Consider the following 72,089-nt stretch of genomic DNA (forward strand, 5'->3'; position numbering starts at 1 on the left):
TGTGGTACCATTTTCTCTATTTGTGCTGGCATTTCAGTATTTAAAATAACTGAGACATCTGAAATAATGCATAAGTGTTAACGAAATTAGTGTTGGCTTACTTGGGTGACGAATGTTTATCTGTACCAGAAAATTTTAGTAAGTGAACGATTGTGACTGAATGCGGATTTCGAAACTTATCAGAAAACCAAAATTAAAACGACTAAACTTTAGACAAATGAAAAAATGAAAATCAGAATTAACTGGGAGATGATGAGGAAAAGGCTTGACCATGTTCAGGCTACCAAATGAAAAAAGTATAAAATGCGCCCTAGTTTCTTCAGCACAATCGAGTTTCCTGTACAGTGTATAAGCAAGGCCACCGAAAATAGATCTATCTTTCGGTGGCCTCGGTATTTTGCTGTATGAGTCGCGTCCCATGAAACTTTAGCCACGGCCCGGTGGCATACTCCCCAACTGTGTTATGGTTCGGGGCCTTTCCCTGAAAAAAGCAGGATGTGGGATGCCATATCTTAAAAACTAACAATAGAATCTTCTAGAAAATCCTCTCAATATGTTTACCACGCCCAAAGCACATGAACAATATCCTTAGACCATCCTAACCTAACCCAACCCAACCTAACCTAACCTAGAGGCATGGAAAAAAAAACCGAAGCGCCCACTCGTCTGGCCGAACCATAACACAGTTGGGAAATATGCAGCCCCCACGTGGTGGCCTGGACTATGTCGTTGCCAGATGCACGATTATGGCTCACTTTAACCTTAAATAAAATAAAAACTACTCAGGCTAGATGGCTGCAACTTGGTATGCTTGATGATTGGAGGGTGGATGATCAACATGCCAATTTGCAGCCCTCTATACTCCTCAGTAGTTTTAAAGATCTAAGGGTGGACAGCCATCTCAACAGTTTTCTTTCACAGCAAACTAAAAATGAAGCTTTGGAAACATAGATTGCTATGTGATTACTGTGAATGCCTTTGCACCACAATTTCCTCCTTGCAGCTTCCACATGTTGGGTGTTTCCTAATAAATGAGGATCTATAACACAAAAATTCATAAATTTCAAAGAAAATAAGTAATACTCATGTAGTAACTTAAAAGTTTCCATGGTCAAATGGGTACCATGTTTTTTCTGGAGGGTCAGATTCAAATATATATATATATATATATATATATATATATATATATATATATATATATATATATATATATATATATATATTTATTTATGTGTGTGCATATGAGGAAACGGAAGTACGTAAAAGTAATTTCCCAGATATAGCATTTGTATTGATTTATAAGGGATCAAATAAATATGAAAATATAAAAAACATTGTAAGAATGAAATAGCTGTAGATGGAATATATTTGTTCCTTTTAATTAACAGCCATGTACAGTAGACCTCACCTACAGTACAGTCCTCACGTCACAACTGCGCATTCATGAAGGTCTCGAGCTGCAGAATTGCTTTGGTGTTACCAGGGACTTCTTCTTCTTCTTCCTTAATTCCCTAAATACTCCTGGTATCTCTTATGGATATTACATCTGGCACTGACACCGCCAACCTTCCTGCTTAGGTTGACGCTGTTGCCATATCCTTTAGCATATTAGCTTTTTCAGCTCATTCGTTTTCTATAATAACGTTTCTGTAGTTATTTTCTTATAACTGAAAGTTATTTGTTCATTTAACAACAAGATTTTCTTTCCATTTCTCTTTATATGCTCATCATATTCTGCAGGTTCTGATATAAATTTGCCTTTTTCACTTTGTCTTTAAAGTGAGCCACAGTGTACAGTTTTGACGGCTTACTTCTTTTCTCAGAAAGGATACGTCTTTTCATGCAATCTTTCGTTCCAGTTTCATGACAGGATGTTTATGAAGACAGACTTCTTAGGGTGTTTGAACGAAATGAAAATCTAACAGGTACCACTAATTATTACTGTGAATGTGTCGGCATGGCACCAAATAGATTTGCTCCCTTCTGTCTCGGTAAAGAGGCAGACAGAGCATGTGGTTTGAAAGACAGTAAGTTCTTTGTAGCGAATAGGATGTAGCATGTTTTTTTTAATTAGGTGAGGGTGTTCTGCCGTTGTTCCAAAAGCAGGTAATTTTCTTCTATTTCATTATTTTACAGGGAGAAGATGCGTGGCAAAGAGAAGTCGGCAGCAATGGACCAGGATGAAACAGCATCTTTCTCCACTTGATGTGCTCTATGAGGAGAATTTTCTCTAATTAACATTTTGTAAAGGCCCCGAGTTCTCTGGAACGTCGATTAAAACTCATCCAAAATGTATTCCGACTTATTTCTGTGCAAGGCAGAACAGTCTTACAATTGAGGGACCTTCAGGAAAATGAGAAGGAAAGAAAATCAGTCTGGGTTCTTCCTCTGCTTGACTTGAGGTCTACTCTGCTCGCCATCGCTTGAATAACAGAGAAAACAATGATGTGTGGAATACAGTAAATAAACGTCGTGAAAAACCTTAGCCCTTTCGTTAAAACCTTCACAAGAGCAGCTATGGAACGCATGCGCGGAGTTTGTGATGTCACTGAGCAAATATCTCCATTTCCAAAACATTAGGCTCCAAGTCTCAGTCCTGAGCTGAAAGTAGGGAGGGGGTGGGTTACTGAACCCATCTGCCTCAGAGAATCCTGGATCTCAGCTAACAGGATATTTGTTGAAGATTGCCTCTGTTCTAACTTGTTCTAGCCAGTAAATGGACTTAATTTGATTTAGTTTTTGAGCAAATATCTCCATTTCCAAAAAATGAGGCTCAAAGTCTCAGTCCTGAGCTGAAAGTAGGGAGTGGGGGGGGGGTTACTGAACCCATCTGCCTCAGAGAATCCTGGATCTCAACTAACAGGATATTTGTTGAAGACTGCCTCTGTTCTAACTTGTTCTCCTGAGTAAATCGACTTGGTTTGACTTAGTTTTAGAAAAAGACACATGACAATGTTCCTGATTTCTATTACTACTGTTATTCAGAACAGTCAACATGGGCCACTGACTCAAAATTCAAGCTTCCAACGAATATGGTGTTCATTTGAAAGAAGTAACAGAAGGAAACTCAGAAAGAGATTAGTTTTTAGAAAAGAAAAATAAATTAAATTAATAAAGAAATATATGAAGATATGAGTAAATTATTAATATACAAGGAGAATTGTTTTGGGGTACTAATGTGTTGCATCTTACCTTGAACTTTTGAAGTTCCAATTGTGTAGCATCCTCAGGAAACTTTTACACAGTCAAGGGGTGTGAGGCAGAATAAAGGACCTCTGGAACTGAGGAGTTCGACAGCGAGGCACATCTACTGCGTATTGGTGCTTGGGCTGTTCATCAAATCTGGTTGATCTCGTCAGGAAAAAGAGGATCAGGGATCAGTTGTGAATGTGAAAGGTCTCAGTTAAAATATAATTTATGAAAAATTGACAAACAAGAGACCATCCGTCGATGGTCCAAATCATAACTGCTAATGTTAGGAAACATAAACCTACCACCGCGAACCACTCTGTCTAAATGAGACAAATCTCTGGCAGAAGCATACACCCACATCGCAGAACAACATTCTAGTTAAGGAAGGACAAATGACCTAAAACAGGTCGTCATGATTTTATCACTGTTAAGGACGTATGATGCGAGTAAAAGTTACACCAAGAATAGCCTCATCCACCTGAAGGGCGGCAGGACGGGGTGGAAAATCTGTACAAGATCTGCAAATTGATGGTGTTGTCATTTGACTGGAGTTCAGCCTCATACCACACCGACTAAACTCTTCACTAATCCTGCTGCAAGCTAACTGCAGCTTCATTTCTCATAAGTGGAAACTTTACTACACCCACAGCTGTTGCATCATCGGCATACTGAACGATCTTGTTTTCCAAGCCAACGACCAAATCACTCGTACGCACAAAAAACAGCAGTGGGCCAAGAACACTACCCTGTGGAACTTTCAGTCATTCCTGGTTCTTTGACTTCCTTAGTTCTTTTTGCCTGGTCCTTATTTACACAAAATCCCTCTTCTAAAGATTCAGAATATGTGGAAGGTATTAAATTACTCATTCTTTTCACTTTCACATTTGTCTCTTGTACGTCTGTAACTTGGAATGGTCCTGTGAATTTGGTGGCTAACTTTTAATTAATTCCATTATCTTAATGACGATTTATGTTCGATTGCTAGGCCAACGAAAACGAGAACTAGAGCAGTTTGAACGACTGTCGTTGGACAGATTCAGACATCCAGCAACACTAGCCTAGAGTAACAGCAAAATGCGTTAGGACTGTACATTAATGTAGATGAATATATATATATATATATATATATATATATATATATATATATATATATATATATATATATATATATATATATATATATGAACAAAGCTGCAGTCACAAAGGTCAAGAGTGAAACAGTGAGAAAAAAAAAAGTATATCTTAGTTTAACCAGACCACTGAGCTGATTAACAGCTCTCCTAGAGAGGCCTGGCCCGAAGGATTAGATTTATTTTTACGTGGCTAAGAACCAGTTGGTTACCTAGCAACGGGACCTACAGCTTATTGTGGAATCCGAACCACGTTACAGCGAGAAATGAATTTCTATCACCGGAAACAAATTCCTCTTGTTCTTCACTGGCCGGTCGGAGATTCGAACTAGCGACCAACAGAGTGGTAGCTGAGAGCGGAACCCGCTCACCCAGCGAGGAACTGAAACAGTGAGATGTTAAGTACTTTCGTCTTATTACCAAGACGTGGTGACGACAACAGTTGCTTGGGAGAAATATCAGAATTTGGCCTAAACAGTGCTTGGATGTAATACAGTCATTTTCAACAACTGGAAGTGCAACATATGTAGAGGAGGCAGATCATGTGCTATGCATTGTGGTAATAAAAGTAAAAATCAATAACTCAAAAGATGCAGTTGCTTAAAAAAATAGAGGATTAAATTTATAAGCAACAATTAGAATTCCAAGATTAATCAGAGAGTACGTGAAGGATTTAGAATTCATTCTTTTTGGCAAAATCGAATCAGTTATACGAGATTAAAAAAATCAATAAATTACTTAATAATTTAATAATCAAATTAAATAAATGCATAAAAAGGAGGAATAACTGAAAAGTGTGAATATATATATATATATATATATATATATATATATATATATATATATATATATATATATATATATATATATATATATATATATGAGAAGGAACTTGCCATGACAACTGCCCCCAGCAGCAAGATCTACACAGACCACTAAGTTCCTCGTTCTCGGCTAGCACTCTGCTGGAACCACGTTCGATTCTCCGACCGGCCAGTGAAGAATTAGAGGAATTTATTTCTGGTGATAGAAATTCATTTCTCACTATAACGTGGTTCGGATTCCACAATAAGCTGTAGGTCCCGTTGCTAGGCAACCAACTGGTTCTTAGCCACGTAAAATGAGCCTAATCCTTCGGGCCAGCCCTCTCTAGGAGAGCTGTTAATCAGCTCAGTGGTCTGGTTAAACTAAGGTAAACTTAACTTTACACAGACCACTTCAATCTAAATAACAGAAGAAGAAGATTAAAGAGGAAAGGAACTAAGTATTTATTCAGTAAAGAGAAAACTAAAAATATAGAGAATTTATTTATTAACTTATAAAAAAAATGGTAACATCAGACCTAGACAGAACATATTAATTGCTAAATCTCACATTTCATAGATATTTATAGACGTTAAATGGAAAATAAATTATCTATTAATGATATAATAGAAAAATATTCTGAATTAAGCCCAACCAAAGGATAAGACGGAGCCTTGAAAGATGATAATTTTGCAGTTCTATCAGGAAGATAAAGATGATGTAATGGCTAAAATCTCATATTTAATAGATATTTATAGATTTTAAATAGAAAATAGGCAATTGTCTATTTAAAAATTATATAATAGAGAAAATAGGCTGAAATAATTCCCAACCAAAGGAGAAACAGAGCCTAGAAAGAGAGCTGCTACAAAGAGCAATCCCTCAGTTACTACTACAACTATGTAACCACGATTTTAGGAGACAAAGCAAAGACCAATGGGTGTTACAGACTAATACACACACAAACAAAGCCACTCCAACATCTTCTGAAGACATAACAGACACCTCACACGTCTCGAACTGTCGACCTAACCGCTCAACTCTCCTCGCTGCTGGGAGAAAGGGAGCCGGTGATTTGGTACGATACATATACATGTGCTACCGGGGTCTAAGCGATGTCAGGCAGGGCAGCCGGTCGAGACTACGGTCTACCCCAAAGACAAATCAAAGTCCTTCAAAAGAAGGCACCGTGCTTACCCCATACAAAAAATGGGAAAAGCACGTTAAAAGAAGAAGAACTAAGAAGATGAATACCATACATCATTAAGAGAACACATGGATGGAGTGTACGACCTAACAATGACAGGAATTAAACTCATGGAAGAAGCCACTGTAACTGAAGGTGTGAAAAATGAAACCAAATAAAGCACCAGGGCCAGATGGGATGAAACCAGTTCTGTTCAAACTGTTCTTACAAAGCGCCAACCTTAAAAGAGAACTGGCGGAATGTTTAGGCAACATACTGAAAGGCAAGAAAACACAGAACAGCTGGTTTAAGTAAAACAACAACACTTACACCCAAGAAACAACAACCGCAATCAGGCTACACAAAGAAGAGGAATTGGTAGTTTGTATATCTTAGAATACTGCATACAGGAAACGTAGACTCCCAAAAAGCATTCGACCGAGTTGACAGAAAAAAGCTCATAGACATCAGGATGAAATACAGGCTACATGCAGAGTAATAAGTTCAGTAGCAAAGATATATACAAACGACATAATAACAAGTCTGTGTCTCAACAATGAAGAACAGAAAGAGCTAAATGTAACATATGGAATGAGGCAGCAGGGGTGTAATGGCTCAACCATACTCTTTCTGCTGATAACTTACTTGATAATCTAAAAATTATAAAATACAACGAATGGTTTCAGAGATGAGTTATAACGACAGTGTGGCACTATTGTAAGAAGACGATGAATTAATCATAAGGACACACCCTTGAAGAAATAACAGAAGCAAAACAACCTCTTAATGGAAATAGCAAGTGAATGTGGCCCCAATATACACAAAGACAAAAGCAATATATTAATACTCAACGACTGGTACAGTACTGACGATGTGGAAAATATGCAACACATAGAAGGATTAAAAATAGTTAAGCAGATAAGATACCTAGGTGTAACAATCAGTAGCTTGAAAGACAAAAGAAGCTTCAGAGTGCAGATGAAAAGGGCCCAAATCAAAGCCAATCAGAAAAAGGCAAATGTGGCTGACGCAGTCATCAGTGAAAGCTGTGGCAGGGTGAAGACAGGAAAACTGTATTGGAAAGGATTAGCGATGCCATCCTTCCTGTATGCCACGGAAGTCACGAATCTTTAAGGCACGAACGATATAAATGAACTAACAGAAAATACACAACCAAGTGTACAGAACAATTCTGAAAGCACCAAGGCACACAGCAAGGTGTGCTTCAAGATCAGAAATAGGGGCCTCTTCATTCCTTCCTGCCATTCAAGGGATATGAAGAATGATAAACTATTCTATATGAAACATAATACACTTGAGAGTGGTGGCAACAGGCTCATCCTATACGATATAACCATGGATCAATAAGAAAACAAGAGAATCCCTCTCTGCAAGTAAAGGAGCATCTGAAAGAATTAAACGTAAACTTAAGTAAAACGGAACTGCTTTAAGGTAAATGGGTAGCTAAAAGAAATAATAAATACCTGGGAAATAAACATGGCAGAGAGAAATGAACGACAAGTCGACCTTAAGAGTCTACAGAAGATTTAAAGAAAACATAAGTGAAAAAAACAATGCTGATCTGTAAGGTTAGACTAGACTATTTTCTCGGTTATATCATTAATAAATAATTTCTTATTTTCCATTTAACGTTTAGAAATATCTATGAAATGTGAGATTTAGCAATTATTGTGTTCTTTCTAGTCCTGATGTTACCGTATTTTTTTAATAAGTTAATAAATAAATGCTGTATATTTTTAGTTTTCTCTTTACTGAATAAACAGTTCCTTTCCTCTTCAATGAAATGATAGGAAGAGGCTAAAAGGGGAAGGAGATATAAAAATGATTGTGCTGTGAAGTAGAAATGTAACTAAGAACTTAGAAGACCATTACTTACTCTACTGCCCAGCATCTAATGAGATTAGAAAGATGCAGTTTGGTGCAGCCATATTCAGGAAAATCAAGAGGAACTGATGGCTAATATCCTTCTATTAGCAGATACGCGAAGAAAGGAAATGAAAATGGGAAGACGCGAAGAAAGGAAATGAAAATAGGAAGATGCGAAGAAAGGAAACGAAAATAGGAAGATGTGAAGAAAGGAAATGAAAATAGGAAGATGCCAAGAAAGGAAATGAAAATAGGAAGACGCAAAGAGAGGAAACGAAAATAGGAAGACGCGAAGAAAGGAAACGAAAATAGGAAGACGCGAAGAAAGGAAATGAAAATAGGAAGATGCGAAGAAAGGAAATGAAAATAGGAAAGGATTTATAAAAGATTTGTGGTATCAAAGAGACAAGAAACTTAAGACAAACACAAACAAAGGAGGAATGGAATGAGCAAAGGGAGGGGGGAGCCGTTACAAAGGCATATCCCGCCTAATACTACTACTAATACTACTGACTGTATAAACTGTAACAAAAATTCTAATATTCTATCATTCTGGTCTTAATACAGTGAGTTTGCTTAGGTTATAGACTGTGTATAGACTATATATAGACTGTAAATATCCTGTATAGACTGTAATTGACTACAGACTGCACAGAAGGGCTACTAAAGCCTGACCTTTTAGGGTCGACCTCTGCATCGGTCACTTACAGCCACAGACTGTAGGTGACTTTGGGCCGTGTATAGACTGCAGACTGACGACAGACTGTCCAGACAGGTCCTGAGCTTGTGAGGAGCCTGGTTACAGGGTACTCCTAAGTAACAGCTCCGCACGGACTCTGCGGAGCGGCTCGGACACTAAGCAAGTCATTAGTTCCTCATTGGGAGGGTGGGTGCCGTTCTCGGCTAGCACTCTGCTGGACCCGCGTTCGATTCTCCGGCCGGCCAATAAAGAATTTGAGGAATTTATTTATTTCTGGTTATAGAAATTAGTTTCTCATTATAATGGGGTTCGGATTCCAGCTGGTTCCTCGTTGGAGGGGTGGGTGCCGTTCTCGGCTAGCACTCTGCTGGACCCGCGTTCGATTCTCCGGCCGGCCAACGAAGAATTAGAGAAATTTATTTTTTCTGGTTATAGAAATTAATATCTCGTTATAACGCGGTTCGGATTCCACAATAAGCTGTGGGTCCCGTTGCCAGGTAGCCAAATTAACGAAAGTCATTAGTTCCTCGTTGCACGGGTCGGTACCGTTCTCAGCTAGCACTCTGCTGGACCCGCGTTCGATTCTCCGACCGGTCAACGAAGAATTGGAGAAATGTAATTTTTTCTGGCGACAGAAATTCATTTCTCTTCATTTCTCGTCGTAATGCGGTTCGGATTCCACAATAATCCATGGGTCCCGTTGCTAGGTAACCCACTTAACGAAAGTCATTAGGAAGCCACAGGGCCGAGGCCCGTTCAAGATGCACGCTTGTTATGATGATGTTTGTATGATACGACGTTAATACGATGTTAACACGTGAATAGAGAGTACAGTATAATGCAGGCTAGGCTACCTTATATGTACAGATGGTACCGATTGCCCTAGTGTAGGCTAGGCTACCATGTATAGGTGGTACTGATTGCCCTAGAGTAGGCTAGGCTATATTTGAGATACGATTTTTTCAACAAACGGAGGGTTTTCTGGAACCTACCCCCATCATAAGTAGGGCAATACCCATATTCCTAAGGTAATAATCCATGCGGAGCTGTTCCACAGCTTTACCTTACTATTAATAACGTTGTTTTTGTCGTTGTTGTTATAATAATGACGGGTATCGGAACCTAGTAAGACATTTTAGTTGTGGGGTATTATGGGTGTGGGCGACATAGGCTAGGCCTCAGTTCCTCGTTGGACGAGTCGGTTGAGTTCTCGGCTAGCACTCTGCTAGGCCCGAGCTCGAGCCTCCGGCCAGCCAACGAAGAACTAGAGGAATTTATTTCTGGTGATAGATATTCATTTCTCAGTATAACGCGGTTCCGATTCCACAACAAGCTGTGGGCCCCGTTGCTAGGTAACCAATTGGTTCTTGGCCACGTAAAATAAGTCTAATGTGATCGCACATTAGCCAAGGAGGGGTATTGTGGTTATAGCCTTACCCTAAATATCAATCCTGACTCATCCTAGGTAATGTTTCTTACCCTAGAGTTGAGATTTGTGAGTGGCAACTCACCCCCCCCCCCGCCTTTGAAGTTATAAGAATGGAACCTTATAATGGCTTCCAATTCATTATATTGGTATTTTATTGCCTTGTCTATTAATTTATGTTGGTATTTTATTGCCTTGTCTATTAATTTATGTTGGTATTTTATTGCCTTGTCTGTTAATTTATGTTGGTATTTTATTGCCTTGTCTATTAATTTATGTTGGTATTTAATTTATGTTGGTATTTTATTGCCTTGTCTATTAATTTATGTTGGTATTTTATTGCCTTGTCTGTTAATTTATGTTGGTATTTTATTGTCTTGTCTATTAATTTATGTTGGTATTCTATTGCCTTGTCTATTAATTTATGTTGCTATTTTATTGCCTTGTCTGTTAATTTATGTTGCTATTTTATTGCTTTGTCTATTAATTTATGTTGCTATTTTATTGCCTTGTCTATTAATTTATGTTGCTATTTTATTGCCTTGTCTATTAATTTATGTTGGTATTTTATTGCCTTGTCTATTGATTTAGTCAAGTTTTTCAACAGACTGTTAGCGAAAAGTCAGGTAGCCTAACAGCCCCGGCTATGTGGGTTAGAAATGAGTGTGGCTTCCAGTTTCATTGTGTTGGTATTTTAATGCCTTGTCTTAATTTGGTCGAATTTTTAAAACAGACTGAAAGTGAACAGTCCTAATAGCCTAGGTCACGTGGGTTAGAAACGAGTACGGTTGAGGGAAACAACGCCGCAGGGTTTCGGATGGGGAAATAGGTGCCCTGGGACCTCTCAATGGTTGGAAATATTAAAATGAAAGTAAGCCAAAATGCAAGTAAATTTCTATTGGCATGTGCTCTAAGCTTATACCAAGAAAAGGTTATAAATGTAAAGGTACGGTTTACCAATATAGTTGGTAGTTTGCGAACGACGGGAGCAGGCTCTAATATTACCTCCGAGCAGAAGCTTAGCCCACGTTTCCAATGTTTAGTGTTACTTGCAGGGTTCAGGGGTGGCAGAGCCATCCTGGCCAATCGGGTTAGAAGGTCTGGTAGGTCAGGACACAGCATTCTAGGAAAGGTTAGGTTTGTTTTAGTCGGCAAAACCTGTCTCTCTTTCTCAAATGGAACCTAGGCTAGACAATATGGAAATGAATGTATAGATTGCAGTGCAGGTGAGATAATTTGAGAAACTGACCGAGGCAATGAGGAATTTGCCGTCTCTCTTTGTTTTTACGTTCGTCCCCGAGAAGCTGGTACTAAACATGGTACGTTCATCAGGGAGGAATGTAAAAATACAGACAAAAGACAATGAACTTCTCATTACGTAGGTCAATTTCTCAAATTATCTCGCCTCTACTCTTGTGTACACCCTTTCCTATATTGTATAGCCTCAAAATTATATTAATAAATGGTATCATCATTTTGCTGCTCCTTTATATTTACATTTGTTCCTACATGAATACAAACCTTCGGTCTTTAAATATGGATATACTTGCAGCGCGAGCTGGGAAAATGGCCGTTTAACTTCAGACAAGGTGGTTAACTATCGACGGTAGGGTGGGAGCCCTGCCCACCCGTCATTACGCATTCATTGTACTTTTGGCCATCGTCGGGCGTAGGCGTCTCCTTTCTGCCTGACTGGACCTCTTGACTCAACTTTCTTTTTGTTTATGAAATACTTGTGTATACTTGTGTTTACATGAGAATAGTTGTGTTGCTATTTTGATTGCGCAAGCCCACAACTTATCTAACCTGGAGAGGAAACCTTTGAATTTTGGGCTTTGCCCTGATAATGAACCTAAACCGGTTTCTCACCTCATTATTGTACTCCTATAACCTCGTTATGGTGACCTCTATGACTTCATTATGGCGAATCTTATGAGTATGCTTGTTTGTTTGCTATAGCCTCGTTAGGGTTAACGATCATTCTTTGTGTGCATCATGCAAGAAGCATGGTTGCAGTTTTTGGTCCGTGTTGTGTATGTCACGTCTGGACTTCTGAAGGGTGAGTGAAGTTTGACCGAGAGGGGGGGAGGGAGAGAAGTAGTTGTTCCTACACAAAATAAAAACCGTCAGTCTTTACATAAGGAATATGCTCAGCACAGCTGGAAACGACTGTTTAACTTTTAAACAAGGTTGTTCGGTAGTTAACTTCAGAGGGCCGAGTGGGAGTCCTGCCCACCTGGCCGGTAAGCATTCACTTTGCTTTCGGCCATCACGCTGTGCGGTGCTCCTGTGTTTCCCTCTGTCCTGCCTGCTGTTTCGCTTTGTTTCAGTCTACTTTACGTGTGGGATTTTTGCCCGATTTGTTTTTGATAAACCTTTTATGCTTTTTCTGCGTGTTTGTGTATTGCTACTGTTAAGCAAACCCACGAACCTGTTAAGCCTAAGGAGCGTAAGGCTATAGTACATTCACATCAGCCGGGCATTTGGTGCCTAGCGCCGTCCCTTACGACGCTCCTGATTGGCTCGTGGTCAACCAATCACAGCACTGGAAAATGGCCGGCCTGCAGTCTCTCTCACAGCTCCAGACAGTGAACATCTCCGCTCTGACACGTGACGAACGTGTCTTTCAAAAGCTATAACTTTCATTAAACCTCAGTTTTACCCAAAGAATAATAGTGTTTCCCAATTTCATCACTAAACGTGTCAAGCCAATGGTCGAAGGATTATGATGATGTATGAATTATTTACTTCAATAAACTTAATGGTTAAGATATTTGATAGTGAAATAAACAAGAAATTTTTAAAGGTAAAATATATTCTTTCATTCCTTACATGGCATCGCAGTGCATTCATCATTTATCATCTCGTGTCTCACAAAATTTCGTAGCTTAAATGTCACGGGTGGCAATGCTCCCTAAAAAGTATGGGTAGGGCTATCAATCAATATGAAAATAACAAGCAAGCGATTAAGAATATTAAAATGTGCGGGATGCACGCAGAATATAGCATATATCCCGGGCAGCCAGCCAGCTCCTTACACATTCCTTAGGCCTGCTTCTGGAGGAATCTCTTGCTTTCATTTGTTGGTACTTGGGGCCACACTTGAATGACGCTTGTATGTCAGATCTTGCATTCAAGTTCAATAAACGAGCCTAGGATTATGTAATGACTCGTCCATGGCCGTCTGCAATCACCTACACTTCTAATATTGTGAGCCTCCTCGCTCCCCTACAAAAAAAGTTCCAAACACATGCAGCTGGTCGTACCGTGTAGAGAAGTTACCTCTTTATTCGGACGGCCATAGACGAGTCGTTACATAATCCTAGGCTCGTTTATTGAACTTGAACGCAAGATCTGACATATAAGCGTCATTCACGTATGGCCCCAAATAACAACAAGCGAAAGCAAGAGATTCCTTTAGAAGTAGGCCTAAGGAATGTGTAAAGAGCTGGCTGGCTGCCCGGGATATATGCTATATTCTGCGTGCATCCCCGCACATTTTAATATTCTTAATCGCTTGCTTGTTATTTTCATATCGATTGATAGCCCTACCCATACGTTTTAGGTGGCACTGCCACCCATGACATTTAAGCTACGAAATTTTATGAGACACGAGAGGATAAATGATGAATGCACTGCGATGCCATGTAAGGAATGAAAGAATACATTTTATCTTTAAAAATTTCTTGTTTATTTCACTATCAAATATCTTACCATTAAGTTTATTGAAGTAAATAATTCATATATCATTATAATCCTTCAACCATTGGCTTGACACGTTTAGTGATGAAATTGGGAAACACTATTATTCTTTGGTAAACTGAGGTTTAATGAAAGTTATAACTTTTGAAAGACATGTTCCTCAGGTCTCGGAGCGGAGATCTTTACTCTCGGAGCTTTGAGAGAGACTGCACACTGCCCATTTTCAGCGCTGTGATTGGCTGACCACTAGCCAATCAGGAGCGTTGTAAGGGTCAGCGCTAGGCACCAAATGCACGGCTGATGTGAATGTACTATAGTACCCATGCACAAATGCCCTGGTACTGCCTCTAGAACCTGTAGTCATTACTGCTCCTATCTCGATGTTGACCCTCATGTCCTCTGCACCAGTTGCAGGGGCATGACTGCAATCCTGAATCTATTGGTGACGAGTTTTCACTGGTCACTAGTGCAATGGGTTTGTGAAGTACTCACAGAAGAGGAAGTGCAAGAAGAAGGCTCCCAAGGTGTCGTCTGGCAGTAACACGCCCCCAACTACACCGCTGGTTGCTGATCCTTCTAGTTCCTTCCTTCCTCCTGCGGTACTTCCACGCTTTGCCGTCACTCCTACGGGAGCAATCTCCCCTTCGTTGTCTTCGCTTGCTTCATCAGGCAGGAGTCAGCATTGGGGAGCTGGTGATCAGGACGACCCCTGCTTGGTGGTCTCTGCTCGCTCAGGAGTGGTGAAATCTTCTTCAGGGCAAGAAGAGACTGCCAACCCTAACCTGACTTCCCTTTCAGCTGTGGATGAGACAGAGGATCTCTGGGAGACTTGGCTCTCTCTGGGTTTCTCAGGCATTCACTTGGTGCAAGGCCTGCTCATTCCTATGGTGCCCACAATGACACTGTGCTGTGACAGTTACAACATCAACTGTCACAATGTCTTCTCTGGCCAAGATCTCGACTAGTGTCACTCCTCACGCCCCTCCGTTGATGACCCCAGCTGATTGTTGACAGGACATCCCCGCATGCTCCTGCTGAAGAAGGTTATGAAGAAGAGGAGCCATAAGGTTTCATTGTCTTCATCTTCATCGTCTTCCTCATCATCCTCTGCGGCCTCCTCCCCTTCTCCTGTTGATGATGCAGGTGCACGAGCAGGTGGCAGCACACTAGGTGGAGCTGTAAGCCAGATACATTCCAGGTAAGAGGAATACAGTGGTAGACAAGCTCAGTTGCCAGGGTCAAGTGATAGGGACGGAATGGTCCCTTCACACAGACATCATGAAAAAGCTCTTCGACATTTGGGGTCTTTCTTCCATCCACCTGTTTGCCACCTGGCACAACAGGAAGCTGCAAGTGTTCTGTTCCATCATCCCAGACCCATGGGCCATAGTAAAGTACACCTTCCAACACCCATGGGACAACCTGGACATTGATGCCTTCCCTCCATTTTGTCTGATTCACCAGGTGACCAACAGGGTAATGATCACCCCAAATCTCAGAATGACCCTGGTGGTTCCCAAATGGGCACATGCCATATGGTATCCTGACCTGCTAGCTCTACTTTCCAAGGCACCGAGAGAGCTTCCCCCCTGGCACAATCTTCTGTCTCAACCAAACGTAGAACGGTACCACCAGTCAGTGGAGTCCCTTTCACTTCACAGCTGGAGATTATCAAGCATCACTTGCAAGCGAGAGGATTTTCTTGCCGCACAGCGACAGAGATGTCTGGATACCTGCGACAGTCCTCTGCAGCTGCGTTCCAGGGGAAATGGGCCGTCTTCTGAGGTTGGTGTCAAAGACGGGGTCTCTCTATGGTCAGAGCTACTATTCAGCAGGTAGCAGACTTCCTCCTCTTTCTTCGCCAAGAGAAGCTGCTCTCCTTATCAGCTGTTAAGGGCTATAGGCCACCCTGGGCCTAGCCCTATGCCTGAATGGTGCAGATATCTCCTCCTCGCTGGAAATTTCTCTGCTGATGAGGAGCTTTGAAAGGTCTTGCCCTCCCAGGGAACTCAGGCCCCCGAGTGGGACGCGACTCGTTTTGAGGAGTCTGACTCGTGCACCGTATGAGCCTCTACAAGAGTCATCAGACAGTATCTGACACTCAACTGTCTTCTTGCTTACCCAGGCATCAGCAAAGAGAGTAGGCGAACATCAAGGTCTTTCCTTCAGTGTGAAACACTCAAGGAGATGCGGATCACTTATGCTCGATTTCATCCCAGACTTGTACTGAAGACTCAGAATCTGTTGTTCCCTGAAGCCCGATTCGAGTCCTTCACGACCCCTTCTCTAGAGGACTTTGTTGCTAATGATCCAGACGAGATGCTACTCTGTCCTATTAGAGTGCTGTGGTACTACCTAAAGAAGACTCGACATCTCAGGCCTGAGTGTTGACAACTCTTTGTTGGTACTGGCTCAACCAAGAAAGAGGTGTCCAAGAACACAATCTCTTTCTGGTTTCATGAGGTAATCAAATGGATGTACTCTTCTTCAAGCGAGGAGAACCCTAGTATGTTTTGGGCGAGGGTCCACAAAGTTGGGGGGACATTTCTCCGTCCCTCACATTCAGGAAGAATCTGTCGGTTTCTCAGGTACTGAAGGTGGGGGTGTGGTTGTGCCAGGCCATCTTCACCTCCTACATTCAGGACTTTGCCCACAAGTCCTTGGACACGTTTTCCTTGGGTCCTATGGTGGCAGCTCAGCAGGTTGTGTAGCTTATCCAGCACCTCTAAGAGAACAGGTAGCATCTTGCCTAAGGCGTTCAGTTGTGAAAGAGAGAGTATGTGTGTGAGTGGCTGGACCCCCTTTCTTTCTCCTTCTTGAACCTTCCCCTTCCTGTAGGCAGAGGGAACGTCTTCAGGCCATAACATGCTGAAACTGGCATCGATGTAGGTGAGTTTTTACATCGAGTACCCATTCTTTTCTCTATAGTTTGAGTTATGTAAAAGCAATCCCGACCCTCCTTTATCAAACCCGTTGCTTATACGCTGCTTTATTGTCTCTGATATTCAAGGATTCCTCCTGGCCCCTTTTCGAATAATGTTGCTTTTACACCCATGCACTCGAAAAGACCCAGAAGTCTGGCAGCTGATCACGTAGTTCCCATGCTCTGTTCAGCATGTCAGAGGCAAGGGTCTCTGTCTTGATCTACATGACCAGGAAGACGACCCAGCTGAGGCAAACTACCAGTCAGTTCAGAAGCTCACTCAGACTCCTCACACCAAGAAGTAAGTCTTCCTTGTGTAAAGACCGGTGGTTTGTATTTTGTGTAGGAACAAATGATAAATTTTAAAGTAATCTGTATTTTTCCTAACTATACAAACCTGAGGTCTTTACGGTTATATGCCCACCTCATGCCACCCCCATTCTGAGACCTGGGCTGAAAGGCAAAGTGAATGCTTACCGGTCGGATGGGCGGGACTCCCACCCGGCGCTTGGTAGCTAACTACCTAACCACCTTGTTTCAAAGTTAAATGGCTGTTTCCAGCTTCGGTGAGCATATTCCTTACGTAAAGACCTCAGGTTTGTATGTTTATGAAAAATACAAATTACTTCAAAACTTGTAATTTTTCTCTGGTGTCATCGAGTTTCCATTCTCTGCCAATGGCGCGGAGAATTCTCTCCGATTTCTTCTTGCCTGTGGCAAACTTCCACCTGATGTTGCTACTCCTAGGGAGTGGGTTTTTTCTTCGATGTCTCCTGCTGCTTCGTCAGTAGAGAGCCAATGCAGGGGAATGGTTGACTGTTTTGACTATTTTTCTGTAGTCTCCGTTTGCTTCGGGGCGAAGAGAGATTGCATCTCTTAACCCACCTTATTTTTACAGATGTTTAGCCTGAGGGACATGCCAAGGTTAAGGGATCTCTCACTAGTAGTACCTACAGTATTGCATCTGTCTATGGGCACGGAAGCAGCTGCTGCATGGGGTCCCACGTACCCCGTGGTATGAAAGCTACCGTGGTATGGAAGCTACCGTTGTATGGGGTTCCATGGATCCCCGTGACACGGTTACTGGTATCAGGGAGTCACCCTGCCGGACCAGTAAGGCTACCAAGTCTATGGACTCGGTCCCAACCCAGAGAGAGTGAGAGGAAGTCCAGAGCATGCAGGCACTCACTCCCCTGCTCATTCCCGCACGGGAATTGTGTAAGGGTCCCCGGAACATTGCTGAAACGGCAGTAGAAGTCGAAGAAGAGCAATTGATAATTATCATTGTCATCTTTGTCTTCATCTTCATCGTGTGCTGTCACTCCTTCCCTTTCTTCTTCCAAAGCTTCCCATACCCAGATGGAGCAGAGGAGGAAGAAGGTTGTTTCTCCCTACCGTAAGAAGGCCCGTAGGGCCTCTTGCAGTCAGCCTTCTTCCACGGGAAAAGCTAAGGGATCCCTTGGTTGCTGTCCCAATCTGCCTACAGGTACAGGAACTGTGCACAAGGTTCCAAGGACCCGGTGTCACAAGAGCAACAGGTGCAGGGGGTTCCACGGCCCCCGTCTCACTGATTTCAGTCCCAGAAATTTACCTTCCCGGGGCGGTAAGATCCTTCTACCATTGCACGGGGGTCCACAGACCCCCATGTCACGGAAGATACAGGTGCACAGGGTTCCATAGACCCTATGTCACCAATATCAGTCCTGGGAAGGCACCTTCCCGGGCTGGTAAAGGTCCTTCTACCACTGCACGGGGTTCCATGGACCCCTGTGACATGGGTATTGGTTCCAGGAAGTCATCTTCCCATACCAGTAAAGGCCCTTCTACAGGTGCACGGGGTTCCATGGACCGCCATGTCATTGGCACTGGTCCCGAGAATTCACTTTCCTGGGCTGGTAAGGACCTGTCTTACTGCCGCACAGAGTTCCACAGACCCCTGTGTTGTGGGAGTAACAGGTGCACGGGGTTCCACAGACCTCATGTCACCGGTACCAGTCCCGAGAATTCACCTTCCCGGACTAGTAAGGGTCCTATTGCTGCATGGGGTTCCAAGAACCCCAGTGACACTGGTAGCAGTAGTGGGAATCACCCTCCAGGATAGTAAGTGCCCTTCTACCGCTGCACAAGTTCCACAGACCTGTGACATCGGGACCGGTCCTGGAAATTTTTTTTCTGTGCCGCTAACATTGGAAGTCGAAGAAGAGAATTGAGAATCGTTATCGTCTTCACCTGCATCTTCGTGTGCTGTCATCTCCTTCCCTACTTCTTCCAAAGCTAACAAGTGGAGAAAGAAGAGGGGCTGCCTCTCCCAGCTGTAGAAGTCCCATAGGGCTTCCGACAGCCAGCCTTCTCCCACGGAGAAGACTACAGGATCTCTTGATAACAGTACTATTAGTTCTGCTGTTCTTGATTCGTCCAACTGGCATGGGAGCAACCACCAACTGTCATTCCACGGACCCCCAGTGCAGTGGTACCGGCCTGGGAAGACTCCCCAGTCTTGTGTGGTCCCTGGTCTATGGCCCAGGGCCCCAGCGAGAGAGAGAGAGAGCGCGTTCAGAGAACAATCCCAGAATGGGGACGCTGGCCTATCGGTCTGTCCACCTAGGGAAGGCAAGAGGAGATAGCCTACCCAATCTTCTTTTATTGTAGAGGCCTTGGCTCCTAAGAAACTGTAGAACGTCTTCAGGTCAGCCCTGTCCACGCTTGCGTGAATGCGATCGTCCCCCCAAGATGGCCCCTGTCCATGTTCACGTGAACGTGATCACTCTCCCTGAAACATACGGCCATCATCACCACCAGCTGACAATCGCCCATGACCTTACTCATCCGCCAGGGCTTTGGGCTCCGGCAGGTACAGTAAGGGTTTGTATGCTCGAGTGGTAGAGAGATCACCAAGGGACTCTAGCGAGAGGTCGGAGATCATCTATTAGATATGACAGTTTAACAATTTTGAGGAAGAGACCATAGCTTTCACTGTCGACCGTTCTTCAACCATCAAAGCTTTCTGGGGACCCCAAAAGAAACCCAAAGTCTTGATGGGCTTGCCATGGTTGTGACTTGCCAAAGAGGCCTTGGGTCAGGTGAATTCTCTTGCATATGAACAGGATAAGGTGCAAGACACCTCCTCAGCCTCTCACTCGCAATTAAGAAGACTTCTTTATTTTGGAGAGTCCTTTGCCGACCAAACAGGTTGATCCAGACCTTGTTTGCTTGTTTTCAGGTCCATCTCTGGACCGCCTCCGTGCAGAGGGAGTTTCCCTGTTGCAGCAAGAGGCAGCAGCAATGAAATCAACTGCAATGGCAGCATTCCAGATGGTCTCCTGGATAGATCTTTGGTTTCTTGCAGTGGCCAAGATAGCTTCGTCCTCTTCGGGTTCTTGTAATTTCGAGGAGGGAGCCACATTCAGGAGACTGATGTTGTCTGGAGGTACAGCCTCTTCTACCTAGCCCACCAGACAGCTAACCTATGGGTGAACCTGTGCTCAAGAGGAGAGATGCTGTCTTGACTCACGTCACCGTGTTTGTAATTTTTGAACACAAAAGCCATAATACTTTTTGTGCTCATGGTCACCCATTAACGTTAGTCCTGTTCTGTTTGTTCTGTGAGCTGAAGACACTTGCATGCTCTCTTTAATCTGTATATAACACACTTTTTTTGGGCTTGACTGGAGGATGAGGTAAAAGGCCATGGGGATGATGTCGAGGAACATTTTCCCTTTTGTCAGTTCCCCTTCACTCCCGCCCTGTAGGGAGAAGTGCCCTCAGTGCACCTCACGCAATGCACTATAGGCATTTCTTAAGGTTCTTTGCAGCACCCCTTTAGCCCCTAGCTGTAACCCCTTTCAATCCTTGTACTGCACCTCTGTTCATATTTTCTTTCTTTACTCACCTCTCTCCTAACAATTATTTCATAGTACAACTACGAGGTTTCCCTCTTGTTATGCCTTCCTAACCTTTCTGTTTCTCTCGGTTCCTCTTTCAGTGCCGAATGACCTCATAGGTCCTAGCTCTTGGCCTTTGGCCTAGATTTTATATTCCATTCCCCCTAATCCTGCTTCTGCCGTGCCAACAAGTCTCAGAGTGGTGACGAGACTAAGGTCTGGTCAGGTATGAGTGGGATGACATTAATTTAGTGAGTACTTCAGGAATGCAGGTTTCGTGACAGCAAGATTCTGTCAGAATGGAGAGTCTTGTGAGACACAAGACAGAATGAGTGAAGTAATTCCATTGAAATGCTGGTACACAGACACTTATGTTTGGACAACTGTTTGTCTGGAAGACTTGGGAATCAGAGTGTCTTTGGAAATCCTGACTGCAATATGGGCTCAGTATGATTGATGAGTTTGTTATGAACAACAAATTAAAAGCTTCAGTTTTATGTAAAGTGTTCTAATAATCTTTTACCTTCTCATATTTCAGAGTTTCTGCCCTCACACAAGTTGTTATTTTGTGGCATCAAGGTTTTGGAAATGAATGGGGCCCAGCAATGAATTCAAGTGCAAGTTCCTGCGAGGTGTTCAGTAAGTTCCTAAAATAGGAAATATAAAATTCTGTATATCAGATTTGTGCATCGGTGAAGGGAGAAATTGGAGGAAATAAGATAAGATAATAAATAAATAAGTGATAGAAACAGTGAATAACAATAGAAGAAAGTTAAAAAAGTTGGTGTTTTCATAAACAAACAAACAACGTCAAAGGACCAAAGGCTAAAATGAGCACCTTGGAATATCCTCTGAAAAGCAAAACTGAGGATCCAGGAGTAATGTCTCTCATCAAGCGTGAAAATATAAGTTTAGCGGGCAGTGATGCCCCAGCCATCTGTACCTCTCTATCTTTGAGTCCATTGACGGAAATCAAGACGGAAGTGAAGACGGACGTTGAGGTGTGTTATGAGTCTGATGGCAGTGTGAAACATGGCTCTGAGGATTTCATGTTGGGGATCAGAGACGAAGACGATTTGCCAGCAGTCAGGAAGGAAGTCGATAAAGAGAAGCCCTTCATGTGCTGGGAATGTGGGAAAGAGTCTTCCGCAAAGACCCGCCTGGAACAGCATTTCCGGAGCCATACCGGGAAGAGGCCTGATGCCTGTGGCGAGTGTGGAAAGGCATCCTCCCAGAAGTCCGGCTTCAGAAAACACATCAAGACCCAAAATGAAGAGAGGCCATACACTTGTGATGACTGCGGGAAGTCATTCTCTGGGAAGTCATATCTCAAGAGACACACGAGGAATCACACAGGGGAGAGGCCCTTCGTGTGCGATGACTGCGGAAAGTCGTTCTCCCAGAAATCAAATCTCAAGGACCACATGGCAATCCACACGGGGAAGAGGCCCTTCGTGTGCGATGACTGTGGGAAGTCGTTCTCCCATAAATCATATCTCGAGCGCCACGTGGCAATCCACACGGGGTGAGGCTCTTCGTGTGTAATGACTGTGGGAAGTCGTTCTCCCAGAAATCATATCTCAAGCACCACGTGGCAATCCACACTGGGGAGGGGCTCTTCATGTGCAATGACTGTGGGAAGTCCTTCTCCCAGAAATTAAGTCTCAAGTACCACATGGTGATCCACACAGGGGAGAGGCCCTTTGTGTGCAAGGACTGTGGGAAGTCGTTCTCCCAGAAATCGAATCTCAAGACCCACATGGTGACCCACACTGGGAAGAGGCCCTTCGCGTGCAAGGACTGTGGGAAGTCGTTCTCCCTGAAACAAAGTCTCAAGGGTCATGTGGCGATCCACACAGGGGAGAGGGCCTTCACCTGCAAGGACTGTGGGAAGTCATTCTCCCAGAAATCGAACCTCAAGACTCACATGATGATCCACACGGGAGAGGCCCTTCGTGTGCAACGAATGTGGGAAGTCGTTCTCCCAGAAATCGTTTCTCAAGACCCACATGGTAATCCACACAGGGGAGAAGCCCTTCATGTGCAATGACTGTGGGAAGTCGTTCTCGCAGAAAATGCATCTCGAGCGCCACATGGTGACCCACAGGGGGCAGAGGCCCTTTGCTTGCAGTTACTGTGGGAAGACTTTCTCCCGTAATTCAAGCCTCAAGGATCACATGAGGATCCATCTTGGGGAGAAGCCATTCGCATGCGAGGAGTGTGGGAAAACGTTTACTTGGCGGAAGAGCCTGAAACGACATTTCTTGACTCACACGGGTGAGTAGCCCTTCGGAGGCACTGACTGTGGGAATTTGTTCTTATAGAGGTCATATCTGAAGGTCCACATTACTTACATTACTGACAATGCTACCCACAGTTTTAGTGAAAACATTCAGAAATTTGCTTGAAAAATACTTATTCAGAGTAACGTGTACCTTCTGATATTTAATTCTAATTTGCTCCTTGTTCTTTACGTAGGATTTTTAATATTTAATTGTAATAGTTAATTCTAATATTTAATTATTATTTCAGCTGTTAAGCGGAGTGTTCTTACCGGGCAGCAAGGGAAGCCTTCAGGCAAAGAAGTCCTGTAGGAACTTCATGAGTCTGAGGATCTACACGTACAAGGAATACATCAGCCTTGTCATGGAGAGCAGACAGGTGTTTTAGGTTATGTAGAAAGGGACTTTTACCAGTAAAATTACAGTATTTTTCAGTTAAAGTTGCAGGGTTTTTTTTACATAGAAAGGTACCTTTTTCTGCTAAAACTGCAGTTTTTTTTTTATTAGAAAGAGACTCTCAGTTAAAACTGCACGCTTTTTTTTTTTTATTAAAAAGGGACTTCGTTAAAATAGCAGTTTTTTAAGAAGGAAGGACTTTTTTTCAGTTAAAATTGGAGGGTTTTCAGTTTTCTGCAAAAGAAAACTATTGTCCTGGCTTTGCCTGTCTATCTGGATGTTTTTTGTTCGCCCTCAGATCTTAAAAACTGCTGAGGCTAGAGGGCTGAAAATCTGTATGTTGAGCATCCACCCTCCAATCATCAAACATCCAAATTGCAGCCCTCTGGCCTCAGTAGTTTCTATTTTATTTGGGGTTAAAGTTAGCCATAGTCACGCTTCTGGCAACGATAGAGAACAGGCCACCACCGGGCCATGTTCAAAAGTTTCATGGGCCACAGCTCATACAGCATTATGCCAAGTTCACCCAAAGATAGATCTGTTTTCGGTGGCATTGATTATATGGTGTAAAGAAAACTCCATTGTGCCGAAGAAACTTCGGTGCATTTTTTACTTGTTTATGTAGTGAGTGACTTTTTTCTGTAAAAATTACAGGTTTTTTTTTTTATGTAGGAAGGGACTTTTATCATTTAAAATTGCAGCTTTTTTTTTATGTAGGAAGGACCTTTTTTCAGTTAAAATTGCACTTTTTTATGTAGAAAGTAACTTTTTTGTTAAAACTGCAGATTTTCTTATATGTAGGAAGGCACCTTTTTCAGTTAAAATTGCAGTTTTTTTTTTAAGTAGGGAGGGACATTTTTCAATTAAAATTGCAATTTTATATACTGTAAGTAACATACCAAGTAATTACATAGCTATTGTTTCCACTATGAACGGCAGCTTCGATTAAAAATTTTGTGGGTAGCACTTCGATAGTTTGTGTAGGTGGTCAGCCCGCCCCACTCGTGGGAATACTGTCTAAGGAACAACTTAGCAGACAGTCCTCATTCATTTCCTGCAGTTCGCAGTGTCAACACCAGGTCTTGCGGCAGCTTTTTCATTATTTTTCCGTTTATATTACTGGATTCCGGTAGAGGATACATAAATCAACCATTGGAATGCATATACAGTATTGTAGCCTTCAAGCTGAAATCTTTTAGGATGAGTTTTTCTTATTTTGTTTTTTACATTGATTCAGTCATTTAAAGCCACCGGTAAACGTCGCCATTTGCATTTAGTTTTGCCTTAGAAGTAATTCTCGGATGTTGCGACACTCCATTATAAACAGTAAATTGTTGTATGTTAAGCCTTTTCATGAGGCCATAACTTTTACAATTAAGATTTGTTTTCCGAACATTAGGCCCCTGGGGAGCCACCGATAATAATTTCTAAATAAGTAACTTACCTAATTACATAGCTGAGTCCCACATTGACAGGAGGTGGGATGCATGGACATACTCTACTCCAAAACAGTAATGTTAACGAATTTGAGAACAGAAAAAATTTCTAGGCATTGATACAATGCTTGTTTTTCCTTACCTGATAAGAGAGCTACTGCAGGAACACACTGCCTCTGGTTGGTGCTCATCTTATCCTGTAGTGGCGTGGCGGTATAGCCATCGAGCGCCTACTACTTTAGTGGGAACTTTGCAACGGAGGACGTTTCCGACGGCTAAAAAAAAGTATCCTGCAGTAGCTCTCTTATCAGGTAAGGAACAACATGCATTGTATCAATGCCTAGAAATTTTTTCTATTCTCAAATTCATTACCATTACAGGCAGTCCCCGGTTATTGGCAGCCTCGGTTACCGGCGATCCGGTTTTACTGGCGCTTGTCTAGCGACGACAATAATCAGATTTTCGTCGCTGATAACCAGTTATTGGCGCTGATGACCGGTTATTGGCACTGATAACCGGTTATCGGCGGCGCTAACCGGGGACCAGTGCTATTATCGCCGATTTTCAGTTAGCGGCAATTTTTGGTTGTCGTCACGCTGTCGGGAACGGAACCCCGCCGATAACCGGGGACTGCCTGTACTAAAGTTTTGGAGTAGATATGTCCATGCATCCCACCTCCTGTCGATGTAGGACTCAGCTATGTAATTACTTGGTAAGTTACTTATTTAAAATTGACATTTTTGTGATAAAATAGTTTCATATATACTTTCCAAGTAATTACATGATCAAGACCCCTCCCTCCTCCCCTGGTATGGACAGAAGGGCACAAACAAATTGAAGCTCTCTGCTGAGACGTTCCTCTGTTCCCCAGGAAGTGGGCGGGGGTAGTCATCTACCCAAACCAAAAGTAGTGCTGCCGCAAATTTCAAAATTTAAGCTGCTGTGCAAGTTGAAACTTATAGCTGTGATTACGTGGTAAGTACTGTATATATAAAACTTTATTTTATCACAAAAGTGTTATACTTTTTTGTGTAGGAAGGAAGTTTTTTCAGTTAAAATTGCAGATTTTTTTTTTAAGTAGAAAGGGTCTTTTTTCAGTTCAAATTGCAGTATTTTTTGGATAGGATGTGACTTTTTTCAGTTGAAATTGCATTTTTTTTTTATATAGAAAGAGACTTTTTTTCTGTTAGTTGTACTTGGGCCGTATTTCTGAAATGTAAAGTGAGTGTTAAATCAAATGACCTATTCAAGTTAGGGTATACCTTAGTTTTATCAGACCACTGAGCTGATTAACAGCTCTCCTAGGGCTGGCCCGAAGGATTAGACTTATTTAACGTGGCTAAGAACCAATCGGTTACTTAGCAACGGAACCTACAGCTTATTGTGGAGTCCGAACCACATTATAGTGAGAATTGAATTTCTATCACCAGAAATAAATTCCTCTAACTCTTCATTAGCCAGCCAGAGACTCGAACTCGGGCCTAGCGAGTGCTAGCCCACAACTCTACTGACTCGCCCAACGAAGAGCTAAATGGCAGGAGAGAGAGAGAGACTACTCTATATGTAGTATAGTAAATTTGACATCAAACGACATTTGTGGCTTAATACTAGTGAACAGAGAAATAAGGAAGAGAGAGAGAGAGAGAGAGAGAGAGAGAGAGAGACCAATGACTACTTTTCTAGACTTTCAAAGGGTTTGAAAACTGAAACATATGTAACCAAGTTGGAGAGAGAGACAGAGAGAGAGAGAAACCAATGACTACTTTTCTAGACTTTCAAAGGGTTTGAAAACTGAAACATATGTAACCAAGTTGGAGAGAGAGAGAGAGAGAGAGAGAGAGAGAGAGAGAGATTTATTGCCAATCTCAAACAACGCCTCTCTGTCATTATCTTACACAGGATGTCAATCACGACTACAGCCACAGGAGCACGGACGAAGACCCAAGGATGATGGCCTTCTTCAATTCCCTCATCCTGCAGGAACTGGAGGGCTGGACTTTGAACTTGGACCTATCGGACAACCAGGAGGACCTCGAGACACAGCAGTAGATGGTCAGTCTGGAGGAGGAAGACACAGAAGATGTCACCCAGTCTTCTGACGGATGATGATGATAACTCCCCCGCCCATGGTAAAGCTTGTTCTTCTCTCGGGCCAACATTCTCATTCCACCCGTTTTCCTTTTCAATCCTTTTTATTCCTCAATTTCTCTTTCAAACATTTCTGTTATTCCTTTCAGTTTCATTTTCAGTCCTTTTTATTCCTCAGTTTCTCTTTCAAACTTTTTCATTCCCATCCCCTTAGTTCATATGTGTCCGTTCTTTGTCCTCTTGCTATGCTGTTTCTATACGTGCTGCTTTTCTGACTTACTTGCCATAATCTCCCTTTTCTCTTTATAGGTCCAAACTGTCTGTCTGTAAAATCCCAGGCTACTTCTAAGCTTCTGGATGGCAGATACTTCCACACCTTAGTCTTTTAGATTATTGACAGGATTGCCAATTATTCAATTTTGTCATACTAAATACCAGTTAACTTATTGAGAGATGTTTGCTAAGGACAGATTTCTCTAACTGTGCAACTAAACTTCCATTTAACTTGAGAATGTCAGTGATTGGCAGAGATTTTGCATCACAATCAGAAGACCATTACTCCTCACGAAACATCGAATCTAACTTGTCGTTTGCCCCAGGGCCTGGTGATCAGAGGCATGGAGGAAGGAGTTCCAGGGTATTCGTAGGGTGCCCCAGACCTTGGCTTCAGTGAACAACAAACCCCAAAAGAAGTGCTCGGGACCACAAAGAGGACGACGAAGATGAGGAGGAAGAGGACGAGGCCAATAAGGTGAGAGTGATTTATCTTGGTTTTTGAGCGAAAGATTTGAGCCCAAGGTTTTTCATTGTTGGATCTTTTATATAGAGTGTTTCGGTCCAAGGGGGGTTAGTGCCATCAGTGTGCTTCATGCGGTGCACTGTAGGCAACACTTAAGTTCATCGCAGCGTCCCTTCCATGGCCCACAGCTGCTACGACCCCTTTCATCCCTTTTACTGTGCCTCCATTCATATTCTCTTTCTTCCAGCTTACTTTCCACCCTTTCCTTGCAATTGATTCATAGTGCAACTGCTTTGAGGTTTTCTTCCTGTTACACATTTCAAACCTTTTTGCTGTCAGTTTCTGTTTCAGCACTGAATGACTCATAAGTCCCAGCGCATGTCCTTTGGCCTAAACCCTGTATTCTATTCCGTGGATTGTTTCGCTTATGTTGTCATTCACTATTCTTCTTTTCCCCTTCAGGTTTTCCATTGTCAAGTCTTTTATAGATTGTTTCACTTACATTTTCATTGTTTCTCTTACCTTTTCATTCCTTCCCCTCCGTATCCCCTCCAGGTTGTCCATTGTCGGACCTTTTACAGACTGTTTTGCATGCCTTTTCATTCCTTCTCCTCCTTCATTTCCCCTCCAGGTCTCGGGAGCGAGCATGCGCACGGCAGCCAAGACGAGAACCCAGCTCAGGGCAGCCAACGCCAGACGGAAACTCTTCCGGAAATGGCACAGGAAGACGACACAGAAGGTCCTGTGTTCGTACGCTGCCAACGGGAGCCGAAGGAGGTGAGTAGATTGAGCTGTGACCCCTTCCATTCCTTTTAATGCACCTCTGTTCATATTCTCTCTCTTCCATCTTACTTTCTTCAACCCTCTCCTGACAATTGTTTCATCATGCTTCAACTGCCAGAGGTCTTCCTCCTCCTGTTACACCTTTCAGACCTTTCCGTTCGTCGCGGTTCCCCTTCCGAACCTTTCCGTTGCTCGCGGTTCCCCTTCCGAACCTTTCCGTTGCTCGCGGTTCCCCTTCCAAACCTTTCCGTTCCTCGCGGTTCCCCTTCCGAATGTTTCCGTTCCTCGCGGTTTCCCTTCCGAACCTTTCCGTTCCTCTCGGGTCCCCTTTCGAACCTTCCCGTTCCAACTTGGCCTTTGGCCCAAATAAATTCCATTCTGTTATCAGTCTTCGAATCTTTTTCCTCTGTCCATTTCGTCATCGTTGCAAAGATGTAGTCAGTTTTATTCTCTTTATAAGAACAAAATGATTTATTTAAAATTGTTAAATTATTCTCAGTTTGAGTTGAAAGATTAGTATGGAAAGCTAGTCGTAAATCTATGCAGTCACATTTAATACGCCTGGCATTGTTCTATTATTATTATTATTATTATTATTATTATTATTATGATACTCTTAGCTAATTTAATAACAGCTGAAACTTCTGGGAAGAATTGGCGCAGGATTTACAATTGGTCAGTATGGAAAATGGTCTTGCTCATGGGTTGATTTTGCACAACAGTGCATAAGCTTAAGAGTGGTCCTTTATGAAATATGTAACGTACTCCAATTATTATTATTATTATTATTATTATTATTATTATTATTATTATTATTATTCACCCAGAATGGGCAGATGGATGCCATTTAGTTTCTACTGCAGTTTCTCAGTCTCTCACATAAGATTCTTTGTAGCATCAGGTAAATTAACAGGTTTTGATGTAGGAAAAATCCCTTTTTTGGTAGTCGCTGTTGAGTCCTCAAGGAGGAACCCCCCATGGTGAGCAAGCGCTCCATGATGACTAGACTAGTATCAAAGAAATATCTTTTAACCTGGTCTTGTAGCCGGGTATTGTGTCGTAATGAAAACCCCAGGACACATGATAGGGTTTAATGGACTCAAAGATAAAGAGGGCATTTTCCCTTATCTTCAGCGAAGCTGAACCCAGTTTCCTACATCAAAAACTGTAAGAAGTGACTGTTGCGCATGCGCATCTGCCATCTTGTCAACAACTGGGGCAGGCAAAAGACCAACCTCCATTACCCTCTGCTGGTCAATGCAGGATGATCCCTTGGCCAAATCCCATGCCTTTTCGTCAGGGAAGTGGGAGGGTTTTGAGGACTCAACGGCGACGGCCAAAAATAGGTTTTTCCTGCGTCAAAACCAGTTTTTTGGTAGTGTAGTCGCTTGTTTCATCCTCAAGGAGCTTTACAAAAGAAACTGACAGGTGACAAAAGGCTTAGGCTCTCAAAATTTTAATCCCAAAAACCCAAAACCCCATTCCTTATTCTGAAAAACCTTTTGGGGTTTTGTTAACACGTAATGAGAAACTAAACAAGAACTTTCATTTTTAGGGTGAAGTTCCGCAGTGACTTACCTCAATATGCTGTGTGTGGTTGCAGTCGTCACACCTTCCCCAGCAATAGTCAGCATACTCGTCTGTTAGGAAGACCCCTGGTTTTCCGCTGTAGAGCCTATGGGGTCAGGACTAATCAAACCAACCACCGATATGCAGTGTAGACGACTTTGTTCGAGCTCATGGCAGTAAATTTTAAGAATACCGTCTCTAATGCCCACCATGTACTTTCAGAGACTTCTCCGAAAGAGACATTTCTGAAGAAGGCCAACAACATACTTTCCTAATATCATGTGACCTAGGAGAGAGGTGTGGGTTTGCCTTTTTAATGAGGGACACCAAAATTATTCTTAGCCCCTGTAGAGAGAGCGGGATTTTTGCCGCAACCTCTAGGTAAACGTCAAGTGCTTGAACTGGGCATAATGTTTTGTCTGCTAGGTTGAGTTTTCATATAAGAATTGGAGATTTCCTTCTTAAAGGATCCTTATTTTTGGCCTGGAATGATGGGCCAGGGGACAATAATAAATGATTACCAACAGTTTGTGTGATGTATCATCCCTGTCTAAGAGACCCCAGTTCAATAATACAGGCCCCTTTTACTAATGCAATCAGGAAGATCGCCTTTTGTAGCACGAGTTGCGGTTGTATTGGGTCCGCTGAATTGAGGGGTAGATAGAAGTCTAAGTACTTTGTTCAGGGACCAAGTAATTAGAAGTCTTTTGGGAGCGGGTCTTTGTAGAGCAAAAGACTGCAGAAGGGAAGTAACAACTTCTATGCTGAAGTCAGTCCCGAATCCATAAAGCAAGGGTTCAGTTAATGCTGCCTTGTATGCCATGATTGTTGTAACCGCAAGACGTTTCTCTTTTAAAAAGTGTTTCTACAGAAATCTCGACTGAGCTCTCGGTATAGGTATAATCTAACCACATCTTCCATATGGACTGGTATTGCCGGATATATGATGTCTGTAATTTTTACACTAGGTACCTCGCAATGTTGGGCGAGTAGTTTTCATGGTAGATAATATTTACAAAATCCATAAATGAAGGTCTCTGCTCAGAAAGGAGGATGCGTAAACGATTTTCCCTCCTACTTTCTGGGATAGAACAGCGGACGATAGTGGAATTGATCTTTTCGCCCACTGTTGAAGCGATAGGAACCAATGCCTGTTTGGCCAACTTGGGACTATTGAGTAAAGCTGTTCCTTTGAAGGTTAGGAGTTTGCTCAAAACCTCCGAAATCTGGGACAATGGAGGAAAAGATATATTGTCCTCCATTTGTTCCAGTCTTGTTGGAAGACATCTCTTGCTATTACTTGACTGTCCAAGTTTGGGGACACATATATTGGGAGTTTGTGATTCTTGTATGTGGCGAACAGGTCGATTTCCAGTTGTGGAAGCATGTTGGCTATTGTCTGAAAAGAGTGGTTGTCCAACATCCACTCTGTTGAGGCTGTCATTTTCCTTGACAGAGAGTCTGCTATTACGTTGACAGACCCTGTGAGGTATATTGCAGCCAGGTGCCACTTCTTTAATTGTGCCATCCGAAGGATGGCTAGCATTACCATGTTGAGAGGAGGTGAATGTGATCCTGGAACTAACAGAATATGTGTCTCTTCTAGAGGTTTGAGTTTTTGAGACAAAAAGACAACCATCAGTCCAGGAAATTGATATGAAACTTCCTCAGAGTAGCTGACCACCTCCCTTGCCACCTGACGATCCTGTCAATGAGGCATCTGTGTGTATTGTCACTCTTACAGATGGTGGAGTCAGGGTGACTTGTTTCGCCAGAGATTCCTTCCGGGTCCAAGGCTGAAGTATCTGCCCAACTTTCTGATTCTTTTGGTGAGATTGTTCTTGCATCTTTTTTCTTGTGTGTGACAGCCAAAATTTGTTCACGTTTTTCAACTGCAATCTGAGTATTGGATCTATTATTGATGCAAACTGCAGCAGACCCATCATGCGTTCTAACTGCTGTCTAGAAACTGGGCTGTGCCAGGAACCTTTTGAGGTTTTTCCTGTTCTGTTCTGAGTTTTGATGGGGAGAGACAACAGGCCCTGAAGAGAGTGTCTCAACACAGTCCCAGCCACTGAAAGCATCTGCTGGCCTTGAGGCGGGATTTTTTTTTCCAATTGATTATAAAACGTTTTGACTGTAGTCTGTTGACCACTGCTCTTAGGTTTTTCAAGCACTCTTTTCTTGTGGACCCCCAGATTAACCAGTCGTATAGGTAAGCTATTAGTTGTATTCCTTCTTTCCTGAGGTCCCAGACAACTACCGTTGCTAATTTTGTAAAAATTCTTGGGGCTGTGTTCAGCCCAAAAGGCATGACTTTGAACCTGTAAGTCTCTTTCCCTGTCCAGAACCCTAGGAAGGGGCAGCAGTAGGGAAGTGCCATTATGCATCTTTCAGATCTATAGAAACTGTCCAAGTCCCTTTTGGAATGACTGAATGTACTTGGGCAACGGTGGTCATCCGAAACTTTAGGCGAACAATGTACTTGTTCAATGCTGATAGGTCGAGGATCACTCTGCGTTTCTCTATGGCACCTTTTAACTGTGCCTTCTGCATATAATCTTCCAGAGAAGGTCTGGTTCTTGAAAGAACCCCTTTAAAGGTGGGGGGGGGGGAAGATGAGACCATTTCCAACCCAGGCTGTTGAGAAAAATGGTGTGACCCCAAGGAGAACACTTCCATTCCCTGTGGTGTCTTTGAAGCTGACCCCCGACCAAACAATTCGTATTGGTATCCCCCCCTCTTCCTCTGCCTTTTCCCTTGATAGGCATTCCAGGCGTTGCCTTTCCTTTTTCTTTATGAGACAGTTTTTGGACCTTGTGAAAAGGATGTCCTTGCTGATGTGGCTGTTGCTGTCCTTTTAAAGGGGGTTGTCCCTTCTGACAGCCTACCTGTTTGTGAGGAAAAGTTTTGGAGGTGCCTGCAGGCTTATATGATTTTAGATCAAAGCGAGACTTTTTTGAATTGGGTAAAGGGAAATTTTGGGTTTTTTGTTTCCTGAATTCTCCTTTTCCCAGAAACTACTGCGCCCTCCTCAGAACAGCGCCTCGCCAAGGCTTAAGCACTCTCCTGGACCCATGTTGCCGTTATCCCCACGGGTTGATGACCGCACGCAACCCGCCCCTCCTGCTGGTTCCGCTGGCAGGACTGGTGGGAGTCCCCAGTCCTCCTCACCTGTCCCCTCAACCTCCTGGGGTTTCACCGGGAGGCACGAGACGGACAGCAGGAACTCTGGAGTGTCCTCTCCCCAGAATTCAGACTATGAAGGTCTACATTCCTGGTTCAGTCCTCGGATTGACTCCATTGTACGCCCGAGTAGTTTAGGATGGTTGTAAGGGGTCTGCCGAGGTTCTCCTTCCTGCTAGGAGAGTAGATCGGGAGGACTGCACCCTGGAAGGACTTCAGGGTCCTCTTCCCCAGGATGCGGACACCCCCGAGATGCAGAGGACCTTTGCAGAGATCATTGCGCTGATTCATCAGGGCAATGATCTTGGGGAAGGGGCTATGGCCTCTTCTGTGGATCGTCCTTCACGCCTCAAATCCTATTGCAGTCCTAAGAAGGAACCCAGGTTTTCAGTGGGGCTGCCGTGATCCTCGCTTGCCAAGGGGGTGCTCGACCAGGTGAATAATCTCATCTCTGGGCAAGAGAATTCACTTCGGTCAAACCGCTCGGACAAGCTCCTTTCCCCTCCTCTGCCCTGACAGAAGCGATTTTACATGCCCTTGGAGAGGTCTTTGCCGACCAAGCAGGTTGACCCCAACCTGGTTCGCCTAGGCCTGGGTCTCTCACTGCAGCACCTTGTTTCGGAAGGGTTCTCCCTTTCGCAGCAAGAGGCAGTGAGCCTCTGGAGGCTACTGCCATGGTGGTCCTCCAGGCAGTCTCCTGGTTGGATCTGTGTTCATAGTATCCAAGGTGGCTGCCTCCTCAGGTGCTATTGTTCCTGGAGAGGACTCCACCTTCGGGAAACTATGCCAGTCGGGAGGTAGAGCCATCTCCTACCTCGCCCACCAGACAGCAAACCTGTGGGAAAACCTGGTGCTGAAGAGAAGGGATGCTCTCCTGTCTCAGATCACCAGGTCTGTAAATTCCGAGTCGGCAATGACCCTAAGGAACGGACCACTGCTGGGTTCTACCTCTCTCTTCCCTAAGGAGTTGGTGGATGCTGCAGTGGACAAGCATTAGGCCGAAAACAGCGACTGCCTCGTTCATCAGACACTGGCCAAGACCTCTGGGTCTTCGTGCACCTTTGCAGCCTGATCTTCAGGTCAGGCTAGCTCTTCCTCAGCCCTTAAGAAGACCCAGGCTTCGAAGGGTGCCCGTGGGAATACCCAGCCTTTTTCTTCTACCAGAAAAGGGGCAAGAGGAAGAAGAAGGGGAAACGCTAGGTGTTTTGTTCCCCTTCAGTTGCTGCCATTGGTGTGGGGTTGCCTCTCGAGCCACTGAGCAACATGGCAGCGATACAGAGCAGAGACCTGGGAAGTGCATGTCCTTCGGGCGGGATATCTACTCCCCTTCGAGTCTCGGCCACCCCTCACCAACTTTCCGGTCTGTCTCCTAACCTATGTTCCTGGTTCGCTGAAGGATCCAGCAAGAAGTGCAAGCTATGCTGAGCAAGGGCGCTGTGGATGTCATGTCAGATCGATCCCCAGACTTTTACAGCCGTGTCTCTCTTGTAGAGGAAACTTTGGGGGGTTGGAGACCGGTCAGAGACTTCTCCCTCTTAAACCGATTCATTCGCCAGACTCGGTTCACGATGGAGATGGCACATTCCATGCTTGCCTCCATCAGGGAGAACAAGTACATGCTTACAGTGGACTTGAAGGATGCATATTTCCAAATACCCATCCGTCCGTCCTCCCGCAAGTACCTTCACTTTATCCTCAGGGAGACTGTGTTCCAGTTCAGGGCACTCTGTTTCAGGCTCTCGACCACCCAGGTGTTCACACAAGTGTTCACGCGGGATACATCTGTTGAGGTATCTCGACGATTGGCTTGTCCTGGCGAGCTCCCACTCACAGTTGCTTCAGGACAGGGATCGACTCCTTGAGTTTTGTTGCGATCTAGGGATTGCAGTAAATCTCGAGAAGTCCGATCTCACCCCCCAGCAGAGGATAAAGTACCTGGGCATGCTGATAGATACGGTAGCAGCAAGAGTCTTTCCCTTGGACTCTTGTTTCAGCAGGTTCAGGAAGGCAGCACAGCTGTTCCTGTCTCGACGGGAGCAGCCAGCTCAGCAATGGCAAGTCGTCATCGGTCACCTGTCGTCGTTGGAGAAGCTGGTCCCTCATGGGCACCTTCACCTTTGTTCCCTTCAGTGGAGACTGAAGGAGTACTGGTCCCAGTCTCGAGACCATCAATCCTTTCTCATTCCTCTCTCGGGAAAAGTGTGAGAGGAACTAGACTGGTGGATGGACGACAGGGACCTCTTAATTGGAGTGTGCCTGCATACTCCCCCTGTGGACATGCTTCTGTTCGTGGACACATATCCAGCAGGTCGTAGACTTCCTCGTCTTCCTTCGCCAAGAGAAGCTTCTCTCCGCTTCAGCATTAAAAGGCTATAGGGCCGCACTCAGCCTAGTCTTATGGCTGAAGGGTATGGACATCTCAATCGCTTTCGAAATTTTGCTACTGATGAGATGCTTGAAAGGGTCTTGCCCACCCACAGACCTCAGGCCCCGAGAGGGATGTGACTCATTTTGAGGAACCTGACTCGTGCACTGTACGAGCCTTTAGGAGAGTCGTCAGACAGGGACCTGACCCTCAAGACCATCTTCCTGCTTGCCCTAGCATCGGCAAAGAGAGTAGGAGAGCTGCATGGACTTTCCTTCAATGTTAAACAGTCGAGGGGATGGGGATCAGTTACGCTCAATTTCGTCCCGGATTTTTTAGCGAAGACCCAGAACCCATTGGTCCCTGACGTTAGGTTTGAGTCCTTCACAATCCCTATTAGAGTGCTGTGGTACTATCTGAAGAGGACCCGTCATCTCTGGCCCGAGTGTCTATGACTCTTTTTAGCACTGGCTCGTCCAAGAAAGAAGTGTCCAAGAACACGATTTCTTTCTGGCTTCGTGAGATGATCAGGAGAGCATACTCTGCTGCTGGTGAAGACTACACCAGTACCTTCCGCCTGAGACTCACGAGGTCAGGGGCATTGGTCCAACCCTCGCATTCCAGAACCTGTCGGTTCCTCAGGTACTGAAACAGGGGTGTGGTCCTGACAGACCACTTTGACCTCTTTCTACCTTCAGGACGTTCCCCACGAGTCCTTGGACACTTTTTCCTTGGGACCTGTGGTGGCTGCTCGACAAGTTGTGTAGCTTACCCAGCTCCTCTGACAGGACAGGATTGCATCTCGCCTAAGATGTTCAGTTGTGAATGTGAGAATGACTGCGGGAGTGACTGGCCTCTCCTCCTCCTCCCTTCTCTTCCTTCCTCTCTTCCTTCGGGCAAAGAGTGGACTCAAGCCATTGCATGCTGGATCTGGCAGTCGATGCCAGTAAGCCTATACATCAAGCTTCCATTCTATTTCTCCTTCCAGAATTATAGAAGCAAACCTGCTCCTTCCTCTAGCAAGGGGAGGAAGGAGACCCTGACAATGAGGCAAACCCGATACTTGTATTTTCCTTACTGTCTCCAAGTTTTAAGGTTCATCCTAGCCTATTTTCGTATGAGGTTATGTTTTACTCCCTCATGCAAAAAAAGGCCCAGAATTCTGACAATTCATAATGCATTTCTAACCCGATTTGTCAGAGACAGGTTTCCCTCCCTTGCTCTGTCGACCAGGAAGAGAATCCCAGGTGTGGCGAACTCGTCAGTTCAAGAAGCTCACTCAGATTCCTCCCTCCAACCAGTGAGTCATCTTAATGTAAAGGACTGGTGGTCTGTATATTGTATAGGAACAAATCACAATTTTTTAAAGTAATTTGTATTTTTCCTAATTATAAAAACCTGAGGTCCTTTACATTACATTTTTATGACCACCTCACGCCGCCCCTCAACCTGACACCTGGGCCAAAAGGCAAATTGGAATGTTTACATCCCAGCAGATGTGACTCCCACCTACTGCATGGTAGTTAACTGCCCAACCACCTTGTTTGAAAGTTCAACAGCCAGTTCCAGCTTCACTTTAAGTAATTCCTAATGTAAAGGACCTCAGGTTTGTATAACTAGGAAAAATACAATCTGCCTTAAAAATTTGTGATGATCCGGGGTTACGACACCGACGACACCGATCCGACAGAAGAATTATGGCTCCAAAATAGCAGAATGGTCAAAATTTTGAGGCCTTTAAAAATGCAGGTTATGTCATTTTCAAGACACCCAAAGCAATAAAAGTAAGGGTTTCTTACAATTTTCTACGACATTTCAGGTTACGACAATTTTTGGCCTACGACGCGGCGTGGGAACAGAACCCCCGTCGTAAAAAGTGGACTGCCTTACATCATAATTTTACCCCTGGCTTCATTGGCCTGTCAGTAAATGTTATAGAGAACGACTGAAACATGAGTGAGTAAGTGAATATAATTATGTAGTTTATATATAAATTCATATAATTTACCTACTACCTGTTACATAATTTATTCACTACTACAAAGAATCTTATTAGAGAGATTGAGAAACTGCAATATAAACTCAATGGCATCCATTTCGCCATTCTGTTTAATAAAGTTTATTACAGTATTATTATTATTATTATTATTATTATTATTATTATTATTATTATTATCATCATCTGAAACTTTCACTGATTCTCATCTATTCCAGGTACCTGCACCACCTGGAGAGCCGGAGAAACAGTAATGAGAGTCAGGTGAACGGCGAATCTCAAGCTTCCAAACATCACCCTGTCCAATAGCAGCAGCAGCATCAGGATGCAAAGGCACTCCTTCAGGAGGTACAAGGCGCCTTACACAGTCATGGTGGTCGATTCCGACCTGGAGTCAGATGACCGGGACACCAATAACGACAGCGATTCTGATGGCCGGGAGCTCTCTCTGTCTCTGCCGCAGAGCTCCATCGAGATGAACGGCTCCAACAGCAAAAGGAAGAGGCACCTCTGGTCACCAGGGACCCGGTCCAGAGCGAGGGGACTCAGAGGCCAGAGAAGCGTTTGCATGTGGGGCTGAGCAACAGCGGCAGTGAGCTGGAGAATGGGACGTCCTTCTCGTCCCACGAGGACGCCAGGAGGAGGAACAGTCGTGTTGTGATCACGTCCAAGATAGTGGACTCCAATGCCAGCAAGTCAGAAGTGGAGATATTGAGGCAGAATGGGGCCACTCGGCCGAGTTTAGTGAAAGGGTCGGGGGAGGGGGGTGATGGAACCATACATCAGTCTAGTGTTAATCCAGATGCACCTAGTGGCAGTGGCGTCATTTCGGACTTGAATGCTGACGTGAGTAATGTGAGCAACGATAGTGTCAGTCAGCCTGAAAGTGACTTGGAAGTGAATCGTGTGCAGTTAGCCATGCCATACCCACTGGCAGCATATCAACTGACAACAGTGGGTCATTATCATTTGACACAGACAATGATAATCCTCTCTTGCCAGCATCCTTGCCAATGCCAAACAGCGTTGAGGACGACTCTGTGGGTTTGAACGAGGAGAGGACCATTCAGAGCGGGGTGAATCAGGGCAGCATCTCCCATGATCCCTTGTTCTCACAGGAGAACGGCGAGAAGAGGAAGTTCAGCGCAGAGGTGGAAACTAACCGTCTAGGGACGTCAGACAGGGCAGACAATTTTAGCAATGCCAATTCTAGGTAAAAAACGACGCTTCTGTTTACTGTTTATGGATGGAATGGAGGATCTAATCATTTAAAGATATGCAGGCTATCAGTCTAATTTCCTCTTCGTGCAAGAGAGGGCTACAGTATTTTTTCTGTCTCCCTAAGGACACACAGCCTATGGCACTGCCTTCTTCCTTGTGCTAGTCATCACTTCGTTTTGGCCTTCCTCATTAGCTGTCTACAACTCTACCCTCTCCAGTTTTCACTTTATTTCAGAACTAAATCTTTAACTGAAGTTCTTTGAGAATCTGGAAATGTCTGATAAATCAGATGCATGGATTGACCACTTTTTGTGTCAAGTAACAGCAACAGTTTTTATCACTCACTGTAAATTTAAGATACATTAATGATGATTATGTTGTTGTGAAGCTGAATACTTTTGAATTTTATTATACTCTAAAATTGGCAAAGATTAAAAACATCAGTCAAATTGATGAGTTGGATTCTGTCCCAAGATTTTTTACAGTCGACATCATTTGTCATGAACGGACCCTCAAATGGTGGAGGTACTTTTATGGTGATAAATTTTTTGTATATCACTTTTAGGTAAGTAAATAGAAGCCTTGAGTCTGTTGCTTCCAGGTAAAAGAAGAAGCATCTTTGGATATATGTTTGTGTATAAAACAAGACACTTGTTTGTTTTTTTTTTTGGTTTTGGATGAAAGGAGTTATTCATGATGTGTATAGAAAGTGCTCCTGTTTATTGCCCCAGAATAAACGCATTTATGGACGAAAGAAATCTCCTCTGTTGCTTGTTTGGGTAAAAGAAGGGCCCCTTCCATTGTTCGTAGTGGAAAGAAACCAATTGTTTATTTATTGTAGGTAAAAAGAGACACCTCTCTTCATTGTTTGTAGGAAAATGAAGGCAGAATTGTTTACTTTTTTTAGGTTAATGCAAGAAAATGTTTATTTCGTGTAGGCAAAAGATACCAATTTTTACTTTCTATAGGTGAGTGAACACCGGAACATCAGATTATTGTTTCTATATTAAAAGGTGCTTTTTTTACAGAGAACAAAAAGCATGTCCTATACCGTTTCGTACCCACGTATGAACGATTTAGCACATCCTGGGGTTAGAACTGCCTTCCATAATAGGTCAGAAACCTCAAAACCTCAGATAGCTGAAAGAAATACAAGTACAAAATTTGTGTACTGTACAAACAAGCAATACGCACATCATTTCATGTTTCCTGAGATGTTGGGGATTATGGATTTATATCTGGTTTTCTGTACTTGTATACTTAGAACATTTTGTTGTTCCTACACAATATACAAACCATTGGTCCTTTACATTGGGAATTACTTTTGGCGAAGCTGGAAACGGCCATTAAACTCTTGAACAAGGTGGTTAGTCAGTAACTACCGTCCAGTAGGTGGGAATGTAAACATTCCAGTTTGCTTTCAGCCATCTTGCATGTCAAAAGCAGATGTGTTTCGGAGCTCTTTGCATGACTGTCGTTAAGCTCCTTTTTCCCAGTGGGATCTTTTTTATGTTTTTGTGTATATATTGTGTGTGTTTGATTTTTGTTAATATACAAACCCACGATTTGTGATAGCCTTGTGTAGGCTGTCATCCCCCAGCGTGTTTCTTGGGGTCTGCGGTCTGGGACATAACAATTTCACTCCCTATCACTGGCAGGGGCTTAACAAGTTTGCTTTCCTTTCACTGGGCCCCACACCCGCTGTTTGTACAAGGTCGTGACTGTACAGTAAACCCCCCATATTCATGGGGGATGCATTCCAGACCCTCCCCCCCGCGAATAGTTAAAATCCACAAATACTTGCTGCCCCTCTAAAAATGCTTATAACTGCCTATCTTGAAAGTTCAAATACCAAATGTGTACTTAAAGTATCATCCTACATCAAATATACCTTAAATTATTATCATATTACTGTATTAATCTTTGAAATTATATTATCATTTCAAAGTCATCTTAAACATTAGTACCCTTAAAAATATATACATATGTACTTTTAATCCTTCCGGCCAAAGCAGAGAGAGAGTGAGTTACCACTATGACATATTCAACATGGCTGGCTGGGGCAAAAGAAAGAGAGAGAGAGAGAGAGAGAGAGAGAGAGAGAGAGAGAGAGAGAGAGAGAGAGAGAGAGAGAGAGAGAGAGTTGATCTCTTTAATCTTTCGGACAACAACAAAATTTGTTTGTTTTTTGTCTTCCAAAGATGTATTCCCTTTACTACACATTTTAAAACACTATGAACACACAAACAGTATCTTTCCTGAGAGAGAGAGAGAGGCTGAACTAAGTATCTATCTATCTGTCTATCAATTTCTCACATTCTACCCTTTGGAGAGAGAGACAGAGAGAGAGACAGAGAGTAGAGTAACACCTTACAATATCAAAAGATTGAAATCCATGAGCTTCTGAGGGCAACAGTCATCCCCTCCAGCCAATATGTCAAACTGTCGAGTAAGTTGACATTTACCCTTCCCCCTCCGTTCTCAAGTCAGCATAAAAAGACTGGGAATCAATATTTGTTTGTTAAATGTTATATTACATATTATTACTATTGCTATTATTATTATTATTTGACATTATTATTATTATTGATATTTGAAAGTTAGTACATTAGGTAAATCATTAATTTATCATACTAAAGAAACATACATACATATTACATGTCAGAAAAATTCTCATCTAAATGAGAGAGAGAGAGAGAGAGAGAGAGAGAGAGAGAGAGAGAGAGAGAGAGAGAGAGAGAGAGAGAGAAAATCATTATTGTTATTCAGTGTTATTATTTAATCTTATTATTAAACTCAACATTATTATTTGAAAATTAGTACGTACCGTAAATTATCATTTCATCATAAAATGTACCCTCTGAAAATGGTTATATTATAATCCTGAAACACTTATATATCATTTTAATATGATGTCAACAGTACTTTAATATAATTTTAATATTTCAATAGTATCAATTCCGAGCATCTATCTTCGCTTTAATGAGGTCGGGTCCATCCTTAATGGAGGAAAGAAACCCAGTTTCTCTCTCTCTCTTTGAGTTATGTATTATTCAATCTTTGAGTATTATGATTATTATTTATTATTATTATTATTATTATTATTGTTAATCTTAATAGTATCTGAAAATTAGTAAATAATTTTTTTATCATAAAAGAGTGTATTTAGTCAAGAAAATAACACGAAAATACACTAACTAGTGAATATTTCTCAACGAAAAAGTCTGCAAATCCCCCGAATTTTTCACAAATAATTTATAGATACGTTCCGCAGAAAATCCCACGAACTGGTAAGTCTGCGAATCGTGAGAACGCAAATACGGGGGTTTACTTATCCCTATTCTGACTTGAGCCGAGTGTTGCTCTTCGCCACCTTTGCTGTGGACGAGTTTGCCGGGGGAAACTTGGGGCCTCCTCTAGCTCAGTAGAGCAGTTCCCCTTGGAGCGAGAGGAGTCTCCCTCTACTAATCATCTTTGCTTTTTTCTTCAGGCTGACAGTGAGCATCGTGAGGTGCAGCAGTAGATGGCTGGATATCTCACTATTGTTTATCTTAGCCTTGAGGAGTTCCCTTTGACATTCATACAGTGGTTACTTCTTGCTGTGCCTCCTGCCTGCCTCAGCTGCCCTGATTGCTCCTGTCATTGCTGATGTCATTCCTGTAGCTCCTGCCGGTCGGGCTGCTCCCATAGGTTCTCCTGCCTCGGCTGTTCTGGTCATTCCTGTTGCTACTCCTGGTGTTCCTGTCCTGGGCTGCTTCTGTTGTGTTCCTGCCTAAGCTGCGCTGGAGGTTTCTGTTTCCTGACCACCATCCTGTAGAAGGTGTTGGAGAGGAGATTAAGGAAGAAGCCCTGTGGGAGGTAGCCATTGTCTTCTTCAGCTTTATGTTCGACTTCGTCGTCTGCTGCCTCTTCCCTTCTTCTTCTGAGGCTTGAGGAGGTCCCAGATAGGTCCCTTTCGGCTGAAGAAGAGGAAGGCTGCTTCTTTCCCACTAAGTAGTCCTTCAGTGGGACTTCCAAGGGCTGCCTCCTTCTGAGGAGGCAGTGGTATCTCTTGTCGGCTCTTCCCAACCTTCGGGCTCGGGAACCGATTCGCAAGCTCCTGTTGTTTTGAGCTTCGGGAGCCACAGGCAAGCAGACTTCGGTTTGCGCTCCCATTGCCAGTTCTAGGGGTTCTGCCTCTCAGACTGGTTCTGTGTCAGGTGCTCATTCTTGAGTTGCTCCGAGTGCTCGAGACTCTTGGGAATCTCGAGCACCCCGAACTGGTACCGGAAAGTCCTTTCACCGTCCCAGTTCAGGAGCAGGGCGAGAGAAAGGGCTGAGACATTCAGGTGTCTCGTCTCTTCTGCCAGGACTACACGAGCACTCGCGGAGCGCCTGCCAGTGCTTAGTCAAGTTCCCAACCTGGTGTCTTGATCCTGAGGGTTTTAGCGCTTGGAGAAGCCCCTTCAAAAGTCCTGCGGGGCTTCTAAGAGACTGTCCCTCTCCAGGGAGGCAGTGGTTCTCTCGTTGGCTCTTCCCACCCCTGGGACAGGAACCGATTCGCATTCTCCTCTGGGGTCTCGCGTTTTGGGGGCCTCAAGTGCTCGCCCTCTCGAGGCAGTGCTCTCGATTCCAGTTCTTAGAAGTCTGCATCTAAGATTGGTTCTGTGCCTGTCCTTCTCGGTTTTGTAGGAAGCTGAGAGGAGACCACTCCCGATGATTGTTCTCAGGAGATTTGGGAGCCTTGCTGGGCCCTCGAATTCCTTAGAATCTCGAGCACTCCGATTCCTTGGAATCACAAGCGGTCAGCTGGTGAGAGGCACAGGACGAGAGAAGGTGCCCAAACATTCAGGTGTTTCAGCACTTCCTGCCAGCTCTACTTTGATTGCTCAGTCAGGTCCCTTCCTCGTGTCTTGGACCTTAGGGTCCGAGCACTCAGGATAGCAGACACAGAATCCCCCTTTAAGCCTTCTTCTCGATGGGCTTTGGCCTCGAAGGAGATCGGAGCATATCAGGAGGAGAGCGCTAGTTCACGGCAGGCGAGTACTGCCCCGCCCAGCCCCCGAAGACCCGTCGGCGATCGGCTCGGCTCAGCTCGCTTGCCCTGCCTAGCCCCTGATCGCGTCTGTGTGATTCAGCTTGCTCGCCCCAAACACCGCCCTGTCCAGATCACGTTCGCATGATTGGCTCCGCTCACTAGATTCATCTCAGCCGACTCAGATCAGCCGAATCCAGTGCTTAGCTCTGTTCGGATTGAACTTTCCGCTCTCCCCAGGACAGCGCTTTGCCATGGCATAAGTACTCTTCTCCCCCCGTGCTGCTGTCATCACCTCCGGTTGATGACTACCCACAGTTTACCTCTCTTGCTGGTTTTTCTAGCAAGACAGGTAGGTGTGCTCTTTCTCCTTACCTGTTCTCTAAACTCTCTCGGTTATTCTGGGAGGTGCGAGGGGGACAGAGAGAACTCTGATGAATTTGTCTCTCTTTGGAGCTCAGCTACAAGGATTTACATCTCGGGATCGGTCCTCGGATCATCTCGTCGCACACCCAGGTAGTCAAGGCGGGTTTCTTGCGGTCTGTTGAGGTTCTTCAAGAGAGAAGATCAGGAGTATCGTGCCCGGGAAGGCCTCGAGGGTCTTCTTCGAGATGCGAACACCCACAATTTTCATTTCAGAGATCTTCATGCCAAACGGCTGTCAGCACAATGACCTCGGGGACAGGACCACGGCACCCCTGTGAATAATCTTCACTGCCCAAAGCCCTTGCAGTTACAGGAGGGACCAGGGGTTTTGATTGGGCCGCCACAGCCGTTGCTTGCGAGGGTAACCAGATGAATACCTTTTCTTCGGACAAGGAGTTCATTCAGGTCAAGACACCAATCAAGCTCCCTTCCCCTCCTTTGCCTCGACAGAAGCGATTCTTCTTGCCCCAGAGGGGTCTTATGCCGACTGCAGGTTGTCCTGACTCTGCTTTGCCTGGACTTGGTTCTCTCACTGCTTCTCCTTGCCACGAAGGGTATTCCCTTTCACAACAAGACAGTGAGCCTGGAGGACATCGCTTGGTGTCCCTCCAAGCAGTCTCCTGATGAGATCTGTGATCTTCACTTTTTCTAAGACTTTGCCTCCTTGGATGTGATCATTCCTGGAGAGGACTCTGCCTTCTGGAGACTGTTCTACTCTGGGGGTGGGTCTTCCTACCCAGTGCCAGACAGCAACCTGTGGGAAATTCTGGTGCTAAGAAGAGGGATGTTGTCCTCATTCAGATCTCCAGTTCTGTAAGTCCCAAGTCGACTCCACCCTTAGGAACGGACCTTTACTCAGTTCTGCCTCTCTCTTTCAAAGAGTTGGTAGATACCATGGTAGTCAAGAAACATCCCAGGGCAACTGCCTTTTTGCCAGGCAATGGCCGGGACCCTTGGGTCTTCATAACCACTTGGCCTGACCTTAGGGTCAGGCCAGCCCTTCCTTGGCCCCTAAGAAGTCTTGGGCTTCAAAGGGCAATCGCAGAAACATCCAGCCTTCTTCTTCTTCTTCTCTTCTGAGAAAGTGTGCATACTTGTGTCTCTTTCAACCCTCCTTCCAATCAAGAGAAGGGCAGAAAGAAGAAGAGGAAGGAAGAACGCTCGCCAGGAGTTCTCCTATTGTTGATGTCGAGTCTCTGGACTTGAGAAGAACATAGCCAAGACCTGGTAGTGGATATCCTTCAGGAGAAGTATCGGCTTCCTACGGGTCTCAGCCATCTTTCATCAAACTTCCATTTCGTCTCCTCTCCCGTGTTCCCAATTCAGGAGCAGCCAACGTAGTTAGAGCTAGTCGTCTTTGGTCTCCTGTCATCGTTGCAGAAGCTTCCCCTCGGAGCAGCTTCGGCTTCGTTCTCTTCAGTGGAGAATGAATGAGGTCTGCTTCCAGTCCTTAATCCTTTTCTCTCTCGAGGGATGAGGAAGGATTTAGGCTGGTGCTTGATTGAAAGGAACCTCTGAATATGCTTTGCGATTGTCCTTGTGACATGCTTCTGTTCTCAGATGCATCAACCAAGGGACAGGCGCACACCTGTAAAACTGTTGTCTTCAAGGTGCATGATCAAGACAATATGTACTGTAAAACTGTTGTCTTCAAGGTGTACGATTGAGACAATATGTACTGTAAAACTGTTGTCTTCAAGGTGTACGAACGAGACAATATGTACCTTCAACATCTTGGAACTCAAGGCAGCCTTTCTGGCCTGAGAATTTCAGGATCGGTTTTAAGCAACAAGACCACAGTAGTGGCATATGTCAACAAACAAGTGTGTCTCATTTCCCTCTGTTGCTTCGGCTGGCATTGCAGGTGCTTGGGTGAATTGTAGTGCACTTGATAGATCTGTCAGCCAGATACATTTCTGGTTGGAAAAAACACTGGCAGACAAGCTCCCGCCTCTAAGTGATCTCTTCACTCAACACTTCACGGAGAGGTTGCTCAACCGGAGGGATTCCTATTATCTTTCTGTTTGCCTCCCGGCAAAACAGAAGTCTGTAGATCTTCTGCTCCTTTGCACCTGACCCACGGGCCGCTCCGGTGATGCATGCTGACTTTATGGGACAACCCTAACACCTTCATCGCCTTCGCTCAGTGTATGTCTGATTTGCAAGGTGTTCAGCAAGCACTGCTCACCCCAAATTTGAAGATGAATGCTGGAGGACTTTGCCTTTCACGCGACCTGATATAGCTCTACTTCTGCGGCACCGAGAAGAGTCCTCCCTGACCCAACCTTCTGTGTCAGCGACACATGAAGTGGTTCCTCAGGCAGCACAATCCATGTTTCTTCACAACTAGAGACTATCCAGCTTCCCTTGCAAGCATAGGCTTCTCGCTGAGCAGCAACGGAGATAGCTGAATATCTCTTTCAGTCCTCTGCAGCAGTGTTCCAGGGATTTCAGCCATCTTCCCAGCCTGCTTGGTGTTGTGTTGACGGGACCTGTTCTCTGGTCAGAGCCACTCTTCATCAGGTCAACTGTTTGTTTTTTTGTCAGTCTTCCTTGTCTTCCCAGCTGAGAGTTGCTTCTCTCCGATTCAGTTGTAAAAGACGAGGCCCACATTCAGCCTAGTCTTCCACCTGAAAGTAGCCTTTTTTTCTCCTCAGTCGAGATTTAGCTACTCACGAGAAACTTCATTCGGTCTCACCATCCCAGTTACTTCAGGTCCCTGAGTAGCGTGCGACTCTCATTTAGGGTTCCTGTCTTGTGCTTCGCATGCGCCCTTGTAAGAATTGCCAGACAAGGGATATGACTCTCAATACCATCTCTCGTCTCGCTCCGGCCTTGGCAAAGAGGATAGATGATCTTAATGGACCTTCTTTGATGTAGGTCTGTAAGGGATGGGGATCAATGCCTCGACTCCGTCTCGGATGTCATAGCGAACTCCGAATCCGTCGGCATCTCTTGCCAGGTTCGAGTCCTTCTTGATCCCCCCTCCTCCTCGGACCTTGTAGTTGATGACCCAGATCAATCGCTACTTTGTCCTGTTAGGATGCTGCGGTACTTTCTGAAAAGGCTCGACATCCCTAACCTGGATGTCGTTGACTTTTTCACTAGTGCTAACTCTCCAAAGGAAGAAGTGCCTAAGGACATGTCTTTCTTCTGGCTTCGTGAGGTGATTGGAAGGATATACTCTGCAGCTGGCGACAATGACACCTAAACAATCCACCCGAGGGCTCACGAAGTCAATGACTTGGTCCATCCCTCAAATTCTGAAAGATTCAGTTGGTCTGGAGGCAAGATGTGTTGCTCATCAGACCACATTTATGTCTTCTACCTTCGGTCTTTTGCCACAGGTCCTTGGAATGAATGAATGAATGATTTTGAGTTATCTGGCATCACACAATTAAAAGTTCAAAGAAAATTAATTCAATATTATATTTTTGGGAGAAGACCAGCACTGATAATTAATCGAAAAATCCTACTGGCATCATACACCACATCCTCTCCAAGGATCTTGGCAAGGATGAATCTGCCATCCCAACCAAAAGCCTCAGAGAGGTAATGACTTCTAACATCCCCAAGGCTGAGGCACTCAACCAACAAGTGCCTCACAGTCAAGGGGACCAGACAATCCTCACAGAAAGGTTGATTTCCCCTAGCCGTCAGAAAGCCGAGTGTTAGGCGTGCATGCCCAACCTTTTTTCCCTGGTCCTGTGGTGGCTGCTCAGCAGGTTGTGTTTTCTTACCCTGCTCCTTTGAGAGGGATTACGAGAGTGACTGGCCTCTCCTCCTCCTGCTTCCTCGTCCTCCTACTTCTCTTCCTTTAGGCTGAAAATAGGATTCGAACCAACACTTGCTGGAACTGGCGTCTGATGGGCTAAGTCTACACATCGAGCACCCGTTCTATTTTTCTTTCTAGAATCGTAGAAGCAATCCCGCTCCTTCCTCTAGCAAGGGGCGGAAGGAGAGTCTGGCAATAAGATAAACCCTTATTCGAGTCTTTGCCTCACTGCCTTCGACTCTTAAGATTCTTCCCAGCCTTTTTTCCTATGAGTTATGATTCCTCACCACTCATTTCCAAAAGGTCCAGATGTCTGACATTTGATCGCGGAGTTCTTATACTCCAATCAACATGCCAGAGGCATGCTACTCCTCCTCCTCCTCGCTCTTTCAACCAGGAGTAGCCCAGGTGTGGTGAACTCCAGTCAGTTCAGAGAGACTCACTCAGATTCCTCCCTCCGACCAGTGAGTCTTCCTAATGTAATGGACCGATGGTTTGTATATCGTGTGTGAACAAATCACAATTTTTAAAAGTAAATTGCATTTTTCCTAACTATACAAACCTGAGGTCCTTTACATTACATTTTTATGCCCGCCTCATGCCGCCCCTCAACCTGAAACCTGGGCTGAAAGGCAAACTGGAATATTTACATCCGGGCAGGCGGGTATTCCCACCTACCGGACGGCAGTTACTGCCCAACCGCCTTGTTCAAGAGTTTAACGGCTGTTTCCCGCTTCGCTGAACGTACTTCCAAATATAAAGGACCTCAGGTTTGTATAGTTAGGAAAATTATAATTTACTTTTAAAAGTGTGATTTTTATAAGTCATCATAAGTATAATATTTTGTTTTTAAGTCATCACAAGTACCTGTGAGCCATTTTAAGAATATATAAGTGCTTACTTATCTGCCAAACTTACTTTCTCACAGGTGTGTTTTCTTAACATATCATTATCATCATCACCTCTAATGCTGTGTGACACAAAGAGCCTCTCTGAAATTCCATCATCTCTCCCAAACCTCCATTTAGTCTCCAGCCACCTCCCATAACTCCTGTAGGGGGTAATGCTGTCAGTGCACCTTGTGCGGTACACTGTAGGCATTACTAATGTTTTTAGCAGCGTCCCTTCTTCTTCTTCTTTTAATGTGCTTTTTTCCCATTTTTTTTGTATGAGGTAAACACAAATCCTTCTTTTTTGAAGGACTTTGATTTGGCTTTGGGGTAGATCGTAGTCTCGATCGGCTGCCCTGCCTGACATCGCCTAGACCCCGGTAGTGCATGTACATGTATCGTACCAATCCCCAGCTCCCTTTCTCCCAGCAGCGAGGAGAGTTGAGCGGTTAGGTCGACAGTTCGGAACGTGTGAGGTGTCCGTTATGTTTTTAGGAGATGTTGGAGTGGCTTTGTTTGTGTGTGCATTAGTCTGTAACACCCATTTGCTTTTATGCAAACCTATCCGTTGATTACATACAAAATCCCGGGGTGTCTACACGGATAGCAAAGTGTCCGCCTCTCTGATTTGAACCCGTGCCACAGACCTCTATGAAGTCCAAAGCTTCTTAGCAGCGTCCCTTCCTTGGCCCCTATCTGCTGTGAACCCTTCCGTTCCTTTAAGCGCTCAATGACCTCCTCATAGGTAAATACTTGTCGTATTCACAGTTCATGAAATTTACACAGTCTGCAGTTGCTTTGCAAGTCTCCAGTGCAACACAGTGTTGGACTTTCTTACATAAACAACAATCTGGATCAGTAAAACTCCACCCAGTCCTTAAAGGCAATCTCCATTGCACCTTATAAATTTATCATAGTTCTCGTTTGAGTATGTCTGGGTCGGCCAATAACTCTGGTGATGCAGAAGCCCAAAGCTGATGCTATTACATGCTATTCTCCCAAGGGTTGTGCAAAGGACATGTCCAGACCATCTCCATCTCCCTTACGTCGTTATCTCGTCTGACGTGTGGGACTTTCGTCATCTTCATCATGGTATCGTTTCTCACTATCCTGCCGTCCGACTCTTAATATTCTCCCTGAAGCTTCATTCTCAAAACGACAAACTCTGATAGACAATAGTCTCATTGTCGTTCCATTATTTGTGTCCATGTGGCAGTGCAGATCGTAATAGACCTATGTATACTCTTTTGTACACAGTTTCAACCTCACATCATTCCAGATACTGTATTTTGGCACAGGTGCTGACGTTATGAATGAAATAATAAAAGTTAAGTATATCTTAGTTTAACCAGACCACTGAGCTGATCAACAGCTCTCCTAGGGCTGGCCCGAAGGATTAGATTTATTTTACATGGCTAAGAACCAACTGGTTACCTAGCAACGGGACCTACAGCTTACTGTGGGATCCGAACCACATTATGACGAGAAATGAATTTCTATCACCAGAAATAAATTCCTCCAATTCTTCATTAGCCGGTAAGAGAGTCGAACGCTGGACCAACAGTGTGCTAGGTGACAGCTCTACCCACCCCTCCAACGAAGAACTATGAGATAATAAATTATGTTTAATGTTTGTTTATGTTTTTGCAGATTCAACATTTCTTTTATGTGGCAATGACCCTTAGGGTTACAATTATTCAAGTTAATCTTATACCCTGTGGTTATATGGGTCCATGCTTGGGCATGTCCTTTGCACTACCCCAGCAGGACTCCTGTGGGCACCAGAAGAGTTGGAAGACACAGGCCTACTTGGATGAGAACTACGAATAGAAAAGCTACGGATGAGGGGAGATTTGTGGAAGATAACGCACAGGAAAGAGGAAGGATACTAGTGGCTTAACTTAGCAGAGGCCCTTTGCGTCACACAGCATGAGAGGCGATGATGATGAATTTGACGGTTGGTAGTTTGTGTCGAATGAATTCATCATTTCGTCATAAGTTTCAGTCAATTCACGGCAGGATTTGGTGGAATTTGTAACAAATCGAAACAGACTGAAGTTGCCGAGATGCATTTTTTGCAAAGTATACGAGATCTAAGAGGAATTAAAAGGATGAGAAATGCTGAAATACGTAGAAGTTTCATTGTTTTTAAATGGTTCAGTCATGTGGAGAGAATGGAGGACAATAGGCTGATGACAGGAAAGTATGCATGAATCAGAAATGTCAGGTGGATGGAGGAGAGGAAGACTTCGAAAGTACAATACTGGACAGACGTAGTGAAAGAGGTTTGGGAAGGAAGGGCCTTAATATCTAGCAAGTAGGAGAATGCACTGAAGCCAGAGGTGAGTGGCACAGTGTATGTAGGGTACTCACTGAGCTGTTGATATGCATACTGTGTGCCTGACTCTTGCGTTGTTTTATGTCTATGTAGCCACCCCCTGTTAGGGGGAAATGGCTTTTAATATTTATTGAAAAATAAAATTCAAAGGAACAGCTACTTCAAAGAATTCTTTTTCAGTCTTCAAAATTATTTTAAGGTATTTTTTCCGTTAAGAATGAACTCCCATAAAGTAAACTCCCCGTATTCGTGGGGGATGCGTACCGCAACCCCCCGCGAATAGCTAAAATCCGCGAATACTTAAAACCCGTCTAAAAACACTTAGAATTGCCTATTTTGATAGTTTAAACACAAGAAAAACCCTCTAAAAACGCATATACCTGAGTATTTTAATAGTTTTATCACAAAAAGTGCATTTAGTCATGAAAATGATATGAAAATACAGTAATTAGTGAACATTTCTCAGTGAAAAATACATAAATGGTAATTTTCAAATGAATAGTGGGCAGATACATTCTGGTTAGGCAGTAACTACCTCAGGTAGCGAGGATACCCGCCTGCTGAATGTAAACATTCCAGGTTGCCTTTGACAGGCCCTGGAAGGGAGTGGCATGAGTGGGCATAATTGTAAAGGACACCGGGTTTTGTATAGTTAGGAAAAATACAATTTACTTTAAAAATTGTTATTTGTTCCGACACAATATACAAACCCTCGGTCCTTTACCATTAGGAGACTCACTGATTGGAGGGAGGAATCTGAGAAAGTCTCTCTGAACTGACTGGAGTTCACCACCTTGTCTTCCCTTCCTGGTCATTGAGCGAGGAAGGGAAAAACTACCTGACAAAGGTCAGGTTGTAAGCGCAGGATCAGTTGTAGACTTCTGGGTCCTTTGCATGAAGAGGAAAGCGTCAGTTCATGCAAAGTGATGAGGAAGAATTTGACGTCCGGATGACAATGAGCCAAATACAAGCATTGGGTTGTCTCATAGTCATGGTCTCCTTCCTCCCCGCACAGAGGAAGGAGTGGGGTTGCTCTATTAACCTACTTGGAAATAGAGCAGGAGCTCCTGTTATGCGCTTATCTGCCTCGATGCTTGGTCCAGCTTATGCCCGGCATTTCCGCTCTCCCTGCCGTGGGAAGAGAGCCAGGATGGGAGGAGAAAGAAGAGAGGCCCAGTCCTCAGCCTCCATTCTCCCCATCACAGCCGTACAGCATAGGCGGGTGCAATCCTGTCCGATTAAGGGAGCTGGACCAGCTACACAACTTGAGCAGCCACCACAGGACCCAGGAAAAGTGTCCAGGACTTGTGTGCAACATCCCAGAGAGGTAGAAGAGGTGAAGGTAGTCTGTTGGGACCCACACCCGCCTTCAGCTCCTGTGGGTGCCCGACATATTCTTCGAATCACGAGGATGGACAAGCCGATCGACTTTGTGGCTCTCGGGTGAAGAGTGCCGATCTCGTTGTCATCAGCTGCCAAATTACCTCCTTGATGCGCTTCACGAAGTCAGGAGGAAATGTGTATGAACATCTTCCTTGGGAGAGACGGTACTGGCGAAAACGTTGACGACATCAGGTTAGAAGATAGCCGAACCTTTGAATGCTACCAGCTAATGGTTAGTCTGCCAGATAGTCGGATCCGTGACAAAATCCAGTCAGGGCTCAGCAGAAATTCGATGCCAATGGATTTGCGGAGTCCACCTGAAGCATCCGAGAAGGATGATCCCCACCCTGTTCTTTATCTTCTCGCCAAGGCCAGGGTAGCATGAGAGATGGACCTAGAGGGCATATCTCTATCCGACGACTCGTGAGGCGGTGCAGAGCACGGACAGGAACCTAAGCGAGAGCGCATGCCCACCAGAAACATTCCCGCAGGACAGCATGACTGAAGAAGCTTCTCGTCGTAGCTAACTCTCGACTAAGGAGGCAGCTACTTCAGATAAAAGACTAGGTCGCAGGGCCTACATTCTTCAAAACTGAAAGGAAGCGGCCCTCGGCGGAGAAGGCGAGGAAGTCAGACTTGACAAGCGACTCTGACCCGAGAAGAAGTTCCGACAATGACACCACCAGCGAAGACGGATCCAGTCCCTGGGACAGTGTTGCAGAGGACTTCAAGGGATATCCAGCTATATCCGTTGCCGCTCAGCGAGAAAGCCTGTGCTTGCAAGGAAAGCTGGAAAGTCTCCCAGTCCTGAACCCACAGGGATGTACTGCCTCAAGAACCGCTTCTTGTGTAGCTGCACAGGAGGATGGGTCAAGCGGAATTCTTCTGGTACCTCGGTAATCAGTTAGGAAGGAGGAAGTCTTTAAGTATTTGTCTGTAACTCGGGGTGAAACAGTGTTTGTGAACCCTGGCCTTGCTTTGGACAAATACGGAGGAAAAAAACGTTGATATCGAGTTTTCGCAAAGACAGCATGCCTCAACAGAGCGGCCCCTGGTCTGGTATGAGGGAGCGAGAAAACACTACTGACTGTGTGCAGGAGGCAACAGAAGGGCGGTAGGGATTTCTCAAGTCAGCAGTCTCTGTATAGTCTTAGTGAAAAAGAGTGAGCTGCATGTTCTGTCCCGGTCACTCAAACCCCAGGCCAGGCTTGCTTTACCAATACATCCCCTGGGGATGCATCACAGTTAATTGGTATCGGAGTGTGCAATGAGCAACACTCGAGGTACCTTCAAATGTCGAGGATAAAGCACGAGCGATTGCTCCTGTTTATTAGGCAAAGTCACTGTTGTGGTTTTATTGTTCAATGAAACCAGTGAGTGCCATAAAACCCATCCTGGATTCGGGTGACCAAGGCTGCCTGAGCCCAGGGGCGGTGTGAGGAAGGTACCTAATCATCTCGGTCGCACAAATTCAAGACAAGGTCTTTACCAGTGTGCGCCTATTCCTCAACCTGAATCTGTGAGTAGACACAAGATTTGGGGGGAAATATGAAGAGAGCATATTCGGAAGGTTCCTATAATCAAGCATTAGCCTAACTCTTTCCTCATACCTCGAAGAGGAAAGAATGGGCAAAGGAAGCAGACTTCCATTTTTTCCACCATGGGAAGCTTCTGCAAGATGACAGGAACCGAGACAATTAGCTCTGTAGGCTGGCATTTCCCGGTCGGAACGCAGGAGAGGCGATGGAAAAAGTGCCGAGACCTAAAATAGATACTTCTCCTGAAGGAATCCATTCCCAGGTCTCGGCAATGTTGCTACCAGCTCAGAGACTCGATACATCATTTTGTCAGAGGCATCAGCAGTTGCAATCTTCTTCTGAAGCCTAGGACTTCTTAGCTAGGGTTGAGGTGGGCTGGCTTGAACCCAAGGTCGAGTTGAAATGATAAGACCAAGTGCTTGGCCATTGTCCAAAGAGACAAGGCAGTGCCCTAGTGGGGAACCTTGATTACCAGGGTATCTGGCAAATCTCTGAAAGAAAGGCAGAACCAAAGTAAGGTTAGTTCCCAAAGTCGGCCAACTCGGGACTTGAAACTGGAGATCGGGTGGGACAAAGTCCTTCTTCTTAGCACCAGAATTGCCCAAAAAACTGTGGTCTTAAAGACCCTCCGAGGCAAGAAGAATTCATATTCTGCCGGGCAGGGGGTCGGAAGTTTGGTGTTTTCGACCTGAATTAACTCCATCGAAGAAAAGAGATCCATCGAATTAGAGAACGTTTCTCGGGAAGACAGGACTGCGGCGGTCCCTGACATTTCGGCCCTCAGAAACTGCAAGGGTTGCAAGTGATGAAGGTTATTCATTAGAGCAGCGGTCATCCCAGGGATCCTCGCGCCGACGAATCAGCGCAGTTCCCCGAGAACACGGGGGCGATCGTACTTGAAGAGGAAGACCCTCGCTGTTCCGATGCGTGAAACCCCTGTACTTCTCCCCTTGGAGGGAGACCTTGACAGATCCCATGAAACCCTTCTCAGCTACCTGGTTATAATACAAGAGAATCGGGGACCCGATGCAAAGCACGCCAGGCAGCCGAACTCCGAAGAAAATTTCGTCGAGACTCTCTCTGTCGTCTACGCTCCTCCGGAACAACCGAAGGAGGAGAAGAGAACAGGTGAGGAGAAAGAAGTAGCCCTACCTGTCCTGCCAGAATGATAAGCGGAGAAGCGGACCGTGAAGCAATAATCAACCGAAGGAGATTACTGCCACGGGAAAGAAAGAGCACACCTATGCCCGTGGCAAAGTGCTTTCCTGGGAAGAGCAAAAAAATTCACTCAGGCATGCAAAGGAACCGAATCGGAAACGAGTAGGGCCCGAGGCGGCAGGCGATCCGAGCGCGGTCAGCTGGTCGGTATCGCGGCAGACTGGGAAGGCAGGCGAGATGGGGCGAGCGAAGCGGGCAAGCCAGTGTGGCAAGCCCGAGGTCAGAAGTCGAGCGAGCCAGTCCTGGCAAGCCATGTCAGTCGAGCGAGCCAATCTGGCAAGCCAAGTCGAGCGAGCCAGAGCCAGACTCGCAACTGGGCAGGCCAGACTCGTCTGCTGTGAACAGTTGCTGGATTTCCCGAACTCGACTCCTTCGAGGCCGAAACCGAGGCCAAGGCCCTCGAAGAAGGCTCATAGGGGAATTCTGTGTCTGCTATCTTGCGTGCGAAGACCTAAAGTTAGTTAAAACCAGCCCCGAGCAACGAAGCAGTGGCGGGGCAGAATGAGACACCTGGCGTCGGTATGCGACACCTGGGTGTCGGCGACCAGACACCTGGAGTGTCTCGGCAACCCAGACACCTGGGTGTCGACGGCCGAACACAAGGGCGTCCCGGCAGCCAGACACCTCTGTGTCTACCTGGGCGTCGACAGCCCGAACACCTGGGTGTCTCGGCAGCCAGACACCTGGGTGTCTACCTGGGCGTCCCGGCGGCAGACACCTGGGTGTCACCGACAGCCAGACACCTGGGTGTCTCGACACTTTCTCTCGTCCTATGCCTCGTAGAGAGGCGCTGTGATTCATAGAATTCGGAGCTACCCACGAACTTCGAAAATCGGGGCGGCTGCTTTGTTACCTAATAGATTAAAGGCCAAGCACAGAACCAGTCTTAGATGCAGACTGGGCCTTGAGAATGGCCTCGGGCGTGCTCTCGCTTGACCCAGCGCCAAGATCCCACAGGAAAATGCGAATCGGCCAGCTTGTCTTCGGGAGAGAGTGTCAGTCCCTTGGAAGTCCCTTGGGACTCCCAAAGTGAATCTCTTCCTTGCTTCTTCTGAATTGTTTCGAACGAGAGGTTGGAGCACCAGGCACAGAAAATTCCGACGAGCACTGGCAAACACTGGGAGGCGCTTGCTGGTGCTGGCAGGAGAGAACCGAGACACCTGGGTGCCTCGAAGCCACTTTCTCGCACTGCTCGAACTGGGCCCAGAAAATCTCCAGACAGATCGGGAACTTGATATCCACAGAATCTCGAGCACTCAGAGTGGCTCACGAATGAGTGCCTGAAGCAGCACCTGTCTTAGAAGCGGAACCCTGAAACACGAAACCCAGGGGTATGTGAATCAGTTCCCGAACCCGAAGGTCGGGAAGAGCCAACCAGAGACCCACTGCCTCCTCGGAAGGAAGCAGTCCCTAAATGTCCCAAGGGCATCAGGGGAAGAAGCAGCATCCTTCCTTCGACGATGAAAGGTCTGCGGTCTCGGGACCTCCAGGACCTCGGGAGAGGAAGAGGAAGAGCGCAGCAGAGACGAAATCGAAGATAAGATGAAGAAGGCAGTGACTGCTTCCACAGGACAGCTTCCTTCATCTCCACTCCACATCTTCTGCAAGGATGGTGGAGCCACGAAACATGAAAGTAACCTCCAGGGTAGTCCGGCAGGAACACAACGGACAGGGCTGTGATCAGGACAGCGGTGCAGGCTACAGCCCAGCAGATCGGAGGGCAGGAGCTGCTGCTTGACGGGAAAATCACCTCAACAGGACCCTTCCTAAATCTTCAACGCTGCGACATCTTCTACAGGATGGCGGACATCGTCAACCTCTGGGGCCTTCTGCTTGAGGCATACGGAGGCGGACCGGAGCGACCGCCAGGAGCAGCAGGAATAGTCAGGACAGCCGATGCAGGAGCTACGGCAAAGGTTCGAGCAGGAGCTATGCAACGGCCAGAACGTCACTTCTAGGCGACTTCCTTCCCTTCGCCCGTCTTCTACAGGATGGCAGCAGGCGGGAACACAACGGAAGTGGCCCCGGGCACAGCCGCACTGGGAGGAAAGCGGGCACGATCAGGACATTCGATGCAGGAGTTCGTGGCTGTTCGGAAGGCGGGAGGCTAATGCAACAGACGAAGTGTCATTGAAAGTCACCAGCATCGACGGGAGCGATCAGGCGTGCGGCGGGAGACCAGGAGAGCAGCCCGAGACACAATAAAGTAGAGTTGACACGAGCAAAACACAGGGAACAGCAGGAGCAGATAGACCACGAATCGCAGGAAGCATTGCAACAGCATACATGAAAACCAGCAATGACAGCGATCGAACTACATCAGCGGGGAACAGAGTCAGAGCGATCGGCGTTGTGTATATCGTAATCAGGTATTGGTCGATCCCGAAGCAACACTGAATGAAAGTCGGGACTGCTTCATGCAAGATATTCTTGATATATGATATCCAGCCAACTACTGCTGTCTGCAATGCTCACTGTCAACCTGAAAGAAAAAGCAAATATGATTAGTAAGAGGAGGCTCCTCCGCTACAAGAGGAACAACCTACGCAGCGTTAGGAGGTACTCTAGACGGTTGCTCGCTCCCTCCCCGTGTCTTCACCGGCAAAGCGGCGGGCCGGGAGAAGGAAGAACCTACGGGAAGAAAAAAAAAGGGCGGAGGAGGCCATCAAGGCGCGTGGAGCGGAACTGCTCGGCGGCGCCGTAACCTCCACTCCAGCCCGCAAATCTCTAAGCGCCCAGGCGGAGACAAACACTCAGCAAGAAGGAAAAGTAGCGATGCCCCTTACACCCAGGAGCGGAAGCCCAAAGAAGGACTAATCTTACGTCCCGATGGATGTAGGGAAGTGAAGAAAAGCGTCCAAACTAATCCCCAAATTGCAGGGCGCCTCAGTATTACGAGGCGCTGGAGAAGCATTACCGCCCAGCTCGCTGCTCCAGCTACTCAGCTATGCCCTTGGCCGTCAAACCCCAGACACAGGCAGGGAACGGCGGCTTACACAAAGGTTATCACAAATCGTGGGTTTGTATTGCAAATATCAAACACGCCAATATATAAACAAAAATACAGAAAGATCCCACCGTAAGGCTGCTGACAGTCAGCAGAGAACAAAAAATACGTCAACAACGGCTGACGGCCAGCGTTCAAACTGGAATGTTTACATCCGGGCGGCGGGTATCGCCTACCTGGGAGAAGTAGTTACTGCCTAACCACCTTGTTCAAGAGTTTAACGGCCGTTTCCAGCCTACGCTGAAAGTAATTCCTAGTGTAAAGGACCGACGGTTTGGATATTGTGTCGAAGCAAAGTGCATTTAGTCATGAAAATGATATGAAAATACAGTAATTAGTGAACATTTCTCAGTGAAAAATACCGCAAATGGGCGAATTTTCCGCGAATAATGGGTAGATACATTCCACAGAGAAATCCGCATATACGTGAGTCTGCGAATCGCGAGTCCGCGAATCATGAGTCCGCGGATCGTGAGTCCGCAGATCGTGAGTCCACGAATCGTGAGAACGTGAATATGGGGGTTTACTGTGTTGGGGTAGTGCCACCACTGCACCTCACATGGTGCACCGTAGGCATTACTTAAGGGGAGCACTGACTCCATATAAGGCCCCATTATAAAGTAAGCTGCTTATAACTACCATGAATTAAGGGATTTGCTTCAACTAATTATGGAAATTTTCATCGTGGGAAATTTACAAATTCAACTCTAAGTTGGTTTTTTTTTTTTTGCATTTAATAGAAAGATTTTAAAACTTTTAAAAAATATGCAAAAATAAAAGCTTCACTCAAAAATGAATTTCCCACGTACGAAATCAAGATAAATAGTTATACCACACTGTAAAAGTTTCATCAAATTTGGTTCAGTCTATTTGGAGTTATAAGATTTTATTTAAAAAAAAACCAAGTTTTAAGAAAATGGCAAAAGAAAAAAATTTATGGTTATTTTGTAATAACTATGAAACTATGACGGTTAGAAGGGTGACTTTTGCACAACAACTATTTTGTCATATAAGACATATGCCTTGAAATTTTTGATATAATCAAATGAATAGAAATGTGCTCTCTCTTGATTTATATGTTGCCTAAAATTTGCATACGTATATATATAATGTTCAAATAGTATTTTATAGGCCTTTTTATCATCACATTATATATATATATATATATATATATATATATATATATATATATATTTATCAGATCAGTGCAAAGTTTTTTCATAACAAAATTTCATTAATATATGCTATCAATATAGTGTTTTCTCCATAACCTATAAAAAAAATAGTATACCTACCTTTAAAAAACACTTGGCTATATGTTATCAGTGCGAATTTCTTTTCGTATTAATTCTTCGTTAATGCCCTAATGAGGTTTGGCCAGAACACAGTATTCTAGGAAAGGTTTGTTCACATCATTTTACACTCGCCCTAAAGTTTTCCTCATAACCATTAAAGTATATGCTATCAATACAATTTTTCTACATAACCTAGTCACGTGTCAGACGACAACTCGCTGCAGTAAAATCAAGCTTTGTTTTCTTATATAATTAGAGTTCTACCTTATAATATTATGAAAAATAGTGGTAAGCACTAATTGGAATACCACCAATTAGAATACCACTAATTAGAATATGACTAATAAGGGAAAACAAATCCCTTACTTTGATATGGGCGCTCTGGTGGTGTTGCTCTCCCAGCAGGCGAGACCATTTAATTCCCTTTGCTTTCCCTCTCTTGCAACAACTTCCGAGACGTTGTCGTTCAAATTTCTCCCTCATGAGGGAGGTTCTACCCCTCTCTTGCTTGTGGCAAAGGAATTGGGTGAATGCACCACACGGTACGACAATCCGAAAAGGAAATGCGTCACAAAGCACCAAAGTATAGCTTGAAACAGAACCACTGTCACTCCAGAATCCAGATTGTTTACTAAATAAAACCTGCCGACTCTATTTGGAACTGTTACCTACTTATATAATTTCATATTTCCGAAAATCCGCAGTAAAAATATATCAATAAATATAAAATATTAGTTATATACTAGTTTGCATATTACACCTGCGATAACGAGTTCAAATCATCCAGATACATAGATATATATTTACTTTTTTTATATTTTGTTTGATATTTTTTTTAAAGAACGAACAGGCTCTTATCGTAGAAAATGGGTAGTTTTAGCAGGACACTAAAGTAACTTTCTCACTTTCCCCTATCCAGAATTGGCAAGTCATACAAACATTGTATGGCGGTTTGTCGCTCACAGGGCGATATCGAGATACATAGATACATATTTACTTTCATATTATATTTTTTTTTTTGAGAGAGAGAGAGAGCCAGCTTTTATCGTAGATAATGTGTATTTTAGTAGGAAACTAAAGTATATTTCTCACTTCCACCTAAAAAGTCATACAGTAATTTTATGACGATTTTTCGCTCAAATGCCGGAAAATGCGGTGTACAAAAAAGTGAAAAAACCCACTTAAAATTTTATTTAGACATTACAGGACATGTTTATTTAGACACATACCAATCCAAAACTGTAAAAAACTAAAGATCGAGCAGTCCTCGAAATTCGGCCTGAATTCTACTGTATATTCCAGTTTCGGCTTGGAGAAGAGATGAACATTTTGTCAGGAAAGCTTTCGGCGTAGAAGTATTAGGAGGACCCAGGAAATCGTGGGAGTTCAGGCAGAAAGGGCGTAGGACAAAAGAGTAGGGAGAGAGAGAACCCATAAAAGGGTAAAGCTGACTTCAAGACATTTGCAAAGGTGACGAGATTGTAGGAAATTTGCCGCCATGAAAACAAATCATCTCATCTTAGCTACGACTAAAATGTGGAATAGTTTGCCTATTGCAGTTGTGGAATCTTCTGATCTTCAAATGTTTAAGCGAGGAGCAAATTCCTTCTTTCTCTCTCTCTCTCTCTCTCTCTCTCTCTCTCTCTCTCTCTCTCTCTCTCTCTCTCTCTCTCTCTCTCTCTGTGCAGAGTGATTTCCCTTTGGGGCCCTCTAGGGTTTATTATGGTCTGTCAACTCTGTGCATAAGGATTTTTTCAGTTGAAGATTTTAAGAAAGAAAAATGAAGAAAAGAAACTAAAAAAAAGTAAAATTCATCAATCCTCGAGCGGTACTTGAACTCTGGACCACCACAGTGAAAAGATGTCCACGCTATCACTTATCTACCATGACTTTATACAGCATAATTTAAAGTCTGCCAAGCTGTGAGCTGCCCTTGAACTTTGCAAGACAAGACTACCATTTAAACTTCCACGGGCTACCACTACTACATGCCGTGAGCAGTGGTGCTCGATGGAACCATATTGATGTTTAGTTCTGGGTGAATGCCCCCCAGCAACCATTGGTTCTCTCTTTATTAGGTAAATATGGTCTAGTTTCTTACTGAATTACTGGTAGTGAAGTCATCTTTGCTTTCCTAAAATATATCATTGTATAAAAACCTCTTTGTTGAAGTCCCACAATCTCTGTCAATTTCAGATTTGGGCCTAAGCTGATGCGGGGTATTTAGAGAGTTATGTCCAAAACGATGGAGAATATCAGATGTTCGCTAAGCATAATATACAGACTTCTAAAAGGAACTTTGTCAGTGCACAGCATCTAGTTAATCCTGGAGGAAGGGTTACGAAGTTTCAGTGACTCTCTCTCTCTCTCTCTCTCTCTCTCTCTCTCTCTCTCTCTCTCTCTCTCTCTCTCGTCTTCTGCTGCAATTTGGGACTTACGTTTCCTTTCCTTCCTGCTCTCAACTTTCTCTGCATCCAGTTGTAGCCTTTTACTTCACCTCCACCTTTGTTTCCTTCCTTCAGTTTTGTTGTCCAACCACTCCAACTCCCTCTGAGTGGCCAAAAGCACCCCATCGTGATGGTCTAAACCTTACGAAACCTAACCTAACCTTAACTTCCTTCCTTCAAGAGACAAGTAGGCCTATCACTTCCCATGTGATTATTCTCTATCCTTTTGTCCTCAATTTGACCCCTCCTTCAATCCTGTGGGACCTTGAGAGCAGTCTCGAACGTTACTGGGAAAGTTGGCAGTCCTAGCCCAATATGATGATTCCTTCCCATTACACCACAGAATTACTGTTAGATATAAACTGGGGACCCTGAACAAGGCACTGGCTACTGGTAACTTAGAAAGTTGGCCTATGGCTTATGATCCTAGCTCGGTATGAGCATGACCATATTATTTAGAGTGAATGATATTCACTGTTCACTGACATTACACCACAGAATTGCTGAACTTGTTAGATATAAATTAAAATTATCTTTAAATTAATAATGAAAATTTAAAACATGTCAAATGGATATTTTTAATTCAAGATAAAGAAATTAGACGATTCAAAAAGAATCTTTAAATGTAATTTTAAAATTAATTTAATGAAAATTTGTGTATTTTTATTTAAGATAAAAAGAAATGAGATTACTCAAAAGATATTTTAAAAATATTAATGGCACTTACAACGAATCAGAAATTAATTTGAATACATAAAAACTAATTATCACCATTAGTAAATTTTGCTGTACAGCCGTAAAGAACATAAATAAATAGGCATATTTTATTTCTCTATATAAAGAAAAATAAAGTATATTTCAAACACAAGTAACAGATAATACTAAATATTAAATTCATTAGATAAATAGGTCACAATAAACATGTTGACGTACAAAATTATCATTATTGAACTGATTTATATAGAAATTTATGCTAGTTGTTTGTAGGTCCTTGTGACCAGAGAATAACGAATAGATGATTCGTCGAACGCCATATGACTGTTAGGGTTTGGCGTGGGCAATTCAAATGAGTGCCATACATCGAACACCCTTTTAGTGGTTCCTTTCGATCATAAGAGACCAATCAGCTGAGGTCTATGACCTAAGCAAGTTCAGTTTGCAAAGTTACTAATCAGTAGGGGATTAGAGTCGACGGATTGGAACGCATCTTTAAGACAGTGTGTAACTATTAAGGAAAATACACGTGTTAATTGTATCTTACGCATTTCATTTGTATTCGTGGAACTTTTATATAACCAAGAATCAGGTCGTTATTATTATTTTATCATTATAGGATTTTTATAACCCTCCTTTGTGAGTTTAAATCTGGTTATGCGATGCCAGATAATTTAGAATCAATAAATCTTTAAAGAAATGATTAGTTGTGAATGATTTCAAAAGAAAAACTGTGAAATTAAAAGATTTACTTTTGTAATGCTAAAACTGACCTTATTTCATAGTCAGAGCGTAAAAATAACTTATGTATATGATGAATAGTGAAAGATGATCTTTCATTAATATTTTGAAAGCGAAAATTATCACTTCATGGCAATATTAGACCGATACGTTCAGTAAGAACCAATACCAAATTGCGCTCACGACTAAAACGAAATGGATAGAAATAAGTAAAATAAGATATTGAATATATAAAAATTGATGAAATAAAAAAAACACGAATGAATAATAACAAATTTGACATATTAGTTAAAACATATTACAAATTCGCTATTTACGATGGGCATTGTCCGTTACCAGGACCTAGCAGGTATGATGGAAGGAAGTAATCGCCCAAGAATGCTTTATTAATTATAGCCTATTTTGCGGTAAAATAACTCATATTAATATTAAAATAGTATATATAAATTATAATTATTACATATTTATTAGTTTAAAATGTTAAAATGCCTAATTTTAACCCACAATTACCTAAAATACGAGACCTATTGGTCACCCAAGAATCCCTTATTGATTATATTTATCAGTCAAGTAACTCGATTTACAATTAACAATACGGTATAATTATATCTGTTACAATTTTATTCATTTAACATGTTAAAATACGTTACTGATAACCTATAAATAAGCAAAATAAGCTACTACATTTGCGATACAATTTTAACGCAACATAAAATATTACGCACGGTAGAAAAAACATAAATAGCTAAAAACGATTGAATAATTGCATTTATAAGTAAAATAATTGATTTTTATATTAAAATAATGTAAGATAATTATATTAATTACATTTTTAAATATTTAAAATGTTAAATAATTAATTTTTAACCAAAAAATCAATGAAATAAAGGTCCTAACTATCTAGGGTGGAAAATGCAAACGTCACCTGATGTAAACAAATGGTCGTCGGACCACTTACGAATTGATTGCAAGAGAATTTGCCGCAGAAATCAATCAATTTCAACCGGAAATATTGACTGAATGATCGAATTGAAGACCAACCGAGGTAAAGCAATGACTGAGGCTGAGTTTTTGGTAAGAAAACTGTGTTGAATTTAAGTTTTTCAGTGAAATATGGTTGAATTAAGAGAGACATTTTCCCTTCTCCTGAAGGTGGAGGTCACGGCGGTTGCAACACGTTCCGTGATATGCAGATTCGTTGCAATGGAGGGTGAGACGCCATTTCTGCCGGATTTTGCTGTCTAAACATCGTCATTTCAACGTTTTAAAATCACACGACCTTATTGTCCAGTCAGTCTTGTCAGACTGCAAAATGACGCCTTTGTCAGTGGCTGTTCGGTACGTGTATTACGCAGCTTAACGTGACTCATGTCTGTCTCGCAACCCCCCTTCCCCCATTAACCCCCCCTCCCCCGGGAATGACCGATATCCATAGCATAATTCCCTAATTCACAGAAAATTTGTATTGTTACATTTCAATGGCTATTGTTGCTCAGCAATGGGAGTAAATCCGGTAATTTTCCGGAGGACTCCAGCCAGCCATTTTTGCACGAAAAACCTTATTGGGTTTTTCATGCAGAAACGATAGGGCACTAAAAGAACCCAAAAATGCCACCCTAACATAACCTAGGGGTTACAGTTTTGCCGTATTAGCCGCGGAGGCGGTTGGGGGCCGGGTATTGCCTTACCTTAGAAGTCGTGACGATTGATTATTTTTCTCTGTTATTAAGCATTTGCGAAGGTTTTGTATTCAAAAGAAATTTTTTCTATCGATGTGTTTTGCCCAATAAAAATATAAATTATAATGTGGGAGGTGGTCGGGGTCTCCCAAAAAATAACCGTAAATCCTGCATTTTATTTCGTATAGTTCTGAAGGAATCAAATCAATTTGATGGAATGCATTTATATATGGTAATTATAACATGGCAAAACTGTTGGGAGAAAATGTATGTATTAATAATGTTATCTCATTTATCAAAGAAGCCGGTCTTCTCAAACATATTTGACAGTTGTGCTGTCTCGGTATATATATATATATTTTTTTTCTTAAGTTATACTGTTTATCGGATCAAATTTATTAATAGTTCTTTTTAGCAGAATTTTATATATTATTTATTTACTTAATTTAGTTAGCGTTCTTTTTTGTTTTTTCTTTTTAATACAATTTATATGCAGTTCTGTTTGGCAGAATTTTAATTTTAATTTTTATAATGTACTACAAAAGTGAAAAGATCACATTTAGTGTTCGGCGTCGGTGACCCTGGTAGTTGTGATGCCAGATAACCCACAATTAATCAATCAATCATTGTCTATCTCACAGCATCTCATTTAGTTTTGAATTTCTATAGACTTGTCTCTTCACTGATAACTGACAGCTGATAAGCGATCTTCCAGTCCTCATCAGATATAAAACATGTCTTCCTCACCCTCATGTTAGCTGCACATAGCCTGAGAATGCCCCAACTGGAAAGGCTTGCTCCCCTCACCTGAACTTTTCCTCCTTATACAACTATGTTCTGTATTTTTCTGAGCATTATTTAATCTATTTCAACCATTATTTCCTTTATTTAAATCACATCTAAATAATGCTGAAGGTCAGCCAAGGTCAATCAGTGATTGAAGTTTATTCTGAGTAAAGGAAATTGTATTAAATTAGAGATTTTAAGTTAAACATGGTTAAGTTAGGCTAAGGTTACGATGGCCAACAGTATGTAAGCGTTATTTAAGCCTTATTTAATTGATTTGAAGGTCAAACCTATTAACTCCGCATCAGGGATTAACCTTGTAAATTAACTTTTTCTACAGTATTTTGGTTGCTGATTGAGGATTTGCCTTCAGTTTTTGACGCACGACTGTAATTAACCAGTAATTGACCACAAAACTTCACCCAACAAGGTAGGGGACCCGTTGGGAAAGCTGGGTTATTGACGGGATATACCTCCAGGACAGGGTGATTTGCTCTGTCGCTTGTTATTATCCTACAATTTAGGGGACCCCTAGGGAAAGTGGGGTTATGGGTAGGTTAGACCATGGGGGGTGAGAAGGCGATTAGCTCTTACTGTATACAGCATTACAGAGACAAAAACCCTTACACTGACACAGGAGGAACAAGATGACCGAGATAGCCATTACAAAGACAAATCCTTTCACCACTACTACTGCTATTTCGAATGCTGCATGCATGCGCACTCTTACAGGGGGCTTTTGGTACACAGCCTGACTGCTTACCGAGGAAAAGGGGGGCTGGGGGGTCCGAAGCCTATAAACACTTATCCAACCAACCACGTTACACCGTTAACTCTACGTTGAGGAAAACCCTCCTAATTCTTCGTACTACAGCCCAAATAGATGGTTAGGAATGGGTGAAAAGTCAGGTGAAATCGTATTTCTTTCTGTTTTCGTTTTTTATAACCGGCTTTTCTCTCTGCTTACCTTTATTTCAGGTTCCTTATTCACAATTATTACTGCTCCTGTACATGAATGCACTCCCTCTAGGTGATGTTTACCTTATAAGCGTTACAACACGGCATTACAGTTGAAATGTGGTTCGGATTCCACAATAAGCTGTAGGTCCCGTTGCTAAGTAACCAGTTGGTTCTTAGCCACGTCAAATAAGTCTAATCCTTCGGGCCAGCCCTCTCTAGGAGAGCTGTTAATCAGCTCAGCGGTCTGGTAAAACTAAGCTATACTTAACTTTTATTACAGTTGAGGATAGGCCTTGAAGAATGGGGCCGCACCCTACAGGGACTGTGAGGAAATTAGGGGTTTCAGGAGGAATTGAGAAGTTTCTCTCGTCATTGGAGGGGCTGTGGGGGGCATTCACACACGATCCGCCCAGGTTAGATCTTTGTCTTTCCAACTGTTGCGACCATCCATTTGTTTTGGAACGGTTCATAACCCGCTCGTCAACTATAACAGTTTCTGTTAACCTACTTTAACTTTGTTCTGTTTAATTAATTTAGGTTTTCTTTAAAGTGGGGGAGTCCAGGGTGGTGAAGTCCCCCCGGCCAGGTAACGCAGCCTACTAGGTTAGGTTAAGTGGGTTTAGTTAGTATAATAACCTATATTTTACTGTTTCTGTAAACATCCTCATTTAATTAGCATGGCCTACTGTTTTAGGTTTGTCAGGTTAATATGATAACCAATGCAAAACTTTTTCTTTTGGCTGCTGTAACATTTAGTGTGCGTGACAACTTTCTGGCTCTTCATACAATATCGCTCTTTTATGCATTATCGCCTCAGAAAGTTTCTTACTCTCCTTTGTAGATTCTTATACTAACCTCTTTCACCCCTTTTCTCGATGACGTGATTTACCCCCCAACCCCTCCACTCTCAACCCACCACTAGCCTTATCTCCGTTGTAGGCCTGCAGTTTAAAAATCTCAATAACTGTTTATTTCTTTTCAGTGCACCAGCTGAGTCCCTAGCCATAAACTTCATGCTCCTTTGAGCCTATAACTTGCCACTCTTTGCCCGTTACTTGTGAGAACTGTTACGTCAATTGCTGGGATTTAACGTATATTATTACGGCAATTATGAGATGCTAATTCAGCTGCGTCAAGATCACGGCCTGTTAAAAAAAACAGTGATTCAGCCCCTGGTGCAATACCGAGCGCAGACTGGACTTACAGAAAAAAAGCATTCAGGTGCGACAAAACGCACTCTACTCCCCAGAAATAGGCTCGAAGTCCCTAAGGTAAGTCTGTTGGTGCTTTACGATTTCATAGTATATCGAGTGGTGGTTTTTTTTTTTTTTCATTTGTTTTATGAGTTCAGAACTGCTGCGGACTGATCGGTGCCTTGGAAATTGGTTGTCCATGTACTTTTCGGGCTGTTGGTAAAAGTGACGTTTTATCTTTTGCCGGCCTGTCATTCTCTAAGCCACTGCCTGTTGCTTGGTAGAGTGTCCTATCTTCCTGATGCATTCCTACCTATCCCCCCTGCAACTAGTTCATCGCTTCCCTCACTAGGGGCCAGCACGTTCTACGTCTGGACTAAACCTTCTGCCTGCACAACTGCTGCTTCTCACCTTCCCCCACATTTGGGGGGATGTGAGGAACTCTCTCCCTTCCTTCCCCCATGTTCCTCCCCTTCCCTTGGCCACTCCCTCCTAACAACAAATGGCTCCCTGAACATATCCGAGGTCCTCATCATTTGTGCATGTTCTCCCCCACCCGAAACCCCTAATTCCCAAAGTCCCCCTTTACTGTTGGGTAGAGATAAGAGGTGAATAACAGTTGGCTGACAAGAAACAATTGTGTCTCCTTCATCAGCAGCCCTAAAAGTATAGGAAAAACCAGTTTCCAAGGGAAAAACACGTGCAGAGTTAATACTTAGAGATTTGACCTGTTACTTTTGTTATTTAAATTGTGTTTTGGCTTTTTGGTCGCTGCCTAATGGTTGCAGTTGCCTTGGGATTGGTTATTGTTCTGACACGATATTCAAACCATCGGTCCTTTACATTAGGAATTACTTACGGCGAAGCTGGACACGGCCGTTAAACTCTTGAACAAGGTGGTTAGGCAGTAACTTCCCTTCCTGATGTTAAATTTCTCAATCCGGGGAACCTCCCTCAGGAACAGCGTTTGGGCCTCCATCTCCTCTGCCTCGCTCAAACCTTCCCTGCTACCACTACTTCCAATCTTCCTACCCTCCTCAATTTCCGAGTCCAAACTGTCCCTCAAAATCTGGGAACTCAACTCCTCTTCCCTCACACCTCTCCCCTTTCGTGTTTTCTTCTTCCTGCCCTCTTTTTTCGTACTACTGTCTTCCGTATCACTTTCATCCACCTCACCCATACTGGCCTCATCAGTGGCGAGTCCTCCCTTACGCTTACTTAACAACTCCTTCCCTTTCTTAGGGATTTTCTTCTTTGCACCTTTTGCCTTAGTGTCTCCGCTGCCCTTCCCAGGAAGGGGCTCAGTCCTAGCCACTTTCTTCACCGTCTCACACATTTTCTGATCCATCGCCTCCATTCGTGCAACCAAATTACTTTCCCTTTCCTGTGCTCTTTCCAACTGATCCTGCATATGAATCACCATGCACATCAGCCTGTGTAACTTCTGGTTCAAATCTTGCTCCCCCCTTCACCTGACCTAGCACCTTCCAAACCTGCTCCCTCCATCTCCAGTTGTATACCCCACTCTTACTTTACTATCAAAAGCTCAACGTTGGGCGCCAAAAATTATGTAGGAGCTTTTAATAGTTACAATTAGATCAGGATGTTGGAACAGATTTGAAGGTTCTTAAATAAAACCCTGATTTTCCTAAACCTAATTTATTGTCTTAATATTACAGTGGTCTCTGACCTTCAACTTTAACTCTGCCTAAGTCAACCTATACTAACTTAGCCTTACTTAATACTATAGCTCGTCAAAACTTATTCTACTTCAGTCGTAATCCTACAGAAGAAAAAGCAAAATACTTCAACTGCACACTGTATCAACTAAATAATGCATACACAAAAGATATTAAATTAATAGTCTGGTGCAAATTATGTACCTTCATATGCACGCTTGAAAACTAAATCTTTATCTGATCTACTTGGATCTGTCCAGCATTGGTTTAGTATATAACTTCACTGTCAGCCTGAGTCATGTATTGATTCATCTCACAATAGTTTTGTAATGTCCTTGGGATACTTCTACAACAACCACTTTATAGTGTCTTGCATTGTCATCTCCTACTGGAAACTTGAATAAATCAGACTGTATGTTCCCAAAACTGATTTTAAAACAATTTATAATACAGTTCACACAACTGAGTTGCACACTGAGTTTTCCATATTTCCAACAGAAATGTTTGGCAAAACAGCAGTTTTCTTCATAAGTCCCATTATCCAATTAATGACCACAAAGAGCAATTTACAGACAAAACTTGCTCCGAAGCGTGGCAAGCGTTCAGCTATGGGCATCTGGGTGAAGTGGAAGTCCACTCTACCCTACCACTCTCAAGCAAACTGCAAGTAGAAAAAAAAAAAGGCAACATGAATTTTAACCCTTCAAGCATTTACAAACAAAAACATAATAAAAAAAAGAAATAATTTATTAATTCATACCAACCAGAATACTGCAACACTCCCCTTTACTGAAATAAAGGAAATCTCATTTCCTTTTTTTTCAAAATCCCTTTCTCACTACCCATTCATACTTCGGAACCGGACCTTGACTTCGGGGCCATGGCCTCTCATTCACCACCTCTTCTTCAGTCACTTCTACTCTGGTCATACTGGACTCACCTACCCTTGGTTTCAAATCTACTTACACCAAACTCATTCAAACTTTGGAGACTTATGTTGGCTCCAACCTCACTAACACCTGACATGGCTGCCATCATCTCTTCCATACTCTCATTTCTTCCACGCTCTGCCTCAAGGTCATTTCTTCCAGCACTGCTAACTCTGCCTCACAGGTATCCAACACTTTCACTCAAAGGAACCTCACACACACCTATAATGCACTTCTTCCTCACACTCTCATTGCTTCTGATTCACCCAACTCTTGTGTATCTTCGTCCACATTCCTTGTACTCACCAAGTTCACTTCTTCCACATCCCCACTCAAATCCTTCAAAATCAATCACACCCTCATTCTCACTGCCACCAGACAACATCGCAAGGGTATTTTCACTTCTCACACCTACTGGCATCTCAAACCCCTCAAAATCAAACAACCCATCTCGAGTACTCTCTTAAAACAACTCGGTAACCATACCTTTACTCTTTCTGCTCCTAATTTTAGGCCTTCTCATGTGTTCCACCAACACTAGCTGTTTATCTCCCCAACTTATATCTTCTATTTCTTCGCTTTCCTTTTCCCTATCCTCCCTTGATAACATCCTAGTGGGATGCTCTGTTATGTATTTTGGTGGTTCTCTCTCCATCTCAGCTGATTATAATGTGCTCGTATTACCTTCACACTTCCTTCGTCATTTCTGTCTTGTACCACCTCACTCAATCCATTTGACCACACTGTTTTCATCACATACGGACCTTTATATTTCTCACGCATCTTATTTGCTGTCAGTCCTCCTTCCTCAACCACTTCCTTCAACACCTTATCACCTGCTCTGAAGCTCTCAAACCTTCCATTTGCCTGCATCCACGCATACCGCTCGCCTTCGTTCAAATCCAACCTCGCTCTCGCATACCTCTTGTAATTCGTTACGTATCACCTGGAGGTATGCCAGTGCTTTTATGTACTGACCCATCACACATTGCTACCACTCTTCGTAACAACAAATCCCATTCATTCTCTCTGTCAGTCAACATTCGTAACATCTCACTCAGAGTCCTTATGGTTCGTTCTGCCAACCCATTTGCACTCGGCATGTATGGAGTTGTTACTGCATGCTTGATAACCCACTCTCGCAACACTTGCTCAAACGGTCTACCAACAAACTCCGGCACATTA

The 72,089-nt window shown here is 43.7% G+C and overlaps 2 protein-coding genes and 1 pseudogene across 12 annotated transcripts in view; all 3 read left to right on the plus strand.

Annotated features, from left to right (window-relative positions):
* LOC136835897 (organic cation transporter protein-like) overlaps positions 1-2,481 on the plus strand; it is a 53,793-nt gene extending 51,312 nt beyond the window's left edge. The window contains exon 13 of the mRNA XM_067099750.1: positions 2,137-2,481. Within this exon, the coding sequence (XP_066955851.1) occupies positions 2,137-2,206 (70 nt within the window). The 3' untranslated portion in view covers positions 2,207-2,481. The remainder of the gene's footprint in view (positions 1-2,136) is intronic.
* A 6,218-nt stretch (positions 2,482-8,699) lies between these two features.
* Positions 8,700-39,341, plus strand: LOC136835908 (oocyte zinc finger protein XlCOF6-like; annotated as a pseudogene).
* A 25,260-nt stretch (positions 39,342-64,601) lies between these two features.
* Positions 64,602-72,089, plus strand: part of LOC136835899 (zinc finger protein OZF-like) — a 124,888-nt gene continuing 117,400 nt past the window's right edge. For 5 of the 11 annotated variants that reach the window (XR_010852276.1, XR_010852274.1, XR_010852275.1 and 2 more), the window contains exons 1-2: positions 64,611-64,752; positions 68,086-68,374. The gene's annotated coding sequence lies outside the window, so the exon portion shown is untranslated. Of the gene's footprint in view, positions 64,753-64,779; positions 65,017-66,603; positions 67,517-68,085; positions 68,375-72,089 lie in introns of those variants that run through there. The other 6 variants (XR_010852277.1, XM_067099762.1, XM_067099764.1 and 3 more) reach the window with 5 other exon arrangements.

Source organism: Macrobrachium rosenbergii, chromosome 55 (assembly GCF_040412425.1).
Source record: "Macrobrachium rosenbergii isolate ZJJX-2024 chromosome 55, ASM4041242v1, whole genome shotgun sequence".
NCBI lineage: Eukaryota > Metazoa > Arthropoda > Malacostraca > Decapoda > Palaemonidae > Macrobrachium > Macrobrachium rosenbergii.